The sequence below is a fragment of the Mixophyes fleayi genome, chromosome 4, assembly GCF_038048845.1.
Source record: "Mixophyes fleayi isolate aMixFle1 chromosome 4, aMixFle1.hap1, whole genome shotgun sequence".
NCBI classification, from domain to species: Eukaryota; Metazoa; Chordata; class Amphibia; order Anura; family Limnodynastidae; genus Mixophyes; species Mixophyes fleayi.
This window is the reverse complement of record NC_134405.1, coordinates 440212-512300: the sequence shown is the minus strand read 5'-3', so window position 1 is coordinate 512300 and position 72089 is coordinate 440212. Positions and strand designations below refer to the sequence as shown.

General features: G+C 45.6%; 1 protein-coding gene across 1 annotated transcript; it reads left to right on the top strand.

Moving 5' to 3' along the window:
• Positions 1-38569: 38569 nt before the first annotated feature.
• On the top strand, positions 38570-65526 carry LOC142149610 (hepatic lectin-like). The gene is made up of 5 exons (XM_075204934.1): positions 38570-38594; positions 38708-38767; positions 40324-40383; positions 58276-58632; positions 65257-65526. The coding sequence occupies exons 1-5, from the start codon at positions 38570-38572 to the stop codon at positions 65259-65261; spliced, it is 507 nt and encodes a 168-aa protein (XP_075061035.1). The 3' UTR covers positions 65262-65526.
• Positions 65527-72089: the final 6563 nt, after the last annotated feature.

Genomic DNA, 72089 nt, shown 5'->3' with positions numbered 1-72089 from the left:
CCACTACCCATTCTTTCACATCAGCTGGGCATACAGTGAGAAAGTGCTCCTGAATCATTAAATCTTTCAGAGCATCGAAGGTGGTGATCTTTAATCCTCCAAACCACTGTTTGAAAGAAGCAGAAATTTGGGCCACAAGTCCCGAATAAGTCAGAGGCACTGTGTTTTAAATCCCGGTACTTTTGTCTGTGCGCCTTCGGCGTGATATTAAAATGCTGCAACAGGGCACTTTTGATAGCCTTATAATCTCTGTCCATCTCGGGTGGAAGATCTGTATAGTCCTCTAATGCTTTCCCTCGTAAACCAAGGGTTGAATACTGCGCCCACTGATCTTTGGACAGTCCATACTGTTGGCATGTCTTTTCAAATCCTCGCAATAAAGCATCCAAATCCCCATCTTTTTCTAGAATTCTCTGGATGGGGTCTGCTGATACCAGCCTCTGTGTCTTCTGGCTGGCGTAGTAGCTTGGCAAGCTCCAGCTAGTATCTCCTCTCTGCCTCTCGCTCGGCAGCTTCCCTTTCTGCCTGGCGCTCTGCCTGACGCTCCGCAGCCTCCATGGCCGCATGCCTCTCTGCAGACTGGCGCTGGTGTTCTGCAGCTTCCTGGTACTGCTGTATAAGCTGCATTTTGGTTGCAATGTCCGCTGGGCCCAAATGTTTTAAGACAGTTTGCAAATAAACGTCCATAGCAGTGTGCACACATGAACCATTGGAATCATCCAAAATTCACAGTCCACGGTTTTGAGCAATATCCACAGTCAGGTCCGCTTCTGAATCCTGGCAGTGCCCTTCCTGGGACACATCCCCAACTTGGTGCTGATCTCTCTGCAAGAGGACTTCAATGAATTGCTCCTTGCTTTTGCCACTAGTGGAATTTCCTCCCTCCTCACATTGTGTCATCAGCGTCTCCTTTGTCATGTGTTTATATGCTGCAGCCATCTCCTCAGTTATGTTGCAAAATAAAAGATAAGAAAGAAAAACAGAGAGAAAGAAAGGGAACTGCTTTGCATGTATGTCTTCAAAAATAATAATAAGCTGAGTTTTGTCCTTGTAAAACTATTGTATTCCTTACAAGGTTACAATCAGTTTATAAGTGCAAGGGTTAATTGCTTAAACCATACACTTAATACTTCAAGAAATAAAATTATCCCACCGCTTATGCCACCAATTTGTCGCAAACAAGCTCCCAGCTTTCGTGACTTTGGGGTGTTCGCTGTATGAGTGTCACTACCCCCAGGGGTTGTGGTAGGTGACACTTTTTTCAATCACCATTTGCATGTTGCCTGATTTACTACCCAATTCTACTATGTGACCTAACTTTTCTGTGGAGTGTTACACAGACCCAATTTTATTATTAATAGATCCCTTATGAATTTACCCATTTATTGATATCAAACAAGCCTAGGTATAGGGTTTCAGTAGAGCTTATACTCATTTCCTCAATTTCCCTGTGTGGCAGAATTCTTAATTTGACATATGAGCCGCCCTTCATCATCCTATTGAGGAATTTTAGGTTGATTGCTACATTTATTGATTTTAATGGGCATATTTTAAAGCTGAATTATTCTTGTCTATATACTATAGCCAAGTCAGCAAATTGTCTCTTTGAGCCAGACACCATGCTGAGCGGTTCCTTAAAGTCTATTCAGGTGTTAAAACTCCATCCCAGGCAAGGATATATCCCACCACAGGGGCGTTTGAAGCTGCTATAGGTGACACTGCTATCTTCTAACACTGGGATGTGCAGAGCCACCGAATACACACACAACAGACTCTGGCTTCACTTTTTACACTTTAGTAGCTCAACTTATCAATGGGTTCATTTGATATACCATATTTACACTGCAGTTATGATTTAGTCCTTATTTCCCACAAATATGTGATGGGTTAACCATTATAAATAGCTGTAAGTTCTCTCTGTTCAAGACAGCGAGTACAATGGTAGAGGTAGACCTGCAATAGACGGTAGATGTGAGAGTACAATGGTACAGGTATACCTGCAATAGACGGTAGATGTGAGAGGACAGTTGTACAGGTATACCTGCAATAGACGGTAGATGTGAGAGTACATTGGTACATGTATACCTGCAATAGACGGTAGATATGAGAGTACAATGGTACAGGTATACCTGCAATAGACGGTTGATGTGAGAGTACAGTTGTACAGGTAGACCTGCAATAGACGGTAGATGTGAGAGTACATTGGTACAGGTATACCTGCAATAGACGGTAGATGTGAGAGTACATTGGTACAGGTATACCTGCAATAGACGGTAGATGTGAGAGTACAGTTGTACAGGTATACCTGCAATAGACGGTAGATGTGAGAGGACAGTTGTACAGGTAGACGTGCAATAGACGGTAGATGTGAGAGTACAGTTGTACAGGTATACCTGCAATAGACGGTAGATGTGAGAGGACAGTTGTACAGGTATACCTGCAATAGACGGTAGATGTGAGAGTACAATGGTACAGGTATACCTGCAATAGATGGTAGATGTGAGAGGACAGTTGTACAGGTATACCTGCAATAGACGGTAGATATGAGAGGACAGTTGTACAGGTATACCTGCAATAGACGGTAGATGCGAGAGGACAGTTGTACAGGTAGACGTGCAATAGACGGTAGATGTGAGAGTACAATGGTACAGGTATACCTGCAATAGACGGTAGATGTGAGAGGACAGTTGTACAGGTATACCTGCAATAGACGGTAGATGTGAGAGGACAGTTGTACAGGTAGACGTGCAATAGACGGTAGATGTGAGAGTACAGTTGTACAGGTATACCTGCAATAGACGGTAGATATGAGAGTACAATGGTACAGGTATACCTGCAATAGACGGTAGATGTGAGAGTACAGTTGTACAGGTAGACCTGCAATAGACAGGGATACATTTGCATTCAGTTAAAGACAGTCAGTAGAATATATATAACAATTGGGTGTTACAAGCCGCGGCGGTGCTCAGCCGCCGTGACTCCCCTACCTTCGTCCCGGCCGTCGCTATGGCGACCGGAACGTCACTTCCGGGGGCTCGGCCCGGCCCCTAACCCTAACCCTAACCCTAACCCTAAGCTGTGTGTAAGAGCGCCGCGTCCCAGCAAGGGGAACTGCTAGGCGCGTGCGCCCATAGATAGCCTGTGGGCTAATTAAATATGGGCAGTATTCTGGCAGAGCTAGGCTCTGATTGGTTGGGGTTAGTATTTAAGGCAATGAGGTCTGCTACCTCATTGCCGGTAATACCTTCTGTGCTCCAGTCTGCTGACCTGCTTGTTCCTGCTCTAGTCTTCTGAGACCACTTCTGATTTACCGTGTATGACCTTTGGCTTTGAACTGACTCTGCTTGTGTATCCTGTGACCCTGATCCTTGGCCTGTTTACCGTTTCTGCTATCCGCCTGTGACCCCTGACTTCAGCTTGTTTACTGATACCGCTGTCTGCTGCTGGCCCTTGACCTCTGCGTGGACCTTACTCCGCTTGCCTGGGTTCTCCCCAGCCGGTACACACTTCACGACCCTCTGTCAGTCTGCAGCCCAGTCTGTCCCCACCATCAGGGGCTCCATTGAACACCTGAATGGCAGTGTAGATTCCGGGTTGTGTTGTGTCGGCTGGAGGGGTTCCTAACATTGGGTAGCAAGTCTAAGATTTATACCAAATATTATTATTATTATTATTATCATTTATTTGTTAGGCGCCACAAGGTTTCCGTAGCGCCGCACACAGTACAAATAGTAGACTATACAGGGTGAAACCATACAGAACAATAAACAACAACATCCATGGTTTAGTATTCCTCTAAAGGTGTTATATCGTGTAAGATTAAAGTGGGTGAAACAAAGTGACACACAATCACTTTAGGAACCCAGTTGTTTCCTGGGGAGACGTGTCAAGAAAGCTGGGTAATCAGTTGGGAAGAGGTGGTTCTGGAGCTTTAACAGAAGGAATTGAGTGAGGAAGGGTGAGATTTAGAGCACTAGATAAGTAGGTGACTCAGAGGCAAGTTATGCATTGATACAAGGAGAATGGGAAAATGGAGGATGTGGAAGGCTGAATGGAAAAAGCTAGGACCATTGTAGCCAGTTGCAGAATTATTTAATGTATTTTATGTAAAAGAAACAGTTTCACAGAGTGATGGTAGAATGAATCAAATGGCTCTCCCAAAATGTGTCACGGCTTTGGGTTGTTTCAGAGAAATCAGTGAGCAGCTTCTGTGGGTATAGGTACCAGCCAGGGGCAGGCTGGGCAGGGTGGCATGTGTCCTCTCAGGCCAGTATTGGGGAGAACACCCGCCCACTCCTTATATGCCAGTTCACCACCAATTATTATTATTAATTTTTATTTATAGGGCGCCACTAGGTGTCCATAGCGCCGTACAGGGACAAACGAAATTACAATACAAGGAGAGACAGCACAGTACAGTAAACAATAAGCACAGTAACTCCGTGAGCTCAAAGCACAGCAAGGGCGGGGGAGGGGAGAGGGGAAGGTCTGCATACGACGGAGCCCAAGAGGGAGGGCACAGATTATAGGGAGACCCCCAGGGGGGGAGAGAAGGGAGGGGACAGGGGAAAGAGGGTCCTCGAGGAGGACGGCAAGGTTGCTGGAGAGCAGAGTTAACAGTGGTGAGACAGGAGGAGAGGTGACCCTGCTCAAAGGAGCGTACAATCTAAGGGGTAAGGTAGACAGACAGAGAGACACGGGGGAGAGAGGGAGGAATGGAGGATAGGGGAAGGGGAATGAAGGGAAAGAGGCAGAAGAAAAGGTAGGTAATTAAGTGGGAGACTGGAAGGCTTTACAAAAAAGGTGGGTTTTTAAAGCCCGTTTGAAACTGGACAGATTAGGGGAAGTTCTGATGGAGGGAGGGAGCTTGTTCCAGTGGAGGGGGGCAGCGCGGGCGAAGTCTTGGATACGCGCATGGGAGGAGGTGATAAGGGGGGAAGAGAGGCGACGGTCATTGGCAGATCGGAGAGGGCGGGAAGGAGCATGGATAGAGAGGAGGGTGGAGATGTAGGGTGCAGTGGAGTTGACAAGTACCTTGTAAGTAAGAGTGAGGAGCTTGAAGAGGATTCTGAAGGGGAAGGAGAGAGAGGAAGATGAGGCTAGCGGCTGCGTTAAGAACAGATCGAAAGGGAGCAAGATGAGATTGGGGGAGGCCAGTGAGGAGGAGGTTACAGTAGTCCAAGCGGGAGATGATCAGAGAGTGAATAAGACATTTGGTGGCATCTTGGGAGAGGAAGGGCCGGATGCGAGCGATGTTACGCAGCTGGAAGCGGCAGGATTTAGCAAGAGAGAGAATGTGGGGGCCAAAGGAGAGAGAGAGGAGTCAAGGATGACACCGAGGCAGCGAAGTTGGGGGACAGGGGAGATAGAGGTGTTGTCGACAGTGATAGAGAGGTCAGAAGGGGGCAAGGTGTGAGGGGGAGGAAAGACTATGAGTTCAGTTTTGGCGAGGTTAAGTTTGAGGAATCGAGAGGACATCCAGGAGGAGATTGCAGAGAGGCAGGCGGACACCCTAGAGAGGAGGGAGGGAGGGAGAGAGATCAGGAGAGGAGAGGTATAGTTGAGTGTCGTCGGCGTAGAGGTGGTAGTTGAGGCCATAGGAGCTGATGAGTTCACCCAGGGAAGAGGTGTATAAAGAGAAGAGCAAGGGTCCCAGAACAGAGCCCTGAGGGACCCCGACTGGAAGGGTGGACGGGGGGAGAGAGACCCAGAGGTGGTGACGGAGAAGGAACGGTCAGCAAGGTAAGAGGTGAACCAGGACAAGACTGAGCCGGAGAGGCCAAAGGACTGGAGGGTGTGGAGGAGGAGGGGGTGGTCGACAGTGTCGAAGGCTGCAGAGAGATCGAGGAGGATGAGAACGGAGAAGTGGCCCCTGGCTTTAGCAGGGAGGAGATCATTGGTGACTTTAGCCAGGGCAGTTTCAGTGGAGTGAAGGGGGCGGAAACCAGACTGGAGAGGATCGAGGAGGGAATGTACAGAAAGGTAGGAGGAGAGACGGTTGCAGGCAAGCCTTTCAAGAATTTTGGAGGCAAAGGGGTGGAGAGATATGGGGCGATAGTTGGAGGGAGAAGTGGGGTCAAGATTGGGTTTCTTAAGAATGGGGGATAAGAGAGCATGTTTGAATGAGAAGGGGAAGATGCCGGTGGAGAGGGAAAGATTAAAGAGGTGGACGAGGTGGAAGCAGGTGGTGGGGGAAAGGGAGCGAAGAAGGTGGGAGATAATGGGATCCAGGGGACAGGTAGAGGGGGGAGAGGATGAGATGAGAGAATGGACTTCCTCGCCCGTGGTGGGGCGGAAGGAGTAGAGGGGAAGGTGGTTAGGGGGGGAGGGCGGAGGAGAGGGGGGGAGGACGAGAGTGAGGAGGAGGAGATTTCAAGTCGGATGGCCTCAATTTTAGAGGAGAAAAAGGAGGCGAGGTCGGAGGCAGTCAGGCAGGAGGGGGTGGGAGGAGAGGGTGGGGCCAGGAGAGTGCTGAAAGTGGCGAAGAGGCGGCGGGGGTTAGAGGATTGGGACGAGATGAGGGATTTAAAGAAAGATTGTTTAGCGAGTGAGAGGGCAGAGCAGTAGGATGAAAGGATGAATTTAAAGTGGAGGAAGTCAGCCAGGGAGCGGGATTTTCTCCAGTGGCGTTCAGCGGTACGGGAGCATTTTTGGAGGAAGCGGGTAAATTTGGAGTGCCAGGGTTGGGGTTTGGAGCAGCGAGGGTGGACGGAGTGGGCAGGGGCGACTGCATCCAGAGCAGAGGTGAGGGTGAGATTGTAGAGGGAGACCGCCTGGTTGGGGCAGGCCAGGGAGGAAAGGGGAGAAAGGAGGGTATCGAGAGAGGAGGACAGAGTGGACGGGTTAAGAGCGTCGAGGTTGCGTATGGACAGAGTAGGTTTGGGGAGGGGAGCAGGAGAAGAGGAGAGAGAGAAGGAAAGGAGATGGTGATCGGATAGAGGAAAGGGAGAGATGGAGAAGTCAGAGAGACTACAAAGGTAGGAGAAGACAATATCAAGGGAGTGACCAAGGCAGTGGGTAGGGGAGGAGGTCCATTGGGTAAGGCCTAGGGAGGAAGAGAGTGTGAGCAGTTTGCTGGAAGCAGGGTCGGTGGGGTTGTCCATGGGGAAGTTAAAGTCGCCGAGGATGATGGAGGGGAGGTCGGAGGAGAGGTGGTGAGGAAGCCAGGCAGCAAAGTTATCAAGGAAGAGGGAGGTGGGGCCAGGGGGGCGGTAGATGACAGTGACACGGAGATGGATGGGGTAGAAGAGGCGGATGGAGTGGGCTTCAAATGAGAAGGAGAGGGAGGGTTCAGGGGGAATGACACGAAAAGTACAGGCGGAGTGGGTGAAGGAGAGGCCACCATAGGAGAGGGCAACGGGGGAGGCGGTGTCAGAGTCGGACAGCCAGGTTTCAGTAATGGCGAGAAGGTTAAGGGAGTTGGATAAGAAGAGGTCGTGGATAGCAGTCAGTTTGTTGCGGACTGATCTAGCGTTCCAGAGGCCACATGAGAAAGGGGGAGAGGAGAGGGGGGAGATGGGGATGAGGTTAGCAAGATGGGCCTGGCACGGGGGAGGGCGGGGAGGAGCGGGAGCGGTAGGGCGAGGAAAGAGTATGGGAATGAAACGAGAGCGGGGAGGCATAGTAGGGAGAGAGAGGGGGGTTGACAAAAGATAGGACTGAGAAGGACAATGGAATGGAGCAAGAACAAAAGGCAGTGCAAAAGGCAGAGGCAAAAGCAATGTAAAGAGCCGTAGAGATAAATAAAGAGGAGATAAATTAAGATGCAAATAAAATAAGGAAAATACAATACAGTGTAAGGTAATACAATAGCAATGTAAAGTGCCGTAGAGATTAAAGAGGAGATAAATTAAGATGCAAATAAAATAAGGAAAATACAATACAATGTAAAGTAATACAATACAATAGCAATGTAAAGTGCCGTAGAGATTAGAGAGGAGAAAATTAAAGTGCAGGTAAAATAAGGAAAATACAATACACTCGGATAAAATAAAATTGAAGAAGTAAAATAAGGTGAGAGTGGGCAAAGGAAAAATTAAAATGAACAGCACATGGCAGGAGAAATAGTGGATGGCTGCAGAGAGCCTGAACCAGGAGGAACAGGGAATTAGCACAGAGGAGAGGGCAGCAGTGGGGGACTGAAATGGGTCAGAGCGGAGAAGTTAAGGACTGACAGAGCAAAGTAAGACAAAAGATAAGACTGAAAGGGCAACGGAATGGAGCAAGAACAAGAGGCAGTGGCAAGAGCAATGTAAAGTGCCGTAGAGAGTAGAATACAATGGAGATAAATAAAATGCAATAAAAGAGCGGGTAAAATATAATACACTCAGATAAAAATAAAAATAGTTAATGTTAAATAAAGTAAAAATGAACTAAGGTAAAGTTAACATGAAAACCACATGGTGAAAGAAATAATGGAGGCTACAGAGAGCCAGTACCAGGAGAGTCCAGGGAACAGGAGAGTCCAGGGAGTCAGAGCATGCCGGAGGGACCAGAGTTCAGTAACAGGTGAGGAGATCCAGTGGGTCACAGAGACAGGGTAGGCCCAGGGGCAGGTTCGGTTCAGGAACAGGAGGCAAGAGTTCCGGTGGGTCCTAGAGACAGGGCAGGCCCAGGGTCCAGGTGGGAGTCAGGAGACACAACAGAAAATGGGAGCTCCGGAGCCCATCAAGCAGACTGAGGTGCACTTGAGCACATGAGGCCAGTACTCCAGAGGGTAGGCGGCAGGCCGTGTCCCCCGTAGTTCATCCGAAGCAGGTGGGAGACTGCAGTAGTGAGATGCTGTGTGTCATCAGAGTCAAGGCGAACCGGAAGTAGCAGGAAGCCGCCGCAGGGGGAAGAGGAGCCACACAGGAACGGACCAAGCAGCGGGAGCCGAGGAGGCCTCAGGGACGGACCAGGCAGCGGGAGAAGTCCAGACAGCGGGAGCCGAGGAGGCCGCAGGAATGCACCAGACAGCGGGAGCCGAGGAGGCCGCAGGCAGCGGGAGCCGAGGAGGCCGCAGGAATGGTCCAGGCAGCGGGAGCCGAGGAGGCCTCAGGGACGGACCAGGCAGCGGGAGAAGTCCAGGCAGCAGGAGCCGAGGACGCAGGCAGAGTCCAAGGCGGGAGTCCAAGCAGCGGGAGACAAGAAGACGTGGCAGCGGGAGACCAGTTGTCCGGTGACCATGCAGGAGATGATCCGGAGATATGATCTGCAGAAGGAGAGGAGACCTCCAGGAGTGGTTGGAGCCGAGCCAAGTGTTGCAGGAGACCACGGCAGGAACAGTGAATGCAGCTAGGCCGGAGCCGGGGACTCGAGTAGAAGAGGATCACCGGAGGGGTCGCTGGATGCGAGGCAGCGGTGAGCGGAGGCAGGTAAGTGGAAGCAGGAGGCAGGTAAGTGGAGTAGCGGAGTAGTGCCAGGGCTACACCACTAGAATTCGGAGCCTAGGTTAGGCCCCAGTGAAGAGCCCACACGGCACGTCCGTGCAGCATGTGTAGACTGCACGACGCAGGACTGCACTGCCTATTGACAGAGAGCTGGTGCAATGAGGAAGGCACCAAGTTACTGCAGCGTCCCGGCATGCAAAAATGGCGTAGTCAGAAGACAGGAAACAAGATGACCCAGCGCGGAAGCAACAAGGAGGAGCAACAAGACGCAGGAAGAAGAGACGCTCAAGAGCGCTAAGGTAATGAAATTACTGAGGGGGCTGGAGAGACGGTCTGTAGACAAGGGGGGTAAGGTCTGGAGAAAATGGTGTGGGGGTCTGGAGAGGCTAGAGGGAGATTCAGGGGGCAGGAAGGTGGAGAGATGGGGATTTTCTTTGGACCATATAAATATATGATGCATACAATGAAAACATAAGCAATGTTAAAAATAAATAATGTAAAATATAAATTAGCAATAATAATCTCTATTACATGTGGAGAAAGTTGTGACCCATAATTTGATTGTGGGACTGGCGGGGGAAATAGGCTTTTGTATTAAATGGGAATGTTAGTAATTTAATGTCAGGAGTGGTAAGAGGTGAAATCGGTCTGTTTGTTAAATGTGGAGGTTATTAATTTAATGTTGAGTTTGGTGAGGGGGAATAGGTCTGTTTATTAAATGGACATGCTACTAATTTAATGACGGGGCTGGTTGGGGAGGAGGAGGCCTAATTATTGAACATGGGTGCTATTAATTTCATGTCAGGGCCATATGGAGGAAAAGAGACATTATTTGTAAATGCTATTAATTAAATTCTGGAGCTGATTGGGTGGAAGGGCACTTGTTTATTAAACATTAAGAGCCACTGATTTAATGTCCGTCTGGTTGTGGGGAAGAAGGCCAAGATTTTGCACTCACTGCTCAACTTTCCAGGAGGTGAATAATAGCTATGTCTTTTGTGAACAACATTCCAGATTCTAGCCAAGCAGCAAGACAGCATAAGACCAGCAGGCAGAAGACACCATGGTGCAGGCAGCCATTGCAGTCCGCACATAGGTAGCCGCAGCGTGTACTACTCAATATGGCCACGTCATCCATTGATAGAATATTGGTACTACAGCTTGTAATACAACATTATATCATTATATCAATGGATGACACTGCATTGAGTAGTACGTGATGGCCGCCAATACGTAGACTGCATAGGCTGCCTGCAGGGTGTTTCTCTAATGACAATGGCACAGGGCTAGACTGTGGCCTGTAGCTACAAATGACTGTGTGCATGTGCAAATGGCACTGTAATGATCTACTAGGGTGTCAAAATGACACCCATTGCCCTGTCTCTTCTCCTCCACCCAGTAGCGAGATTTCGAGACGGATGGCCTCGATTTTAGAGGAGAAGAAGGAGGCGGTCAGAGAGGAGGGGAGAGGAGGGGCGGGGGGGAGAGGAGGGGCGGGGGGGAGAGGAGGGTGCGGAAGGTGGCGAAGAGGCGGCGGGGGTTGGAGGACTGGGAGGAGATAAGGGATTTAAAGAAAGATTGTTTGGCGAGAGAGAGAGCGGAGCTATAGGAAGAGAGGATGAACTTGAAGTGGAGAAAATCAGCCAGGGAGCGGGATTTTCTCCAGTGTCGTTCAGCCGTACGGGAGCATTTTTGGAGGAAGCGAGTGAATTTGGAGTGCCAAGGCTGGGGTTGGGAGCGACGGGGTTTGACAGAGTGGGCCGGGGTGATGGCGTCAAGAGCAGAGGTGAGGGTGTGGTTGTAGAAGGAGACCGCCAGGTTGGGGCAAGCCTGGGAGGAGAGGGAAGAAAGGAGAGTGTCAAGAGTAGAGGACAGAGTAACAGGATCGAGGGTGTCAAGGTTGCGCCTGGAGTGAGTAGGAGTGGGCATGGGGAGGGGAGTGGGAGAGGAGGAGAGAGAGAAAGAGAGGAGGTGGTGGTCGGATAGAGGAAAGGGAGAGATGGAGAAGTCAGAGAGATTACAGAGGTAGGAGGTAGGAGAAGACTAGGTCGAGGGAGTGACCGAGGCAGTGGGTGGAGGAGGAGGTCCATTGTGTGAGGCCAAGGGAGGAGGAGAGGGTGAGCAGTTTAATGGAGGCAGGGTCGGTGGGGTTGTCGATAGGGAAGTTGAAGTCGCCGAGGATGATGGAGGGGAGGTCAGAGGTCCGGGTCTGGCGGAGTGGGTGAAGGAGAGGCCACCATAGGAGAGGGCGGCGGGGGGAGGCAGTGTCGGAGTCGGGGAGCCAGGTTTCCGTAATGGCAAGAAGGTTAAAAGAGTTGGACAAGAAGAGATCATGGATGGCGTTGAGTTTGTTGCGGACGAATCTGGCATTCCACAGGGCAAAGGGAGGGAGGGAAGAGGAGAGATAGGGATGAGGTTGGCAAGGTGGGCAGACTGCTGGGGAGAGTGGGGGCAAGAGGGTGAGGTGTAGCCCCGGGAGAGGATAGGAATGACGCGTTGACAGGGGGGCATAGTGTGAGGAGGGAGAGACGCAGAGAGGAGCGAGGGAGTGAAACAGTGAACAATGGAATGGGTAACAGAGAATAATGGAGACAAAGAATGGAGTGAATTACGGTGGATAGTGGAGACAAAAACAGTCAGTAATGAGGCTAAAAGTGGAAGGGAAAAAGGAGTGGCAAAGATAACAAGGCAGAAGGGCATAAGGAAAACAGTGGAACAATGGAGTGAGTAGCAGTGAATAATGGAGACAAAATAATGAAGTGAATTACAGAGGATAATGGAGACAAAAGTGAGATACAGAGGGTAATGGAGACAGTTGAATTGGATAAATGGATAATGGAGACAAAAGTGGAATTACAATGGATAATGAAGGCAACGGGATAATGGATAGCAGATGGAAATTGGAGTGAATTACAATGGATAATGGAGACAAAAGTGAGTTACAGAGGATAATGGAGACAATTAAGTTGAATAATAGGATAATGGAGACAAAAGAGAATTACAGTGTATAATGGAGGCAAATGGATAATGGAGACAAAGCAGTGAGTAAAACTAGTTAATTTAATGAATTAATCAGCCCTTGAGGCTGATTACTCCTTGCTGAGCTCCTCCGCTGCAATTGGCCAGTCTCTGTATATAAGGCAGGGAGGGCTTAGCCCCCTGCCGGTTATAGTTCTCAGTTGTTGTTTGCTCCTATGCCTTGCACCTGTTTGCTGTTTTGAATTGCTCAAGACCCTTGGCTTTGTTTATTGGACTTTGATTCTTTGCCTGTTGCCCTGACCTTTGCTTAGTTTCTGGACCCTCCTCGTTTGCTTCCCTGACATGTTGCCTGTTTCTGACCACGGTACCTGCTTCGGACCTAAGACCTTGGCCTGTTTCCTGACCATGCTTGATTCACTATTTCCCGCTACTCTGCGCTAGGGTACTTTCATAAACCTGTACTACTCTGACTTTAAGACCTGGGGGGCATCCGAGTACCTGTGAGCATAGCGAGCTCTACGGGAAAGGCAGCTGCTATAGGTGAAGACCTCTCCATCTTGTTCTACAAGTTTATGATAATACTGATAGCCGTAACAATAGGAAATAAAATCAGAGTCACTACTTACTAGTTAAGACCTTGGGGTAAATGTATCGAGCTGAGAGTTTTCCGGCGGGTTTGAAAAGTGGAGATGTTGCCGATAGCCTATCAGATTCTAGCTGTCATTTTGTAGAATGTACTAAATAAATGATAGTTAGAATCTGATAGGTTTTTCAAACCCGCCGGAAAACTCTCAGTTTGATACATTTTTTCCCCTGGTGTGTGAGGGAACACAATTGAGAAATATGAGACATTTCAGTCTTGATAGACCCCCTCGTGAAAATGCACAATGTAATGTCTAAAGCAGAAGATTTTAAACCCTTCTTACAGGTTCTTCACCCCCACCCCCTTAGGAATTACTTTTTCAATTAAGTCAGATTTATTCCCAAAATGACACAGAGCTTTCCGAATCTCTCACCTCTGCTCTGCTTGAGTGGCTAGATGGTTTACAATTTTGGGGCTTCAAACTCCTCCAAGATCCTTATCTATCCCAGGCCTGGCTAGTTTTAAAAGATTAATGACACTTGCATAAGTTCAAACTCATGTCATCTAGCAAAGCACACTTTGAGATTACATTACAAGGTTACATAAAATATTCACATTGTCATGCATGAATTCAACAGAAAATAACAATCAGTCATTAGATATACTACATAATCATCACAGCGCCGTACATAGAGCATGGGAAAAAAATCAAAACATGAACAGGACAGAGCCTACAGGGCATTACAAGAACAATGTGCAATAAGTTATCAACCCAGTAGAGTATAGGATAAAACAGGACACAGCCTACTGGGCAATACAAACAAAGTGTAGTAAATTATCAAACCACTTGTACTAAGGAGGCAGAAGTGAAGGGTAGGAAACTAAGAAGCTAAAGAGTGGAAGCAAGAAAGAGAGGGATTGAGAAATAAAGCAAGCTAGAGGGTTGGCACAACTAACAGGATTAAAGCCAGTGAGGTGGGAAGACCAGAGAGAAGATGAGACCAAGGACAGGGGTCTAGTGATGAGGAAATCAAGTAGGGGAGCCGAAAGAGAACAGAAGGAGGAGGACAAGAAGATAAGAGGGCCCTGCTCGCAAGAGCTTACAATATAGAAAGGAGGGGCAGACTAACAGCAACAAAGCAGGTGTTCCGTCCTCAACTATCATTTAAAATAAAATTTGGCCGCTGCGAACACTGTGGTTCAAAAGCACAAAGGATTTATTAGCAAAGCATAACAAGGCAAGGTTTGGTATACATATGCGTGCGACAGTTGGCACCAACTCAAGCTTCAATCAGAATGCTCTGGGGTCCAAAACCAGAGCTCAACAATTTATACACTGTACAGTTGTAAAAGTAGTGTCATCACAGAGATATACAGTTACAGTTGTCTTCATTCATAGGTCAAAGGTTCTTGCATTCTCATGTACTCGACTTGGCATTGGTGAATCCTCCGGTCATTGTTCTTCAAACTGCCAGGTGTCCTTTCCTCAGGCTCATGCTTCTAGACTTGTATAAACTGGCTTTTATGACCCCTGTGTACTGGTTATTCTGTGTATGAAATAGTGGCATTATTTATAACTAGGTTCGAATGCTACACAAATAACACCGGAAACGTTCTCATGAAATTGCGAGCAGATTGATACTGTATTTCAGATGTTGGAAACATTATTAAGCTTTTTCCCCACATTATATTTTATATGAAAAGATTGTAAAATACATTAAACACACTTAAATGTTATGATAAAAATTACGTTGCATACGATTTGCATCACAACTGATTGTAGTGTACAGGAATTATTAATTTACCTCCTTTATCCACTTATTTATCTTTAACACAGGGGGTAAGGGTGAGGGAAATAGAGGTCTGGGGGATGAAAAAGAGCAGGTGGTACAATGAACAGAGGAAGAAAGAGAAAGACGGTGAGTAATATTAAGACTGATGAAGAGGGATCATAAAGGGGTAGGATAGACAGAGGAAGGGAAGGCTTTCTTTAACAGGTGGGTTTTAAGGGAGTGTTTGAAGATGTGCAGGCTAGGATATAGACTGATAGAGTGAGGGAGATCGTTCCAGAGAAGGGGGCAGCACAGGAGAGGTTAGAGAGGGCTTTATAAGTGCGGGTGAGGAGTTTTAAGAGGATTCTGTAGCAGAGGGGGATTCAGTGTAGTGCTTGACAGAGGGGAGGTAGATGTAGTCCGGTGGGAGAGGAAGATAAGTCGGGTTTCAGCATTGAGAATGGACTAAAGAGGAGCAAGACAATTGCAGGGGAGGGCAGTAGGGAGGGGGTTGCAGTAATCAAGGTGGGAAATTATCAAAGCCGGATTGAGAGTTTTGGTGGCATCGCAGGAGGGGAAGGGTCTGATACTGCAGAGGTAAAAGCATCAGGATTGGGTGAGGGATTGGATGTGGGGAGCGAATGAGAAGGAGGTGTTGAGGATGACACTGAGGCATTGTTCATGTGGCAGAGAGGAGATGATGTTGATGTTGGAGATGAGTTGTCGAAAAGATAGCTGGAGAGATGGTTGTAGCCAAGCTGTTCAAGCAGTTTCGAGGCAAAAGGGAGTAGAGAGGTGGGTCAATAATTGGACAGGATGGTGGGATCAATATTATTTTTTTTTAAGGATGGGCGAGACAAGTGCATTTTTAAAGTAAGAGGGGTAGATATACAGTGGAGAGAGATAAGTTGAAGAAGTGGGCAAGGTGTGTGCAGGCAGTAGGCAAAGGGATCTAAGGGGGTGGGAGGGAATGGAATCAAGAGGTCAGGTAGATGGAGAAGAGGGCATAAGTAGAGAATGAACTTCCTCACCCGAGGTAGGGCAGAAGGGGCACAAAGGATGATGGCTGGAGGGCAACAGAGTGAGGCTGGGGGGAAGTTGGAGGAGATTTCATGGGATGGGATCTGTTTTGGTGGAGAAAAAAGTGGCAAAATCTTTGGCTGAGACAAAGGGTGGAAGGGGAGGGGAGAGTAAAGAGGCGACAGAGGCAACTGTATCCAGGACGCGCATGCGCATGTGGTGGTTCAAGGTGAGAAGGTCTACAGACTGTGCGGTGAGATGTACAAGTGATGAAGCACAGTCTGGACGGTAAGTAGGCATATTACCGACGCATTTCGCCGATAGGCTTCCTCAGTTATCTCTACCTGCCTATCGGATCCATCGCTGCTTGGTTATTTACTATAAAGACTTTGTGCCTCCCGCACCGGCATATGCATGATCTGGACATAAATTGGAGATTTATTGTCAGCAGCGGATCAGCGTCAGAGTACGATTTGGTCACTGGTCCTACTTTGTTAATACGCACCCTACATTGTTACCTAGATGTTAGGCTATGTGGACTAAGTTTGCTTAGCCGCCTATCGGATCCATCGCTGCTTGTGTGCCTCCCGTACCGACATATGCATGATCTGGACATTTTTATTTTTATTTTTATTTTTATATTCATTTACATTTATTTTCAATCTAACTCTGTGTACATCTCAAGAGTTTGATCTGTGTCATTTACACTGGCTATTTACCCATGTTATTATATATAGATTTGTTCTGGTCTGTATTACTGTTCAAACAATTGTATAAGATTACATTTTTTTTAACATTGTGTTTTTTAGGGTAGTTATTACATGTCTGTAGGGAGGTTGCTACATATTGCAGTTCCAAGATTCTTTGTAAGAGTTTTCTCTTGAATTTCCGATATATTTAGTTAATCAAATCATGAGATTGTCCATAGACAACCCCCCCCCCATCCCTCTTCATAACTATTCCACCAGATTGCATTATGGACTACCCATTAATTTGTTCATTTATATATGAATGCTTTATTATTATTTTTATTTTAATTTTATTTTTATTTTTATATTAATTTTATTGCAACTGTTATTGTCATTTAATCCATTTAGTACATGTTTATTGGTGGTGTATCAGTGTATTTAGGAACGTTCATTCAATTAAACGTTACCAAGGATTCCTCTATATAACCCCATATTACTCTCCGTTCCATCACCCTTGAAAAAGTCTCCGTCTGAGACGAAACGCGTTGGGTCATTTTTGACACTTACTGGCATCCGTAGACAGGAAGTGTGTTTGCATTCCACTGTGGAACGCATCGCTACTGCGGATCCACACATACAGGCGTGACCATTGCCACCACCTGGCCCGCTCTGGAGTTCCTGTAGGAAGGAAATCAACGGACCATATCGTATCTCCATCCAGCTACATTCCCACGCTAGTCTACCAACTTTAGTGTGAGTTTTGGTGGTGACACCCTGAACTTTTTCTTCTTTTTCTTTCCATGTTTTATTGTTTTACCGGCAATTGTTTTTTATTATATAGGGCCGTCTTTGTTGTGGCCAATAATATTATTCATTAAACCGGTTCCATAATTTTATGCTATTCTCAACTCCACTATTTATATTGCCTAGATTTCAGATTGCCCTTTTGCTGTTTAATATTGTATTGCATACACGTTTATACTAACACATACCCCTTCTTTCCCTTTATCTACTCTTTCCTCTGCTTGTCCCCTCTCCCCCCTTTTTTCTATTTGAGGTTATCCTGACTCATGTGGATACATCTAGGTTGTCCGGATTAACCCTTCATTGATGTACAGTTCATCGTTATTTTTTAAATTTTTTGCCAGTACTGTTAAGAGACCTGATATCTATGTGACTTCATGCATTAGGGATTTTTGATTGATTATTTGATATTTTTGATATTTTTTGTTACATTATACACTGATACACCATCTGAAGCTATTATATGGTTAACTGTTGTTCAGCATTTACCTATATGGTTCTATATTATTCAATATCAGGTTGATTATTCATCTCATTCTGCTCTATTATCACCTTGCGAGCGCAGTTGGTACTTATTTGTTTATGATCTGGACATAAATTAGAGATTTATTGTTTATTCTCCAGCAGTCATCCACTCCCTGTTTGATACCATTATCATCTATATTGACTTTGCCGTTATCCTTAACATCTGTATATTTGTGGTACACATGACTGCATTCTTATGATATCAGTTTTGGGATCTGTATTCCTGAATGCTATATCGTATTGGTACTGTACACACCTATGAGACACCTAAGGTCCTCCGTCACAGGTGCAGTACCATCCATGCCTCCATATTATATCTGCCTGTATATGCATATACTCTGCTGATACTCATCACATTCTGTATATTGTACTCCAAGCTAGAATATACTTGCTCTGGCACCAATATCATTTGTTCACAATACACCTTTATTCACCCACCTATCTGTCTGTTATTTCTTTTGCGCCTAGGGGTTACATACCTTTAAGGTTAATTAAATGTAATTTTATTATTGGACACAGTGCATGGTCTCCTACATCTAATGTGAAAATAATGTTGACACCTCAAGATTCTCAGCAGAGAAAAGAGTTACTGATACAATAATTCATGCTGGATCTCCGCTGGTTCTTGAGTATAACTCAACACAAAGATGTTTTGAACTCCACAATCAGCAATCAATAACCCCTATACACAACCAATGGTGCGGGATGTTTTTCACCATTAGCAGCCACCTTTCCCAGAACCACACTGTTCACTGGTACTCGGATACCCTCTGGACTTGATCCCAGTAGTGTATTGTTGTTATTAGTTGTGAGTGAGGTAGAGTCAAGGAGACTCGCAGCTATGGAGCAAAACACAGACAAACAGGACATAAAAGTGATTGGTTAATTGGCAAGCTGAGTCAGAGGACAGGAGAGGTACACAAAGTCAATAAAAAGGCCAGGGGGTAAATTTATTAACCTCCGGTTTCTTCAACTCCCACGAGTTCGGCGTCTTCGGCGCTTAAATTTAAAGCGGCTCTGCCTTGTAAAGGGAAGTTATTTTTTAAGTGATCCAGCCACAACCCCTTACTCATGTCAAAGGTAGAAATGTACTTGGCTCCTGCTAACTCATTTAACAGAGCATCAATATGGGGCAGGGCATAGACATCAGACATGGTTACATAATTCAACTGGAGGTTGACTACAACAAATATTGCTTTGTTCTTTTTGGGGACCAGCACATTTGAAGCAGCTCATGAACTGTGAGATGTTCTGTGTATACTCTCCCAAGTCTCTGGGAAGCAGCTAAATTGGCCTATGCTCATCGGTTTCCACCTGGCACAACACCAAGCGAACAGCTCCTCAGAGGCCAGTAGCACCGATTCCATCTGCTTCCTCTCAGCGGCACTGAGCCACAGAAAACCTATTTTATACCACTGCACCCTTTGCATCTGTGATGAGTTCAGGTAGTGGGTCACAGCCTGGTTCCTCCATCAGTAAGCAGCAAGTTTCTCTTGGTCTGTGCCTCTAGGTTAACCTGTGCTTACCCCTTCAGATGGTGTAACCAGTCTGTGAGCCACACTACCAACTCCATCATGAAATATCCTGTATGGCTGACTTCTCCTCTTAAATACAATAGGTCAAGGGTCCCAGACCCTGCAGCCACATAGTCGTTTGAAGGGTAAGAAAATGGCAGAACCCTGTGGCACTTCTCATTAATCATGTAGAATGTGTAGCAAGTAGTGTTCTCCCCCCTTTGAAGTCACATATACCATTAGTATATGCTTCAGTGTACTCTTGAACTGCTTACACAATTAGTTTGTGCGTGGTAGGGGCAGTATAGATATGCCCAATATACTTTCCTTGATTGGTTATGATCAAGCTGGAAAACTCTACACAAACAGCATCATTTGTGCTGCTAGTCTCTTGTGAGGCCAGAATCTGTCTGGATAGTCCAGATGGTCCAGCAGCTTGTGATTGCTCCTTGGTACTGGGTGAGGCTGGAGTGGTTCCATCTGAAAGCTGTAATCTGGCACTTGACTCCTGGTGATGGGAGCATCAAACGCTCTCTGCATCCCTTGTCCAAGATCATGTCCTATGACTACTTCTGTTGGGAGGCAACTAGATATGTGGATACTTGGAATGAGGAGCTGTAGTGGGATGTTTCCCTGTTTGTACAGTCCTTCAGGAGTGGATTTTTCTGGATGGGTGCTTCTGATGGAACAATTAGACAACCACATATGAGTCTGCTAACTGGGCAGCTTCTTCCAAATTGAAGGGCTTCCGCTCTAGCATTCATTCTTTCACTGTCAATGAGCATTTGAAGTAGAACTGTTCCCAGGAAAAAGGTCTATCACTTTCTCTCAGTTCTGGACAACAGCTCCATCTATGCCTTTCACCATTACAAGAGCTGAGTAACAATATCCTCAGGGGTAATTTGGTTGCCCTTGGCTATGTCCCAGAACCTTTACCTCCCAGTTGAGGAAATGAAGGTTTTATTACAATATCATGGTCTATACAGACCTCTGGATCCACTCTACAGTAGAACACTACTTCATATCCCTGCAATGTGAAGACCAAATATTTCACACAGTCCCTTATTGTCAGATAATAGTTTACAAGTCATCTCAAACATCTGCAGATGACCATCAATCACCCAACACTGTGTAGGTTTCTGTTCACTGGTTGCTACAGGTCATGGTGCCACCTCATTGTTCAACACACAATGCCACCAGCTGATTCATTAGTAAAGTATCCCAGCACTCGTTAGAAGCTGCAGGTGTTGGTAGTTCCTGAAATAAGGAAAATTCAATTGGATGCTTGTGCAGATCAAGCCCTCATGTTACTTCTTTCTGCAGGGCCGCTTGACGGCTGCACAGTGACCTTTCCCTCAGCTTACCAGTGGAATTTTCTTTTACTTCTCTAGAGAGGATTTTGATGGCCTTTTCCTGGTGACGGCTACTTGTTAGGTCAGCTCTGTGACCGACCACCCACATAATCATCTTCTTAGTGGTAAATGACAGGGTCACACTGTCTTCACACCAAGCACTTCTCTACTAACGTGTAATAAACAGTTTAGCTCCACAATTATTGTAGTATATTACAATGGTTTTAGTTCTTTGTATTTTCAGATCATTTTATCTGCAGAGGCGTTGGTTCTTGAAATAATAATTGTAAACAAAATAATTGTCTAGGGGGTTGGAGGGGGAGCTCAGTCCTTGTTACCCCCATGGCCCATGATAGCTTCAATACCACTTAATGAGGGATATTTTATAACAAATGTGGAATGGAAATTTTGCATTTATTTGACTTTATACCACTTTCACCCCTGATTATGCTAGTGAGTAATAGGTGAGTGTAATTAACTAAAACCCTAATAACGTCATTTTATAGGATATATGTTATGTATGTTCTTGTTTGATGAATCCTCGCTGCATTAAAATGTAGGAAATTACAATGTCGGTACTATAAAACATCTATTTTCTAAAGAAATGGGGAAAAGTAAAAAAATGACTGTTTTAGATGGTAGAGTAGGACTTTCCAGGGGTTCTTCCACCAAAGACATTTATGATAATATATTCAGATCCCTGCACTGTTTTAGAACTATCCCCTTTGGATGTAAGTCCTGTTTGGTCCTGTGCTGATCTGTGTTTGTTATACAATGATGTGCTGAGACCCATCCACCAGATGACTGTAGGTAACTTGTCAGGTATGTACATTAGGATGAGGGACCCCTACTTATTACCCAGCATATACCTGCTTACTCCATTCCACACCTGTGATGGACACTTTCTTCTCTCGGCAGTCTCTGTGGCAGCAGCTTCGTACCCTCAGTATTACTTGGTGAAGCAATCTCTCACCTGGCTGGAAGCAGTCTCCTACTGTAAGTCTCAGTACACAGACTTGGTCAGCACTCTCTCGGATTTGGAGCTGTTACCTGTGATTGTCATCGCTAGCGGGTTCGAGGCCTGGATCGGGCTTTACCTCTGCTCTCCAGGTGTTTGGCGTTGGAGTAATGGAGCCACAGGCAGCTACACTAAGTGGAACTCAGGCGAGCCCAGTCAGAGCACCAATGCCTGCGTGCGTATGAGTATGAGCAAGTGGAGCGATGCAGATTGCAGCTCTCGTTACTACTTTGTGTGTTATAAACGTGAGTAGTCACAGGTCACTTCCCTCTGTCTATATTCTGCTCCAGTGCATGCTGTAATTATTATGCTTTCTCCTGCAGGAGACGATGGGTCCCAAATACACACATAAAATGTAACACATCATCAGCACACGGAAGGGTGCTTCCATTTTACACAATGCAAAATGTCATTTTCATCGAATATACATAATGTAAACATTTTGGGCCTGATTCATTAAGGAAAGGAAAGCAAAAAAAATCAGTAACTTTGGCAAAAAATCAAAAACAGATCTATATTCAGCGCTTCACTATCAGTATCTGCTAGGAAAATTCCCATATATAAAACTGTACATCGTTTGAAAAGATCAAATAATTCAAACAAGAGGGATTGGGAATCAATCCAGCGCCACCGATTTATCAAAGGTTTAAACAGAAAGAGGGGCGTAATACTTAACACAACTCCGTAGAGTGTGATAATCATCCATAGATCCTTCAAAGTCCCTCAAAAGAGAATATGGAAGAGAAAGAAAAATACAAAATAGCGCAATACTGCAAAATATGTTGTAACATCACACAATACTATAATGTATCAAATAAGTTCCATATGATGAAAGTCTTTGTCTTTGTTTATATTTCATCATCATCATTTATTTATATAGCGCCAACATATTCCGTAGTGCTTTACAATTGGGGACAAGCACACTTGGTAAAACAGACAAAGAGGTGAGAAGGCTGCTCGCAAGCTTACAAGCTATTGGACAATGGGAGATTGACACATGAGGCTAAGTCTACATTTTGCATTTCGGCCCAGACAGACTGCAAAGGTGAAAGTGACTCATAAGCTAAATGATCCCGTCACACAACAATGTTGGTCAGGGGGTAGTTGTCTTGTGTAACGGGTGGTAATAGGATAATTCCACATGATATTCACCACTATCTTCCTTTTCTATTTTTTTTATATATATTTTTTCTATGTTTTCCACGAGACTATATGGAGCTGTACCTCTTGGTTCTGTGGATTACTTGAGAAAGTGACACCACTGATAATGTTTAGTCTACATGTGATTTTCAAGAATCTGTGGTGTAAGTGTATTACCTATGGGGAAGGACACACTGATTGGTGTTTGATATAGACACCTGAATATGTTTGGATACAAGCACTCACTCACGAAGGGAAGATAGTGGTGAATATCACATGGAGTATAAACATCATATGGAACTTATTTGATACATTATAGTATTGTGTGATGTTTCAACATATTTTGCAGTATTGCACTATTTTGTATTTTTCTTTCTCTTCCATATTCTCTTTTGAGGGACTTTGAAGGATCTACGGAGTTGTGCTAAGTATTACACCCCTCTTTCTGCTTAAATCTTTGAGAAATCGGTGGTGCTGGATTGAACCCAACCCCCTTTGAATGAATTATTTGGCAAAACCATGTTGCATTGGAGGGGGAGCTGAAATGTGAAGACAGATTTATAATTGGGGTAGGACATGTCCATGTCCTACATGACTTTAAATTTCAGTGTAAAAATAAAGCTATCTAGTATTTGTGTGCTACATGAAAAAATAGCCAGTATTTATCTTATGTGCAAAATAATAAACTAATATGCACCCCTTGCATTGCACCATGGCTTGTCCAGGAGAACATTTACACCTTTTTTTGCCTTACTTTCCTTGATGAATCAGGCCCATTATGTATTTCTTGCAGACACAATCAGCATTTTAAGTATTACAATTTACTAAGTAAATTACATTAGTACATTACTAAAGTAAAGTACATTACTAAGTATTACATTTTAGATTTGTAATAGAATATGGTGTAAAACTGCTTAAAGACATATTTAGAACATGTCCAGATTCCTCCATGTTTACAGACTATCCCCCATGTTGTAACTCCTCACATTCATGTTATCTACTGTATCATCACTGAACAGTCATGAAGCATTTTATTTCTATAAAGCCGATAGCCGAAGCCCTCTTACCAAACCTCTAATCCCACTTAAAATGATCTGAATTTACAGTGGCCAACACAACTGTACCTGAGCTCCCCTCGAATTGTCAGTGGCCACTTAGGCCCACCACGACCGGCTACCTAACCACATCTTCACCTGAGCTCAGCAGTGACAATAACAACAATGACCTGAGCAATACTCCAGGATTTCTCTCTGGTATTTCACAGTCTCCATATGCTGGGAATTCAGGTCAAGGAATGAACTTCAACTCTTCAGGGCCAGGACAATACCAGATGCCAGGTGCAACCACAACTTCAGCTCTCAGTACGACCTCTGCAGTGTCTGACACTTCCGTAGCTACAGGTAAAACTGCACCGTCACTTCCAGTCTTGGGAGGTAGATTTACTAAAGGGCATTTTGATGAAACCACCAGTTTGTTTACTAAGGCCAAACCACCACTTAAGAGGCTGAAAACCACAGTTTAACATTATTATTACTATTGTTTATTTATGAGGCACCACAAACAATCCACAGCGCCATAAACAGAGCATCAGATAACAGTACAGGGTAACGATACATAGCATACAGGGTCGCACAAAAACAAAGTGCGGTAAGAGTAAAGGGTAATAAGTGTAAATAATTACCAACTTAGCAGAGAAAGGTGACCAGGGCAAAAAGGCTTCCAATGTACAGATAGAGAGGGAAGGAAACACGGGAGGTGGGAAGTGATAAAAGGGTTGCACCAGTGCCCAGTAGAGTGGGCACCACTTACAGGATCAAGGCAGAGACAGAGAATAGGAGGCACTAGAGAAGAGGAAAGATGGCCCTGCTCAAGGGAGGTTACAATCTAAAGGTGAAGGGAGACTGACAGGAGACAGAGTGGCAAGATGGGGTGAGGGACGAGAACAGTGAGGGGAAAGATGCACAGGAGTAAGTAAGAGGGGGCGAGGTATAGAAAGGTTAGTATACACTCCACTCTGATCACCTCATCCCATTCCAGAATCCAAGACTTCTCTCCAGCTGGCCCCTTGCACTGGAATGACCTCCCACGCTCCATCCAATTGTCCCCTAATCTGTGCTCCTTCAAATGGGCACTCAATGCTCAACTCTTCCTCAAAGCATACCAGCCTTCCACTTAACTCTCTCTCAATGCTCACTCTCATTTCCTCGCTTCTCTCTCTATGCTCACTCTTATTTCCTCGCTTCTCTCTCCATGCTCGCTCTCATCTCCTCGCTCCTCTCTCCATGCTCGCTCTGATCACCTTGCTCCTCCTGCGCTTGATCCCCTCCACTAACTCTCTTTGTACCAGCTGTCTGTTTGCCCTCCCTTTAGGATGTAGGTTCTTATGAGCAGGGCCCTCTTACCTCCTGTCTCTCTCTACCTACACTTCTGCTCCATCTTTGCTATAATTGCGTTGTCTGGAGCCTCTGAACTCATGGTATTACTTGTTTAATGTACTGTACTGTTTTCACTGTATGGTTTACTGTTTGTATTGGTTACGGCACTGCGGAAATCTTGTGGCGCCTAATAAATAAAAGATAATAATAATAAACAAAGATAGAGAAGAGGGTTGTAAGAGGCCAGGGATAGGCGGAGGAAGGTTAAGCTACCCTGAACAGATGGGTTTTGAGGGAGCGTTTAAAGTTTGACAGGCTAAGTGACAGCCTGATAGAATGGGGGAGATCGTTCCAGAGAAGAGGGGCATCACGGGAGTAGTCTTGAATGCGGGAATCAGAGATGGTGACCAGATGGGAGGTGAAGCAGCAGTTGTTGGAAGACTACGGTGTGCAAGTATGAGTGGAGATGAGGTTGAAGAGATATGGAGCAGTGGAGTTAGAGAGGACTTTATAGAGTTGAAGGTTGAAGAGGATTCTGAAGCGGATGGGGAGCCAGTGTAGGGCTTGCCAGTGAGGAAGAGGCAGATGAGGACCGATGTGAGAGGTAGATAAGTCAGGCTGCAGCATTAAATATGGACTAAAGAGGAGAGATGGGTAAGGGGGAAGCCAGCGAGGAGGAGGTTGCAGTAATCAAGGTGGGAGATGATTGGAGAGTGGATGAGCATTTTGCTGGCCTTGGGGGGAGAGGAAGGGTCTGATCCAGGTTATTTTGTGAAGATGGGAGCAGCAGGATTTGGGCGAGAGATTTGATGTGAGTCATGAAGGAGAGGGAGGAGTCAAGGGTGAACTCCAGGCATCGAACTTGGGGTGAAGAGGAGATGATGGTAGAACCAATAGTGATGGAGAGGGTGGGAGGGGAGAAGTTCAGATTTGGCCATATTAAGTTTAAGGAAATGTTGGGCCATGCAGGAGGAAATGTCAAAGAGGCAGCAGGACACCTAATTGAGGATAGAAGGGGAAAGGACAGGAGAAGAAGAGAAGATTTGAGTGTCATTAGCATAGATGTGGTACTGGAAGCTGAAGGAGCTGATAAGATCACCCGGTAAAAAGTTGTACAGGGAGAAGAGCAGAGGGCCGAGGACAGAGCCTTGAGAGATACCAACGGGAAGTGGGAGGAATGGGGAGGTGGAGCCTGATGTGGAAACAGAGAAAGAGCAATTAGAGAGATAGGAGGTGAACCAAGAGAGGACAGTGTCAGAAAGGCCAATGGAGCAGGAGAGGATGGTCGAATGTGTCGAAGGCTGCAGAAAGGTGGATAAGGAGGGAGTAGTGGCCTTTAGATTTGGCAGATAAGAGGTCGTTATTTACTTTAGTTAGTGCCGTTTCGGTGGTTGCGGAGGGGGCAGAAAGGATGAAGGAAGGACTTGTCAGAGAGATAGTAAGATGGCTGTAGACTAGCCACTCAAGTAAATTAGAGGTGAAGGGGAAGTGAGAGATAGAGCGGTAATTGGACAGGGAGGTGGGATCAAGGTTCAACTTCTTGAGAATGGGCGAGACTAGAGCACTTTTGAAGGACGAAGAGAATGTACCAGATGAGAGGGATAAATTGAAGAGGTGGACCAGGTGGGAGCAGGCAGTGGACGAGAGGGATCTAAGCAGGTGAGAGGGGATGGGATCAAGGGGACAGGTGGAGGAGAGAGAAGACAGAAGTAAGGAACGGACTTCCTCACTGTAGGTAAGGCAGAAGGAGCAAATAGGAAGGTGGTTGGAGGGCAACGGGCGGGAAAGGGGTTAGTGAGGCAGGGGGGATATGACAGATGTTGAAGGAACAAATTTCGGTTCAGATGGCATCGATTTTGCTTGAGAAGAATGTAGCAAAGTCAAAGGCAGATATGGAGAGTGGGAGGGGAGGAGGGTTAGGGGAAAGTAAGGAATTGAAAGTGACGAAGAGGCGGCATGGTTTGGAAGACTGGGAAATAATGATAGTAAATAGGAAGGTTTGGCTAGGGAAAGGGCAGAGCAGTAGAAGGAGAGGGTGAACTTGAAGTGGAGAAAATCCACCAAGGAACTGTTGCGAGCCGCCTCGGCTCGCTTCCTGGGTCCTCTAGCGTCCCGGCCGTCACCTTGACGACCGGGACGTCATTTCCAGGTCCTGGTCGGCCGTTGCCAAGGCAACGGTCCGACGCTTCTAATCTGGTGCTGTGTCCCGGCGGTACTAGTGGCCGGGCGCATGCGCACAATTTAACACAGCCTGTGGGCTGATTAATGTAATTAATATGGGGGCTGTGTGAGGCTCAGAGCTAGGCTCTGATTGGTGGCTTGTGGTATTTAGGGCAGTGAGGTCTGCAGCCTCACTGCCGGTTATAGCCTTCTGCCCTCAGTCCTGCTGCCTGCTTGTTCTATCTATTTGGTTATTGCTACCTTGGATTGACTACCCGTGTTTTGACCCCTGCTTGTTCCTGGACCTGAGAACCTTCTCTTCTGACCTTGACCTTTTTGCCTGGATTCCGGATTTTGCTTCTTTGCCTGTGTGTCTGACCCTTCGCTTGTCCCTGGATTTTGCATCTGTGCTTGTGACCTTTGACCTTGGATACCTCTTCACTACAGCCCGCCAATCACTCCACTCCTGGGTACTCCTTTAAGTCAGTATACGTTATTCGACCCTCGGTCGGCCCGCAGCCAAGTTTGTCCCCACCACTAGGGGCTCCAGCGAACACCGGGCCTTCAGAGTAGTCCCCGAGTTTCACTGTACTGGCTTGGGAGTTCCTAACATTATAACCGGCCAAGGAAGATTGGTATTATTCGGCCATGGACGACGACGAGTCAAACCTATCTCCAGCTCAGATCTTGGCAAATCAGATACAGGCGATTTCTCAAGTGGTGCAGAATTTAGCCCAGCGCCTGGCAGCCCAAGAAGGGGTTTCCAGAGACCTGCAGCTCCAGCAAGTTCCTGCTGGTGACACACCGGAGCCTAAAATGAACTTGCCTGACCGATTCTCTGGAAGCAGGACAGCCTTCCGTAACTTCAAACAGAGCTGCAAGCTGTACTTCCGCCTGAAACCATGTTCCTCTGGTTCTGAACAACAAAGGGTAGGAATCATCATCTCCTTACTCCAGGGTGACCCTCAGTCTTAGGCCATCTCCTTGCCTTCAACCAGCCCAGCCTTGCAGTCTGTGGATGCCTTTTTCCAAGCTTTGGGTTTATTGTACGATGACCCAGACAGGGTAGCCTCAGCTGAGTCGCACCTCCGAGCGTTGAGGCAAGGACGTCGCTCTGCAGAGGAATATTGCGCGGAATTCCGGCGATGGTCCGTTGATAGTGCCTGGAACGATCCAGCATTGCAAAGTAAATTTTGCTTGGGACTTACCGAGCAGATTAAGGACTCCTTAGTCCAGTATCCGGTATCCGAGTCACTGGAGGAGTTGATGCAACTCGTTATTAAAATTGATCGGCGGATCAGAGAAAGGAAGGCTGAACGGGAATCATCTGTATCTGTTGATATATCTTTCAGCTCCTGTGCCACTCTGCACGACTCTTCTGAACCCATGCAGGTGGGCGCTTTCCGCTTACCTCCAGATGAACGTTCCCTGAGACGCTCACTAGGTCTCTGTATGTATTGTGGTCAACCTGGCCACTTAGTACGTCTGTGTCCCAATAAGCCGGGAAACTCCAAAGCCTAAGTGCAGGTGAAGAGGTGTGCTTAGGTCTTCAGATTATCTCTTCAGAGAATTCCTTGTTAGTGCCTGGACGATTGGCCTTCCGTGGTAAATCCATGGATCTGTCAGCATTTCTGGATAGTGGTGCGGCTGGCAACTTCCTGGACATAAATTTGGCTCGTGAGCTCAACATTCCGGATATCAAGTTAGGATCAAGCATTTCCACCTGTGGGTTGGATGGTAACCCCTTGCCCGGGGGAAGAATTCTTGCCAGGACTCCAATGGTTCGGTTGTCTGTAGGAGCCCTCCATATCAAGGAACTCTCCTTTTACTTAATTACCTGTCCCTCTGCTCCATTGATTCTGGGGTATCCTTGGCTTCGCAGTCATAACCCCCTTATTGACTGGAAAACAGGGGAGATTGTCCGTTGGAGTCCCGGGTGCTCTACGTCCTGCTTGACCCTGCTTCTTAGAGTTATACAGCCTAGTCCAGAATTGTTGCCGGTACCCTACCAGGACTTCAGTGATGTTTTTTGCAAGAAGAAAGCTGATTCACTTCCACCACACCGGGAATACGACTGCGCAATTGAATTGGTACCCGGTTCTAAGTTGCCCAAAGGGCGTTTATATTCACTATCCCTTCCTGAAACACAGGCCATGGAACTATACGTACAAGAAAACCTGAAGAAAGGGTTCATCCGCCCTTCTAAGTCTCCTGTAGGCGCAGGTTGTTTTTTCGTTTCCAAAAAAGATGGCAGCCTGAGGCCTTGCATTGATTTCCGTGGACTGAATAACATCACGATTAAGAACATGTATCCTTTACCTTTGATCTCTGTCCTGTTCGATCAACTAAAAGCAGCTACTGTATTCTCTAAGATTGACCTCCGAGGGGCCTACAACCTTATCCGAATCAAGAAGGGGATGAGTGGAAGACTGCCTTTAATACCCACTCGGGACATTACGAATATCTCGTAATGCCATTCGGTTTGTGCAACGCTCCGGCAGTCTTTTCAGGACCTGATTAACGATGTATTACGTGAGTTCTTGGGAGAAACAGTTGTTGTTTATTTGGATGACATTCTAATTTATTCTGAATCCTTATCTCGGCATCGTCAGCACGTCCGCCAGGTTTTATTGAGATTACGAGAACATCATCTGTACGCAAAACGGGAGAAATGCGAATTCGAGGTGTCCACAGTGGCATTCCTGGGTTATATCATCTCCTCATCAGGATTCGCTATGGATCCCGCCAAGGTGCAGGCAATTCAAGATTGGGTCCTACCTACTAACTTGAAGGCGATCCAAAGATTCCTTGGCTTCTCCAATTATTACCGAAGGTTTATTGGCTCATTATCCTCGTTAGTGGATCCTATCACTGCCCTCACTCGAAAAGGAGCTAACCCAGCGGAGTGGTCCGCAGAAGCACTGGCAAGTTTCTCAGCTCTCAAAGCTGCCTTCATTTCCGCTCCAGTCCTTAGACACCCTGACCCAGGACTTCCGTTTATTGTGGAGGTGGACGCTTCGGATGTCGGTGCTGGCGCCATTCTCTCTCAGAAAGACCCAGAGTAAAAAGTTACATCCTTGTGCATTTTTCTCGAGAAAGTTTCTGCCTGCGGAATGTAATTATGACGTCGGAAACCGTGAATTATTGGCCATTAAGTTGGCATTGGAGGAATGGCGACATTGGTTGGAGGGAGCTGCACACACCATTACCATCTTCACAGACCATAAAAACCTCCAATATATTCAGACCGCAAAAACTCTGAATCCCAGGCAGGCTCGCTGGGTCCTATTCTTCACCAGATTTAGGTTCATCATCACATTTCGTCCAGGTTCAAAAAATATTAAGGCTGATTCTTTGTCCCAAAGTTTTTTAGCCCATCATCCTCAGTCTCCTGACTCGCAGTCTATTATTCCTTCAACTTCAATTCATCTCGGACTCACCCAGGATCTGGGAGCCACTATCCAACACTTCCAGAAAATTGCTCCAGTTCAGACACCTCTCAACAAGTTATTTGTCCCGGTTCATCTAAGGAAACCTGTCCTCATAGAGGGGCACAACAACCGCTCTGCTGGTCCTCCGGGAATTCGTAGGACTATCGAAATTCTTTCTCGCTGGCTTTGGTGGCCCACCTTGTCGGATGATGTTGAGGCGTACGTCTGTGCCTGTCCTGAGTGTGCCAGAAATAAATCTGCTAGAAACCGCCCTTCTGGTCTACTGCTACCCTTGCCTGCTCCAAGCAGGCCTTGGTCCCATCTTTCGATGGATTTTATTGTTGACCTTCCAGTATCTGCAGGCCATAACACCATTTGGGTAGTCGTGGACCGATTCAGTAAGATGGCACATTTTATATCCTTACCCAAACTACCGGATGCCAGGACCTTGGCTACCTTGTTTCTGACCCATATCTTTAGTCTCCACGGTCTTCCTGAAGACATCGTCTTGGACCGAGGATCTCATTTTATTGCACGATTTTGGAGATCTTTTTGTAAGTCCATTGGGATCAGTATCAGTCTATCCTCAGCGTATCACCCGCAGTCGAATGGACAGACAAAAAGAACCAACCAGTCCTTGGAGCAGTTTTTACGCATCTATGTTTCAAAATTTCACGATAACTGGTCCTCTCTCTTGCCCTGGGCAGAATTCGCTTACAACAATTCCTGCCATTCCACAATACACACATCTCCGTTCTTCTGCAACCTCGGATTTCATCCGAAGTCCAACTCTTTCTCTACTGCTGTTCCCAGTGGGGATTCTGGAACACCTGCTTTTACGGCCAGGTTGAGATCTGTCTGGAAAAAGGTGCACTCTGCACTGGGTCAAGCCTCTCAAAAATCCAAGGCTTTTGCTGACCGCCATCGTGTGCCATGTTCTCTGAAAGTGGGAGATCGGGTTTGGTTGTCCACACGGAACAACAAGTTGAGGCAACCTTGCAAGAAACTGGGGCCCCAATACATTTTCAATTGAGAAAAAGGTAAATCCAGTGGCTTTCAGGCTGAAACTCCCACCTTCTTTAAAAATACCCTCGGCATTCCACTGTTCGCTTCTGAAGAAAGTCGCTGCGCCCAGCAGATTCAGTCAGCCTTCCTCTAGCAGGCCTCGGCCTTTGGATGTGAATGGAGACCAGGAATATGTCATTGAAAGAATCCTTGACTCAAGGAGGGTCCAAGGCCAAGTTCAGTTCCTGGTGCACTGGAAGGGTGATGGCTCTGAGGAGCGATGCTGGATACCGCGGAGGCGTCTCCATGCTGGGAGACTCATTAAAGAATTTTTCAGGAAATTTCCCACTAAACCTGGGTGTCGGGGTTCCTTAACCCCTCCTCAAGGGGGGGGAACTGTTACGAGCCGCCTCCCGGGACGTCATTTCCAGGTCCTGGTCGGCCATTGCCAAGGCAACGGTCCGACGCTTCTAATCTGGCGCTGCGTCCCGGCGGTACTAGTGGCCGGGCGCATGCGTGCAATTTAACACAGCCTGTGTGCTGATTAATGTAATTAATATGGGGGCTGTGTCAGGCTCAGAGCTAGGCTCTGATTGGTGGCTTGTGGTATTTAGGGCAGTGAGGTCTGCAGCCTCACTGCCGGTTATAGCGTTCTGCCCTCAGTCCTGCTGCCTGCTTGTTCTATCTGTTTGGTTATTGCTACCTTTGATTGACTACCCGTGTTTTTACCCCTGCTTGTTCCTGGACCTGAGAACCTTCTCTTCTGACCTTGACCTTTTTGCCTGGATTCCGGATTTTGCTTCTTTGCCTGTGTGTCTCACCCTTCGCTTGTCCCTGGATTTTTGCATCTGTGCTTGTGACCTTTGACACCTCTTCACTACAGCCCGCCAATCACTCCACTCCTGGGTACTCCTTTAAGCCAGTATACGTTACTCGACCCTCGGTCGGCCCACAGCCAAGTCTGTCCCCACCACTAGGGGCTCCAGCGAACACCGGGTCTTCAGAGTAGTCCCCGAGTTTCACTGTACTGGCTTGGGAGTTCCTAACAGGAACTCGATTTCCTCCAGAGGCATTCAGCAGTGTGTGAACAAAGTTTGAGGAAATGTGTGAATTTAAAGTGCCAGGGTTGGAGGTTGAAACAGCAGAAGGAAACAGAGAGTGGGGCATGCAGAATCAAGGGCAGAGAAGAGGGTGAGGTTGTAGAGGGAGTTTGCCAGTTGGGATAAGCAACCTCATACCACCACCTTACAAATTGCCATCATGATTTTTAAAATGATCAAAATACAAACAGCAATATTTACTAAGCTGTTGTGTGACAAACTGCCGGGAAAACTGCCCAATAAAAGGCAGAAATAGGCGGTGGTTGTGTGAGGTGAGATTGCAGCTGTTTCAGCTATATGGCCATTCAGAACATAAGAGGAAGCACCACTGACATATAAATTATAAGGGCAATCATTATTTTTGATTAAGGCAAAATTAATTTGTAGTTAACAAATGTGGCAAATTTAAATTTTCATTATATTAAAACGGCAATATTATTGTATTATTTTCTGGGGATATATAATTATATAAACTGGACAATATTATTTTAATGCTAATCGGGACTAAAATGATTTATGATGCACATATGTGCACTACATAGCGCTCCCATGATATAAAAATACAATACAATTGCACCCTTAATAATATAAATTTGCCCCCATAAGTTTATTATATATAAAAATGTCAACAAAGATGTTTCTTAATAGTAATCTTACTAAGAGTCCTTTACCTTTCATAAATCTAGCCCCTAGAATGTGTGTTATATAATAAAGATTTTCTCTATCACAGATTCCATCACATCACAGAGCACCGGAGCAGTTTCAGGTACGTTCCTCTGTGACCAGGTCGGGGAATTCCTTCTTCTCCAACCTATTTACTGCAGCACTTACTCGTCACTAGGTACAGTTGGAGTAGAGTTTAGTTCACATTTCTAATCCACTAGTATTTACATGGTGCTTACACCGAGATCTCACATGGGGTTACACAGAAATCTCACATGGGGCTTACACATAGATATCACATGGGGCTTACACATAGATATCACATGGGGCTTTTGCATAGATATCACATGGGGCTTACACAGAGATTTCACATAGGGCTTACACATAGATATCAAATAGAGGTTACACAGAGATCTCACATGGGGGTTACACATAGATATCACATAGGGCTTACACCAAGATCTCACATGGGGGTTACACAGAAATTTTACATGGGGCTTACACATAGATATCACATGGGGGTTACACAGATATATCACATAGGGCTTACACATAGATATCACATGGGGCTTTCGCATAGATATCACATGGTACTTACACAGAGATTTCACATGGGGCTAACACACATATATATATCATGGGGGTTACACAGTGATATCACATAGGGCTTACACATAATTATCACATGGGGGTTACACATATATATCACATGGGGCTTTCACATAGATATCACATGGGGCTTACACATAGATATCACATGGGGCTTTCACATAGATATCACATGGGGCTTACACAGAGATATCACATGGGGCTTACACATATATATCACATGGGGCTTACACATATATATCACATGGGGCTTACACAGAGATATCACATGGGGCTTACACAGAGATATCACATGGGGCTTTCACATATATATCACATAGGGCTTACACATAGATATGACATGGGGGTTACACATAGATATCACATGGGGGTTACACATAGATATCACATGGGGGTTACACATATATATCACATGGGGCGTACACATAGATATCACATGGGGCTTACACATAGATATCACATGGGGCTTACACACAGATCACACATGGTAGTTACACAGAGATCTCACATATGTTTTATATGACTACAAAGCTGAGGACTACATGAGGTACATAATACTGATTTTATGCATTTTTAAAGATGTTATTTTCCTTTTTGATACATCTAAAGCCTATTTTTGTTTTAAGTCCTGGGGGCTGATGGGCATAAAAATCCTATAAAAAGAGCATAGAAATGATTGTATTTTCTGCCATTCGCAGAGCTGTACACATCTCAGTATACCTACTGTGTTATATAATAACAGTTTTCTCTATTACAGGTTCCATTTACTCCATCACATCACAGAGTACATCAAGCAGCAGCACCGGAGCAGTTCCAGGTACGTTCCTCTGTGACCAGGCTGGGGAATTCCTTCTTCTCCAACTTATTTACTGCATCACTTACTCATCACTAGGTACAGTTAGAGTAGAGTTTAGTTCACATTTCTACTCCACCAGTATTTACATGGTGCTTACACCGAGATCTCACATGGGGCTTACACCGAGATCTCACATGGGGTTACACCGAGATCTCACATGGGGGTTACACCGAGATCTCACATGGGGTTACACCGAGATCTCACATGGGGTTACACCGAGATCTCACATGGGGTTACACCGAGATCTCACATGGGGCTTACACCGAGCTCTCACATGGGGCTTACACTGAGATCTCACATGGGGCTTACACCGAGATCTCACATGGGGTTACACCGAGATCTCACATGGGGCTTACACCGAGATCTCACATGGGGCTTTCACCGAGATCTCACATGGGGGTTATACCGAGATCTCACATGGGGCTTACACCGAGATCTCACATGGGGCTTACACCGAGATCTCACATGGGGGTTATACCGAGATCTCACATGGGGCTTACACTAAGCTCTCACATGGGGCTTACAGCGAGATCTCACATGGGGCTTACACTAAGCTCTCACATGGGCCTTACACCGAGATCTCACATGGGGCTTACACCGAGATCTCACATGGGCCTTACACCGAGATCTCACATGGGGCTTACACTGAGATCTCACATGGGGTTACAGCGAGATCTCACATGGGGTTACAGCGAGATCTCACATGGGGGTTACACCGAGATCTCACATGGGGCTTACACCGAGATCTCACATGGGGCTTACACCGAGATCTCACATGGGGCTTACACCGAGCTCTCACATGGGGCTTTCACCGAGATCTCACATGGGGGTTACACTAAGCTCTCACATGGGGCTTACACCGAGATCTCACATGGGGCTTACACTGAGATCTCACATGGGGGTTACACCGAGATCTCACATGGGGCTTACACCGAAATCTCACATGGGGCTTACACCGAGATTTCACATGATGGTTACACCGAGATCTCACATGGGGGTTGCACTGAGATCTCACATGGGGGTTACACCGAGATTTCACATGGGGGTTACACCGAGATCTCACATGGGGGTTGCACTGAGATCTCACATGGGGTTTATACCAAGATCATACATGGGGCTAACATATAGATCTCACATAGGGCTTACATTGAGATCATACATGGGGCTTACACATTGTTATCACATGGGGCTTAGACATAGATCTCAAATGGGACTTACACAGAGATATCACATGGGGGTTACACATAGATATCACATTGGGCCAGAGCTGGATTAACAATAGGGCTAAAGGGGCTACAGCCTAGGGGCCTAGGGCAGCCTCCCTTCACTTAATCCAGCCCTGCATTGGGCTTACACAGATATCCCACGTGGAGGTTGTATGAACAGAAGGCTGAAGAATACATCTTGTTACATCTCTGGATTAATGTGTTTTAACAAAGAAGGAAAAACTCTACAAATACTGATTTTATGCCTTTTTAAATATGTTATTTTCCTTTATGATACAGCTGAAGCCTATTTTTGTTCTACGTCATTGTGGCTGATGCAGAGTTTTAGCCAAAATGGGCGTAAAAAGAATTTAAAAAGAGCACAGAAATGATTGTATTTTCGGCCATTCGCAGAGCTGTACACATCTCAGTATACCTACTGTGTTATATAATAACGGTTTTCTCTATTACAGGTTCCATTTACTCCATCACATCACAGAGTACATCAAGCAGCAGCACCGGAGCAGTTTCAGGTACGTTCCTCTGTGACCAGGCTGGGGAATTCCTTCTTCTCCAACTTATTTACTGCAGCACTTACTCATCACTAGGTACAGTTAGAGTAGAGTTTAGTTCACATTTCTACTCCACCAGTATTTACATGGTGCTTACACCGAGATCTCACATGGGGCTTACACCGAGATCTCACATGGGGCTTACACCGAGATCTCACATGGGGCTTACACCGAGATCTCACATGGGGTTACACCGAGATCTCACATGGGGTTACACCGAGATCTCACATGGGGGTTACACCGAGATCTCACATGGGGGTTACACCGAGATCTCACATGGGGTTACACCGAGATCTCACATGGGGGTTACACCGAGATCTCACATGGGGTTACACCGAGATCTCACATGGGGTTACACCGAGATCTCACATGGGGTTACACCGAGATCTCACATGGGGTTACACCGAGATCTCACATGGGGTTACACCGAGATCTCACATGGGGCTTACACTGAGCTCTCACATGGGGCTTACACTGAGCTCTCACATGGGGCTTACACTGAGCTCTCACATGGGGCTTACACTGAGATCTCACATGGGGCTTACACCGAGATCTCACATGGGGCTTTCACCGAGATCTCACATGGGGGTTATACCGAGATCTCACATGGGGCTTACACCGAGATCTCACATGGGGCTTACACCGAGATCTCACATGGGGCTTACACCGAGATCTCACATGGGGGTTATACCGAGATCTCACATGGGGCTTACACTAAGCTCTCACATGGGGCTTACAGCGAGATCTCACATGGGGCTTACACTAAGCTCTCACATGGGCCTTACACCGAGATCTCACATGGGCCTTACACCGAGATCTCACATGGGGCTTACACCGAGATCTCACATGGGGCTTACACCGAGATCTCACATGGGGCTTACACTGAGATCTCACATGGGGTTACAGCAAGATCTCACATGGGGGTTACACCGAGATCTCACATGGGGGTTACACCGAGATCTCACATGGGGGTTACACCGAGATCTCACATGGGGGTTACACCGAGATCTCACATGGGGCTTACACCGAGATCTCACATGGGGCTTACACCGAGCTCTCACATGGGGCTTACACCGAGCTCTCACATGGGGCTTTCACCGAGATCTCACATGGGGGTTACACTAAGCTCTCACATGGGGCTTACACCGAGATCTCACATGGGGCTTACACTGAGATCTCACATGGGGGTTACACTGAGATCTCACATGGGGCTTACACCGAAATCTCACATGGGGCTTACACCGAGATTTCACATGGGGGTTACACCGAGATCTCACATGGGGGTTGCACTGAGATTTCACATGGGGCTTACACCGAGATTTCACATGGGGGTTACACCGAGATCTCACATGGGGGTTGCACTGAGATCTCACATGGGGTTTATACCAAGATCATACATGGGGCTAACATATAGATCTCACATAGGGCTTACATTGAGATCATACAAGGGGCTTACACATTGTTATCACATGGGGCTTAGACATAGATCTCAAATGGGACTTACACAGAGATATCACATGGGGGTTACACATAGATATCACATTGGGCCAGAGCTGGATTAACAATAGGGCTAAAGGGGCTACAGCCTAGGGGCCTAGGGCAGCCTCCCTTCACTTAATCCAGCCCTGCATTGGGCTTACACAGATATCCCACGTGGAGGTTGTATGAACAGAAGGCTGAAGAATACATCTTGTTACATCTCTGGATTAATGTGTTTTAACAAAGAAGGAAAAACTCTACAAATACTGATTTTATGCCTTTTTAAATATGTTATTTTCCTTTATGATACAGCTGAAGCCTATTTTTGTTCTACGTCATTGTGGCTGATGCAGAGTTTTAGCCAAAATGGGCGTAAAAAGAATTTAAAAAGAGCACAGAAATGATTGTATTTTCGGCCATTCGCAGAGCTGTACACATCTCAGTATACCTACTGTGTTATATAATAACGGTTTTCTCTATTACAGGTTCCATTTACTCCATCACATCACAGAGTACATCAAGCAGCAGCACCGGAGCAGTTTCAGGTACGTTCCTCTGTGACCAGGCTGGGGAATTCCTTCTTCTCCAACTTATTTACTGCAGCACTTACTCATCACTAGGTACAGTTAGAGTAGAGTTTAGTTCACATTTCTACTCCACCAGTATTTACATGGTGCTTACACCGAGATCTCACATGGGGGTTACACCGAGATCTCACATGGGGGCTTACACCGAGATCTCACATGGGGCTTACACTGAGCTCTCACATGGGGCTTACACCGAGATCTCACATGGGGCTTACACTGAGATCTCACATGGGGCTTACACCGAGATCTCACATGGGGCTTACACCGAGATCTCACATGGGGGTTACACCGAGATCTCACATGGGGCTTACACCGAGATCTCACGTGGGGGTTATACCGAGATCTCACATGGATGTTACACCAAGATCTCACATGGGGCTTATACCGAGATCTCACATGGATGTTACACCAAGATCTCACATGGGGGTTACACCGAGATCTCTCATGGATGTTACACCGAGATCTCACATCGGGGTTACACCGAGATCTCACATGGGGCTTACACCGAGATCTCACATGGGGCTTACACCGAGATCTCACGTGGGGGTTATACCGAGATCTCACATGGATGTTACACCAAGATCTCACATGGGGCTTACACCGAGATCTCACGTGGGGGTTACACCGAGATCTCACATGGATGTTACACCGAGATCTCTCATGGATGTTACACCGAGATCTCACATCGGGGTTACACCGAGATCTCACATGGGGTTACACCGAGATCTCACATGGGGCTTACACCGAGATCTCACATGGGGCTTACACTGAGCTCTCACATGGGGGTTACACCGAGATCTCACGTGGGGGTTATACCGAGATCTCACATGGATGTTACACCAAGATCTCACATGGGGGTTACACCGAGATCTCACATGGGGGTTACACCGAGATCTCACATCGATGTTACACCAAGATCTCACATGGGGTTACACCGAGATCTCTCATGGATGTTACACCGAGATCTCTCATGGATGTTACACCGAGATCTCACATCGGGGTTACACCGAGATCTCACACGGGGTTACACCAAGATCTCACATGGGGTTACACCGTGATCTCTCATGAATGTTACACCGAGATCTCACATGGGGGTTACACCGAGATCTCACATGAATGTTACACCGAGATCTCACATGGGGGTTACACCGAGATCTCACATGGGGGTTACACCGAGATCTCACATGGGGGTTACACCGAGATCTCACATGGGGGTTACACCGAGATCTCACATGGGCTTTACATGAACACAAAGCTGAGGACTACATGAGGTACATCTGTGGGTTAGCGTGTACTAATACTGAGTTTATGCATTTTTAAAGATGCTATATTCCTTAATGATACATTTGAAGCCTATTCTTGTTTAAGCCCTAGGGTCTGATGCAAACTTTTTGGCAAAATGGGCGTAAAAATGCTATAAAAAGAGCACTTCATTGTATTTTCGGCCATTCGCAGAGCTATACACATCTCAGTATACCTCCTGTGTTATATAATAACGGTTTTCTCTATTACAGGTTCCATTTACTCCATTAAATCACAGAGTACATCAAGCAGCAGCACCGGAGCAGTTTCAGGTACGTTCCTCTGTGACCAGGCTGGGGAATTCCTTCTTCTCCAACTTATTTACTGCAGCACTTACTTATCACTAGGTACAGTTAGAGTAGAGTTTAGTTCACATTTCTACTCCACCAGTATTTACATGGTGCTTACACCGAGATCTCACATGGGGCTTACACCGAGATCTCACATGGGGGCTTACACCGAGATCTCACATGGGGCTTACACTGAGCTCTCACATGGGGCTTACACCGAGATCTCACATGGGGCTTACACTGAGCTCTCACATGGGGCTTACACCGAGATCTCACATGGGGGTTACACCGAGATCTCACATGGGGGTTACACCGAGATCTCACATGGGGCTTACACTAAGCTCTCACATGGGGCTTACAGCGAGATCTCACATGGGGCTTACACTGAGATCTCACATGGGGCTTACACCAAGATCTCACATGGGGCTTACACCGAGATCTCACATGGGGCTTACACCGAGATCTCACATGGGCTTTCACCGAGATCTCACATGGGCTTTCACCGAGATCTCACATGGGGCTTTCACCGAGATCTCACATGGGGCTTACACCGAGATATCACATGGGGCTTACACCGAGATCTCAAATGGGGCTTACACCGAGATCTCACATGGGGCTTACACCGAGATCTCACATGGGGCTTACACCGAGATCTCACATGGGGGTTACACAGATATATCACATGGGGCTTGCACAAAGATATCACATGGGGTTTACACAAAGATATTACGTGGGGCTTACACATAGATATCACATGGGGTTTACACAAAGATATCACATGGGGCTTACACATAGATATCACATGGGGTTTACACAAAAATATCACATGGGGTTTACACAAAGATAACACATGGGGCTTACATATAGATACCACATGGGGCTTCCACTGAGATCTCACATGGGGTTACACCGAGATCTCACATGGGGGTTACACCGAGATATCACATGGGCTTACACCGAGATTTCACATGGGCTTACACCGAGATCTCACATGGGGGTTACACCGAGATCTCACATGGGGCTTACACAAAGTTATCACATGGGGCTTACACAAAGTTCTCACATGGGGCTTACACTAAGCTCTCACATGGGGCTTACACCGAGATCTCACATGGGGCTTACACTGAGCTCTCACATGGGGCTTACACCGAAATCTCACATGGGGCTTACACCGAGATCTCACATGGGGCTTACACCGAGATCTCACATGGGGGTCACACCGAGATCTCACATGGGGGTCACACCGAGATCTCACATGGGGCTTACACCGAGCTCTCACATGGGGCTTACACATAGATATCACATGGGGTTTACACAAAGTTATCACATGGGGCTTACACAAAGATATCACATGGGGCTTACACTAAGCTCTCACATGGGGCTTACACCGAGATCTCACATGGGGCTTACACTGAGATCTCACATGAGGTTACACCGAGATCTCACATGGGGGTTACACCGAGATCTCACATGGGGCTTACTCCGAGATCTCACATGGGGCTTACTCCGAGATCTCACATGGGGCTTACACCGACATCTCACATGGGGGTTACACCGAGATCTCACATGGGGGTTACACCGAGATCTCACATGGGGGTTACACCGAGATCTCACATGGGGGTTATACCGAGATCTCACATGGGGTTACACCGAGATCTCACATGGGCTTACACAGAGATCTCACATGGGGCTTACACAGAGATCTCACATGGGGCTTACACTGAGCTCTCACATGGGGCTTACACTGAGCTCTCACATGGGGCTTACACTGAGCTCTCACATGGGGCTTACACCGAGCTCTCACATGGGGCTTACACCGAGATCTCACATGGGGGTTACACCGAGATCTCACATGGGGGTTACACCGAGATCTCACATGGGGCTTACACTGAGCTCTCACATGGGGCTTACACTGAGCTCTCACATAGGGCTTACACCGAGATCTCACATGGGGCTTACACCGAGATCTCACATGGGGGTTACACTGAGCTCTCACATGGGGTTACACTGAGCTCTCACATGGGGTTACACTGAGCTCTCACATGGGGCTTACACCGAGATCTCACATGGGGCTTACACTGAGCTCTCACATGGGGTTCCACTGAGCTCTCACATGGGGCTTACACGGAGCTCTCACATGGGGTTACACTGAGCTCTCACATGGGGCTTACACTGAGCTCTCACATGGGGCTTACACTGAGCTCTCACATGGGGGTTATACCGAGATCTCACATGGGGCTTACACCGAGATCTCACATGGGGCTTATACTGAGATATCACATGGGGTTACACCGAGCTCTCACATGGGGTTACACCGAGCTCTCACATGGGGGTTACACTGAGCTCTCACATGGGGGTTATACCGAGTACTCACATAGGGCTTACACCTAGATCTCACATGGGGGTTACACCGAGATCTCACATGGGGTTACACTGAGCTCTCACATGGGGCTTACACCTAGATCTCACATGGGGCTTACACCTAGATCTCACATGTGGGTTACACTGAGCTCTCACATGGGGGTTACACTGAGCTCTCACATGGGGGTTACACTGAGATCTCACATGGGGGTTACACCGAGATCTTACATGGGGCTTACACCGAGATCTCACATGGGGCTTACACCTAGATCTCACATGGGGTTATACCAAGATCTCACATGGGGTTATACCAAGATCTCACATGGGGCTTACACCGAGATCTCACATGGGGCTTACACCGAGATCTCACATGGGGCTTACACCGAGATCTCACATGGGGCTTACACCGAGATCTCACATGGGGCTTACACCGAGATCTCACATGGGGCTTAAACCGAGATCTGAAATGGGGCTTACACCGAGATCTCACATGGGGCTTACACAGAGATCTCACATGGGGCTTGCATAAAGATATCACATGGGGTTTACACAAAGATATTACGTGGGGCTTAAATATAGATATCGCATGGGGTTTACACAAAGATATCACATGGGGTTTACACAAAGATATCACATGGGGTTACACTGGGCTCTCACATGGGGGTTACACTGAGATCTGACATGGGGCTTACACTGAGCTCTCACATGGGGTTACACCGAGCTCTCACATGGGGGTTATACCGAGTACTCACATAGGGCTTACACCTAGATCTCACATGGGGGTTACACCGAGATCTCACATGGGGGTTACACCGAGATCTCACATGGGGGTTACACCGAGATCTCACATGGGGGTTACACCGAGATCTCACATGGGGGTTACACCGAGATCTCACATGGGGGTTACACCGAGATCTCACATGGGGCTTACACCGAGATCTCACATGGGGCTTACACCGAGATCTCACATGGGGCTTACACCGAGATCTCACATGGGGGTTACACCGAGATCTCACATGGGGGTTACACTGAGCTCTCACATGGGGGTTACACTGAGCTCTCACATGGGGCTTACACCGAGATCTCACATGGGGCTTACACCTAGATCTCACATGGGGCTTACACCGAGATCTCACATGGGGCTTACACCTAGATCTCACATGGGGGTTACACTGAGCTCTCACATGGGGGTTATATTGAGATCTCACATGGGGGTTACACCGAGATCTTACATGGGGCTTACACCGAGATCTCACATGGGGCTTACACCTAGATCTCACATGGGGTTATACCAAGATCTCACATGGGGCTTACACCGAGATCTCACATCGGGGTTACACCGAGATCTCACATGGGGCTTACCCAGAGATCTGAAATGGGGCTTACACCGAGATCTGAAATGGGGCTTACACCGAGATCTGAAATGGGGCTTACACCGAGATCTGAAATGGGGCTTACACCGAGATCTGAAATGGGGCTTACACCGAGATCTCACATGGGGCTTACACCGAGATCTCACATGGGGCTTGCACAAAGATATCACGTGGGGTTTACACAAAGATATTACGTGGGGCTTACATATAGATATCACGTGGGGTTTACACAAAGATATCACATGGGGCTTACACATAGATATCACATGGGGTTTACACATAGATATCACATGGGGTTTACACAAAGATATCACATGGGGTTTACACAAAGATATCACATGGGGCTTACACATAGATATCACATGGGGTTTACACAAAGATATCACATGGGGCGTACACAAAGATATCACATGGGGCGTACACAAAGATATCACATGGGGCGTACACAAAGATATCACATGGGGTTTACACAAAGATAACACATGGGGCTTCCACTGAGATCTCACATGGGCTTACACCGACATCTTACATAGGGGTTACACCGACATCTTACATAGGGGTTACACCGAGATCTCACATGGGAGTTACACTGAGCTCTCACATGGGGCTTACACCGAGATCTCACATGGGGTTATACCGAGATCTCACATCGGGGTTACACCGAGATCTCACATCGGGGTTACACCGAGATCTCACATGGGGCTTACACCGAGATCTCACATGGGGCTTACACCGAGATCTCACATGGGGCTTACACCGAGATCTCACATGGGGCTTACACCGAGATCTCACATGGGGCTTACACCGAGATCTCACATGGGGCTTACACCGAGATCTCAAATGGGGCTTACACCGAGATCTTACATGGGGCTTACACCGAGATCTCACATGGGGGTTACACAGATATATTACATGGGGCTTGCACAAAGATATCACATGGGGTTTACACAAAGATATTACGTGGGGCTTACACATAGATCTCACATGGGGTTATACCAAGATCTCACATGGGGCTTACACCGAGATCTCACATAGGGGGTACACCGAGATCTCACATGGGAGTTACACCGAGATCTCACATGGGAGTTACACTGAGCTCTCACATGGGGGTTACACCGAGATCTCACATGGGGCTTACTCCGAGATCTCACATGGGGCTAACACCAAGATCTCACATGGGGGTTACACCGAGATCTCACATGGGAGTTACACCGAGATCTCACATGGGGGTTACACCGAGATCTCACATGGGGCTTACACTGAGCTCTCACATGGGGCTTACACTGAGCTCTCACATGGGGCTTACACAGAGATCTCACATGGGGCTTACACAGAGATCTCACATGGGGGTTACACTGAGCTCTCACATGGGGGTTACACTGAGCTCTCAAATGGGGGTTACACTGAGCTCTCACATGGGGGTTATATTGAGATCTCACATGGGGGTTACACCGAGATCTTACATGGGGCTTACACCTAGATCTCACATGGGGTTATACCAAGATCTCACATGGGGCTTACACTGAGATCTCACATGGGGCTTACACTGAGATCTCACATCGGGGTTACACCGAGATCTCACATCGGTCTTACACCGAGATCTCACATGGGTCTTACACCGAGATCTCACATGGGGTTATACCAAGATCTCACATGGGGCTTACACTGAGATCTCACATGGGGCTTACACTGAGATCTCACATGGGTCTTACACCGAGATCTCACATGGGTCTTACACCGAGATCTCACATGGGTCTTACACCGAGATCTCACATGGGGTTACACCGAGATCTCACGTGGGGGTTACACCGAGATCTCACGTGGGGGTTACACCGAGATCTCACGTGGGGGTTACACCGAGATCTCACGTGGGGGTTACACAGAGATCTCACGTGGGGGTTACACAGAGATCTCACGTGGGGGTTACACAGAGATCTCACGTGGGGCTTACACCTAGATCTCACCTGGGGTTATACCAAGATCTCACATGGGGCTTACACTGAGATCTCACATGGGGCTTACACCGAGATCTCACATGGGGCTTACACCGAGATCTCACATGGGGCTTACACCGAGATCTCACATGGGGCTTACACCGAGATATCACATGGGGCTTACACCGAGATATCACATGGGGCTTTCACCGAGATCTCACATGGGGCTTACACCGAGATCTCACATGGGGCTTACACCGAGATCTCACATGGGGCTTACACCGAGATCTCACATGGGGCTTACACCGAGATCTCACATGGGGCTTACACCGAGATCTCACATGGGGCTTACACCGAGATCTCACGTGGGGCTTGCACAAAGATATCACGTGGGGTTTACACAAAGATATCACGTGGGGCTTACACATAGATATCACGTGGGGTTTACACAAAGATATCACGTGGGGCTTACACATAGATATCACATGGGGCTTACACATAGATATCACATGGGGTTTACACAAAGATATCACATGGGGTTTACACAAAGATATCACATGGGGTTTACACAAAGATATCACATGGGGCTTACACATAGATATCATATGGGGTTTACACAAAGATATCACATGGGGTTTACACAAAGATATCACATGGGGTTTACACAAAGATATCACATGGGGCTTACACATAGATATCATATGGGGTTTACACAAAGATATCACATGGGGCGTACACAAAGATATCACATGGGGGTTACACTGAGCTCTCACATGGGGCTTACACATAGATATCACATGGGGTTTACACAAAGATATCACATGGGGCGTACACAAAGTTATCACATGGGGCTTACACTGAGATCTCACATGAGGTTACACCGAGATCTCACATGGGGGTTACATCGAGATCTCACATGGGGTTACACCGAGATCTCACATGGGCTTACACCGACATCTTACATAGGGGTTACACCGAGATCTCACATGGGAGTTACACTGAGCTCTCACATGGGGCTTACACCGAGATCTCACATGGGGCTTACACCTAGATCTCACATGGGGTTATACCAAGATCTCACATGGGTCTTACACCGAGATCTCACATGGGTCTTACACCGAGATCTCACATGGGTCTTACACCGAGATCTCACATGGGGTTACACCGAGATCTCACATGGGGGTTACACCGAGATCTCACATGGGTCTTACACCGAGATCTCACATGGGTCTTACACCGAGATCTCACATGGGGTTACACCGAGATCTCACATGGGGGTTACACCGAGATCTCACATGGGGGTTACACAGAGATCTCACGTGGGGCTTACACCGAGATCTCACATGGGGCTTACACCGAGATCTCACTTGGATGTTACACCGAGATCTCACGTGGGGCTTACACCGAGATCTCACGTGGGGGTTACACAGAGATCTCACATGGGGTTTACACCGAGATCTCACATGGGGCTTACACCGAGATCTCACATGGGGCTTACACCGAGATCTCACATCGGGGTTACACCGAGATCTCACATGGGGGTTACACCGAGATCTCACATGGGGTTACACCGAGATCTCACATGGGGGCTTACCCCGAGATCTCACATGGAGCTTACACTGAGCTCTCACATGGGGCTTACACCGAGATCTCACATGGGGGTTACACCGAGATCTCACATGGGGTTACACCGAGATCTCACATGGGGTTACACCGAGATCTCACATGGGGTTACACCAAGATCTCACATGGGGCTTACACCGAGATCTCACATGGGGCTTACACTGAGATCTCACATGGGGCTTACACTGAGATCTCACATGGGGCTTACACTGAGATCTCACATGGGTCTTACACCGAGATCTCACATGGGGCTTACACCGAGATCTCACATGGGGCTTTCACCGAGATCTCACATGGGGCTTACACCGAGATCTCACATGGGGCTTACACCGAGATCTCACATGGGGCTTACACCGAGATCTGAAATGGGGCTTACACCGAGATCTGAAATGGGGCTTACACCGAGATCTCACATGGGGCTTACACAGAGATCTCACGTGGGGCTTGCACAGAGATATCACGTGGGGCTTACACCGAGATCTCACGTGGGGCTTACACCGAGATCTCACGTGGGGCTTACACCGAGATCTCACATGGGGCTTACACCGAGATCTCACATGGGGCTTGCACAGAGATATCACGTGGGGTTTACACAAAGATATTACGTGGGGCTTACATATAGATATCACGTGGGGTTTACACAAAGATATCACATGGGGCTTACACATAGATATCACATGGGGTTTACACATAGATATCACATGGGGTTTACACAAAGATATCACATGGGGTTTACACAAAGATATTACGTGGGGCTTACACATAGATCTCACATGGGGTTATACCGAGATCTCACATAGGGGTTACACCGAGATCTCACATAGGGGTTACACCGAGATCTCACATGGGAGTTACACCGAGATCTCACATGGCGGTTACACTGAGCTCTCACATGGGGGTTACACCGAGATCTCACATGGGGCTTACTCCGAGATCTCACATGGGGCTAACACCAAGATCTCACATGGGGGTTACACCGAGATCTCACATGGGGGTTACACCGAGATCTCACATGGGGGTTACACTGAGCTCTCACATGGGGCTTACACTGAGCTCTCACATGGGGCTTACACAGAGATCTCACATGGGGCTTACACTGAGCTCTCACATGGGGGTTACACTGAGCTCTCACATGGGGGTTACACTGAGCTCTCAAATGGGGGTTACACTGAGCTCTCACATGGGGGTTATATTGAGATCTCACATGGGGGTTACACTGAGATCTTACATGGGGCTTACACCGAGATCTCACATGGGGCTTACACCGAGATCTCACATGGGGCTTACACCTAGATCTCACATGGGGCTTACACCTAGATCTCACATGGGGCTTACACCGAGATCTCACATGGGGCTTACACCGAGATCTCACATCGGGCTTACACCGAGATCTCACATGGGTCTTACACCGAGATCTCACATGGGTCTTACACCGAGATCTCACATGGGGCTTACACCGAGATCTCACATGGGGTTATACCAAGATCTCACATGGGGCTTACACCTAGATCTCACATGGGGTTATACCAAGATCTCACATGGGGCTTACACTGAGATCTCACATGGGGCTTCCACTGAGATCTCACATCGGGGTTACACCTAGATCTCACATGGGGTTATACCGAGATCTCACATGGGGCTTACACCTAGATCTCACATGGGGTTATACCAAGATCTCACGTGGGGCTTACACCGAGATCTCACTTGGATGTTACACCAAGATCTCACGTGGGGCTTACACCGAGATCTCACGTGGGGGTTACACCGAGATCTCATGTGGGGGTTACACAGAGATCTCACGTGGGGGTTACACCGAGATCTCACGTGGGGCTTACACTGAGATCTCACATGGGTCTTACACCGAGATCTCACATGGGTCTTACACCGAGATCTCACATGGGGCTTACACCTAGATCTCACATGGGGTTATACCGAGATCTCACATGGGGCTTACACTGAGATCTCACATGGGGCTTCCACTGAGATCTCACATCGGGGTTACACCGAGATCTCACATGGGTCTTACACCGAGATCTCACATGGGGTTACACCGAGATCTCACATGGGGGTTACACCGAGATCTCACGTGGGGGTTACACAGAGATCTCACGTGGGGGTTACACAGAGATCTCACGTGGGGCTTACACCGAGATCTCACGTGGGGCTTACACCGAGATCTCACGTGGGGCTTACACCGAGATCTCACGTGGGGCTTACACCGAGATCTCACTTGGATGTTACACCAAGATCTCACGTGGGGCTTACACCGAGATCTCACATGGGGCTTACACCGAGATCTCACATCGGGGTTACACCGAGATCTCACATGGGGGTTACACCGAGATCTCACATGGGGTTACACCGAGATCTCACATGGGGCTTACACCGAGATCTCACATGGGGCTTACACCGAGATCTCACATGGGGCTTACACCGAGCTCCCACATGGGGCTTACACTGAGCTCCCACATGGGGCTTACACCGAGATCTCACATGGGGCTTACACCGAGATCTCACATGGGTCTTACACCGAGATCTCACATGGGGCTTACACCGAGATCTCACATGGGGCTTTCACCGAGATCTCACATGGGGCTTACACCGAGATCTCACATGGGGCTTTCACCGAGATCTCACATGGGGCTTACACCGAGATCTCACATGGGGCTTACACCGAGATCTCACATGGGGCTTACACCGAGATCTCACGTGGGGCTTACACCGAGATCTCACGTGGGGTTTACACAAACATATTACGTGGGGCTTACACATAGATATCACATGGGGTTTACACAAAGATATCACATGGGGCTTACACATAGATATCACATGGGGCTTACACATAGATATCACATGGGGCTTACACATAGATATCACATGGGGCTTACACAAAGATATCACATGGGGCTTACACAAAGATATCACATGGGGCTTACACATAGATATCACATGGGGTTTACACAAAGATATCACATGGGGCTTACATATAGATACCACATGGGACTTCCACATAAATATCACTTGGGGCTTACATATAGATACCACATGGGGCTTCCACATAAATATCACATGGGTGTTACACATAGATATCATATGGGGGTTACACAAAGACCTCACATGAGGTTTTCACGTAGATCTCACATGGGTCTTACACAGAAATTTCACATGAAGCTAACACAGAGATATCACTTTGTCACATATCACTGGGTTGAGATGGTCCGCACCTACCAGCAGTTTGGCGCTGGTGAGCTAGGAGGCAAAGGATGGTGAACAAGTTGGATCGGTAACAGGTATCAGTCAGGATCAAAATCAACCGGCAGAGGATAGTGAACAAGTCGGGTCGGTAAAAGGTGTCAATCAGGATCCAAATCAGCAGACAGAGGATAGTTGTCACAAACACCCAGCCTGTCCCAGATACAGCAATCTGAAAGGCTGGCCGTGACTGGTGTTACCTTAGCTAATTAACAATGAATACACCTTTTCTGCCAAAACAAAGGATTTATTATGGTGTCCTTACATTCACCAGAACCACTTATTAATGTTTCACACTTAAATCACATACACCTGTAGCATGAGCCTCCCTGGGCGTCGTAAGTTCACAAAGAATCATGGAGAAATATGCTAGATTAAATATGTTTAATCTGAAAAATATTTCCAAGGCTTATTTGCAAAAAGATAATGAACAGACATATGATAATTTGCAAATAAGTTTCAGAAAATAAAATAGTGAAATAAAACCAGAATCCCTACTTACAAGTTCAGGAATTGGCGTGTGAGGAATACACTTTGAGAAGGATGGCACATTTCAGCCTTGACAGACTCCCTCATGAAATGCACACAATTATTGTCTAAGGCACAAGATTTTAATCCCTTCTTACAGGCTCTTAACCCCCACCTTAGGAGTTTTCACCTAAGTTAGATGGATGCCCAAAATGACACAGGGCTTCAAAGTAAATCTTGGATGTCCTGAGACCTAGCATTTTCACAGGACTTGGAATTCTCACCTCTGCTCTTCTGCTTAAGTAGTTTACAACTTTGGGCTTCAAACTCCCCCAAGATCCTATTTATCAATAGTCTGGCAATTTAACAAGACGATTGACACTTGCCTAGGTCAGACTCAGGTCAGTTAACAAAATACACTTCAACAGAAAATACAATCAGTCATTAGATATACTACATATCGTCACAATAATGAACAAGCTGGGTCGGTAACAGGTATCAGTCAGGATCCAAATCAGCAGTCAAGGATAGTGAACAAGCCAGGTCGGTAACAAACACAGGAACCAAGGAATAGTCAAGCCAAACAGGAGTCAGGAACCAGGAGACAGGTAAATATATAAGTGCTGGAGCAGGCTGTGACCTAATAATCGGGCAGCTACATGCTGCCAGAGTGAACCTTAAATAGTTTCAAAGGGGGCGATCAGTGACATCACTGACCAGCCAACTGCCATGCAGAAGAACTTCCTGGTGCCTAGCAACAGAAGCGCATGCGCACAGGAAGAGCTCGGCCGGCAGACAGAGCACCCGATAGTAGCGTCTCATGCAGGGCAGATGAAGGTGTCCGTCTCCGCTGAGAGGTGAACAGGCGAGGAAGGCGCCTGACAGTACCCCCTGCTTTCCCTCTAGTCATGCTGCCAGAGTGAACCCTAAAAATAGGCGGTCATTGACTCACTGACCATCGGACTGCTGGGTAAAAGCGTGTCCCGTTGCCTAGCAATGGGCGCATGCGCACAGGACCTGCTCGGCTGGCGGAAGGAGCATCCAGGGCAGAAGTAGGCGTCTTACACATAGATATCACATGGGGCTTACACATAGATTTCACATGGGGCTTACACATAGATATCACATGAGGCTTACACATAGATATCACATGGGGCTTACACATAGATATCACATGGGGCTTACACAGAGATATCACATGGGGCTTACACATAGATTTCACATGGGGCTTACACATAGATATCACATGAGGCTTACACATAGATATCACATGGGGCTTACACATAGATATCACATGGGGCTTACACATAGATTTCACATGGGGCTTACACATAGATATCACATGAGGCTTACACATAGATATCACATGGGGCTTATACATAGATATCACATGGGGCTTACACATAGATATCACATGGGGCTTACACATAGATATCACATGGGGCTTATACATAGATATCACATGAGGCTTACACATAGATATCACATGAGGCTTACACATAGATATCACATGGGGCTTACACATAGATATCACATGGGGCTTACACATAGATATCACATGAGGCTTACACATAGATATCACATGGGGCTTACACATAGATATCACATGAGGCTTACACATAGATATCACATGGGGCTCACACATAGATATCACATGGGGCTTACACATAGATTTCACATGGGGCTTACACATAGATATCACATGGGGCTTACACATAGATATCACATGGGGCTTACACATAGATTTCACATGGGGCTTACACATAGATATCACATGGGGCTTACACATAGATATCACATGAGGCTTACACATAGATATCACATGGGGCTTACACATAGATATCACATGGGGCTTACACATAGATATCACATGGGGCTTACACATAGATATCACATGGGGCTTACACATAGATATCACATGAGGCTTACACATAGATATCACATGGGGCTTACACATAGATATCACATGGGTCTTACACATAGATATCACATGGGGCTTATACATAGATATCACATGGGGCTTACACATAGATTTCACATGGTGCTTTCCCGCGACGTCCTCTCTATTCCTGCTCCACCGTCGAACTTGAAAAATGGCGGTGCAGCGACTTAAATAGCTGCAGGTGCTCCCTGTTGTCATGTGGCTAGCACAGTTTGGCTCGCCGCGGAGCCACAAATTCTAAAGGATGGCCGAGAGTCCTGATTGGTTCCCTGTTCCGCCTCAGAATGGACTCTGGACCATGCTGGAGAGATATCACATTGGGCTTACACAGAGATATCACATGGGGCTTACACAGAGATATCACATGGGGCTTACACAGAGATATCACATGGGGCTTACACAGAGATATCACATGGGGCTTACACATAGATATCACATGGGGCTTACACAGATGTCTCACGTGGGACTGACATTATTACAAATTTGTGGTTTCAGGTGCTGTTAGGTTAATCAGTGTGATAATGTGTTTTAACAAAGAAATAAAATTTCTTTTAATCCTGACATAATGCATTTTTAAAGATGATGGGCTCGAATTCAACTTGCAGGTAAAAAGTATTACATAGTTTGAGCGTAATTTCGCCCCTATGCATTTTGATTTGAATCTGGGTCTTAATCTTAACGTTACTTCTTATCTGGTAACATACAGAGCAGAGTGCAGGATACGCACATGTATGTGTGCAATTCAAAGTCACATCTGCGAATAAATCAACTATACATAGTACTATAATCATTAATGTAAATAATATTATTTTACAGTACTGTACATACACAGCGTGTTTCTATAGTATCACTTGCTTGCTTACACATGGTGTTTGCTTCCCACTCCCATTCCACCCTTTAGGTTGTAAAGAGTCATAAGTGTCATTTGCTTTCGGACATGAATTGCATAGAATTTCATCCATTGTCGTGAGCGAATTCACAAAGATACACAAGAAAATGGACATGAATCAGTCCTGATATGTTCCTTCTTGATACACCTGAACCCTTTTCTTGTTGGCACAATGGGCGTAAATTTCCTTTTAAAAATAGCACTGAAAACGAGTGTATTTCTGCCCATATGCAGAGTCATCATGAAATGAGTCCTGTACTGTCAGCATATGTGCCTGGGTTATGTCCTGCTTCCTAACAGGATCCCACATATCCCTGCCCTGTCCCTCCAGGCGCAGTCGGGCGTAAGGGCCAGGATCCTGCAAGTCTGCCTAGGCACATATGTGTGTGCCCACTGTCTGAACATGCACAGATATGCTATGCAACTTGGTGTACACCTCAGTCTGCATCAAGCTTCTCTGCAGTCTGTAATGCAGCTTAGTATATATATACCACATATACCATATGTATATATCACATGTCAGTACCAGGCTCGCACCATTGGACAGGAAGGTCTAGGGACCCTTATAGCCAAGGCTCTGGCCAGCAGCTTCTTCTTATAATCCTCCAGTGACGACTATCACATACTTTACAAAGTATTGTCCATTATCAATGGCCGCATACTTACATCACCCCCTTAACAGCGTCGTGGTTGGCAGTGATGTCAATAAATCGCGGTGGCTTCTTCATCGCGATTGCTTCCAGTCGCTGGGCAGTCGTCCTGGAGGCTCTTCGGAAAGGAACGCTTTGGTGTGAAGATGTGGGGGTACGTGTTGCGGGGTAGTCGGCATCGATATGCTGACTACCACCACCAGAAAGAGAGATCAGTATGTGACAGCTGCGTAAACGGTAAGAGCTGAAGTAACGCTGACTCCAGTGCACACAGACGTGTGTGGTCCAATGGAGGTGGAATCAATTAGTGGCTACAAATATTTCATGACACTCATTGATGACGCCATGAGGATGACACATGTCTACTTCATCAAAGCTAAGAGTGAAGTTGTCAACAATATTGTGGAATACAAGAGCCTGGTGGAAACTCAAATGGGTCTGAAATTAAAAGTCTTGAGATCTAACAATGGCAGAGAATATGACAAAGGGACTTTAGCTGCGTTCCTGAAGGAATATGGCATACAGCACCAACTGAAGGTTGCCTCCATGCCAGAACAAAATGGTGTGAGTGAGCGAGCAAACCATACAATTGTTGAAAGAGCAAAGACTATGTTAAGTGACACAGGCCTGGAAATATTTTGTCCCCTGCAATATATCTAAAAAACCTGTGCGTCCACATTAGCTGTGAAAGAAGAAATGCCGCTGGAGGCGTGGTCCAGTAAAAAGCCAAGTCTTCGGCTGTAAGGCGTATGCACATATACCCAAAGAAAGGAGACAGAAACTGGATCCCAAGTCAGTGGAACGTACCATGCTTTTATATTACAAGGAGAGTAAAGGATACAGGCTCTGGGACATCACAAATACAATCCAGAGATGTGGTGCTTTATGAACCAGCACCACCTCAGAATGGGGGAATTTATAATGCTGGATATACAGACAGCAGGTAGCGTGTCTGAAGCTGAGGGTGTTAATGTGAACGTCCAATTGGAAAGCAACAATTCCAGGAGGAGCAGCAGAGGTGTTCCCCCCAGGAGATATAGCGAGGAATTTGCTAACATAGCCTTCTGTGAACCCCAAAACATCCAAGCAGTGAAAGCAACTGGGAAGAGTGGAAGTCGGCAATAGATACAGAATTGACAGCTCTGGATCATCATCATCAGCAGCTAATTATATTGACAACAATACATGGACTGTAGTCACCCTATGAGGATCAAGGACAAGTGGGTATTTTGTAAAAAGCTGAATGCGGATAGAGCCATTGCTACATAGCCCACCTAGGTGCCAAGGGATACACCCAAAAATCTGCTATTGACTACCGGAAGATCACCTGTTGCAAGATACAAGGTAAGTCATTGCCATTTCTACAATTCATGATTTATTGCTGTACAACTTGATTGTGATCAACTTGATTGTGATTCAGCCGTCCTAAATGGGGAGTTTGGGGCATTAACATGGAACCAGCTGAACACTATGAGGATAGTGTGTTGCCTCCTAAATCCCTCTATGGCCTAAAGCAACGTGGTGATTGGTGGAAGCTGTGCTGCTAAAGATGGACTTTATTAGGACAGAGTCTGATCACTGTTATTATAGAATAAAACTTGTTCATCATAGTAGTATATGTAGAGGGTCTGTTGCGAGAAGCACATCACCATTGTATGAGATTGTTTGAAACAGAAATCCAGATTAAAAGATCTAGGTCCTGCAACTCATTTAGGAATTGGAACTCTTTGGCGCTGAGGACTAGTGAAATGTGTGATAAGTCTGTATGTGGCTGTATTACTTTATACAGGGATCATTGAGTATAGGGAATTGTAATGGCATTACAATGATGTGTACAATGAATAAAGAAACAATAATCTGCAGACAATTGTTCTGGCCAGAACAGCGCTAAATAAAACTGTGCTCTAACTTGTCAACAAGAAAGTATGGAAAAATAAACAATCAGTATATCAGCATATACCAGTGTGACAAGCAAACGCACTTAGTGTGCCAATTGGTATTAGCTCGGATAGATAGGTGCCTAATAAAAGGGAGAAGAAAAACAATGTGACAACATGGATCTGATACAGGATATGGAATCTGCTAGCATAGAATATGTTCCTGGTGACCAGGGATGAATAATGTCCGTGAAAGTAACAAAGTCTTAATGATAGCCACAAGCTGATTATTGCAGTTATCCTTTAATTGGTTAAATGTGAAATAGCAGCAAGTCTCTATAGCGAATTGATCTTCTCACTTATAGTAAATGGATCTCTTTGTGTCCCTTGCAGTTATGACAGTTTGTGTTTAGAAAAAAAGTTGATTATATATTAACAAAGGGACTAACATCACACGTTCTGAATATGTTCCTGTTAAAATGTGGACTGAAATATGCTTGATTGATTAATGTTGATACGTTTCACTATTTGCTTGTTTTGTTAATTAACAAAAGTGTTTTCTGCTTTTAGGAAAAGCAGAAATGTTTTTGATGAAGTGTTAGGTTTTATACATCATGATCATCATCATCAACATTTATTTATATATAGCGCCAGCAAATTCCATAGAGCTTTACAATTGGGAACAAAGATTAATAAGACAATACTGGGTAATACATACAGACAGAGAGGTAAGAGAACCCTGCTCGCAGCTTACAATCTATAGGACATGTAACCGGAGACAGCTCTGAGCAAGGGGGGTGTTGGAGAGACGTGCGCTCTGTATGCTGTCTTCTCTCTCACACTGTCTCTATTGGTCCTCTAGTGCCAAGTGATGCATCCTGCTGCTGTATGACCCTAACAGCATTCTATAACTATTACAACTGCTGCAGCCATTAACCCTGTGTTTACCTACATCACAACTGTTGTTCCTGTTCACAATTAAGCCAACAACTTGGTTAAGTTTAATGCTGTGTGGACTAACATCCATATACAACACTGCTCACACCTTACAGACATCAAAAACTTCTGCCAATAAGTTTCCCATAATGTCTTTGTAGAAATGTGTTTACTGCTCCTTTGTGTTCCAATTTCACGGAACAGTCACAATTTTCGCCATGGATATCTTTAAATTGCAGGGTTTGTTCTCCCGGAGTTCAGAGTCCTGATACAGCTAAATTGTGGGGACAGGGTCCTACTTCTGATTTATTACCCCTCCACCCTCGTCCCCCTTAAGGGATCCAAGCGACAGCTTTCACCATCTGAGCAAACTTAATATAATATGGTAACCCTTTTTATTTTGTTTGAAAATCATGTGAACCGTAGATATAGAAAGCAAGGCAGATATTCACATAGTGGAATATTGAGTGAGAGTGTGAATGGTGCACACTGCCATATATGTGTCTATAATCTGACAGATCTGGCTATAATATTCCCCTGGTGACTCTGTCATGTCTGGTCTCTTCTAGGCAATCTGCATGTGGTACAGACTCCCATGAGTTGGTCACAATCTCGGACACATTGCCGCAGCTATTTTACCGACTTGGCCGTGTTATCCTCACTTGATGAGCAAGGCATGATGGCCACCCTACTATCTGATTATACCCCCAGCAAGGGCTTCTGGTTTGGGCTGAGGCGAAGTCGGCTCTGGGGGCATTGGTATTGGAGTGGAGGTCAGACATGGGGAACATTCAGCTTCTGGGGCGATGGAGAACCTAATAGTCCACTCTCCAAGCAATGTGGCCTCATCTCCGGTGATCCAGCCAGAAACTTCAGCTGGAGCTCAGGGTGCTGCGCACAGCAGCTGCCGTTTGTGTGTTATGGAGGTGAGTGTTATAATGTCCTTATAATCAGGGCTGTAACTGAACATAGTGTGTGTTATGGAGGTGAGTGTTATAATGTCCTTATAATCAGGGCTGTAACTGAACATAGTGTGTGATATGGAGGTGAGTGTTATAATCAGGGGTGTAACTGAACATAGTGTGTGTTATGGAGGTGAGTGTTATAATCAGGGGTGTAACTGAACATAGTGTGTATTATGAAGGTGAGTGTTATAATGTCCTTGTAATCAGGGCTGTAACTGAACATAGTGTGTGTTATGGAGGTGAGTGTTATAATGTCCTTGTAATCAGGGCTGTAACTGAACATAGTGTGTGTTATGGAGGTGAGTGTTATAATCAGGGGTGTAACTGAACATAGTGTGTATTATGAAGGTGAGTGTTATAATGTCCTTGTAATCAAGGCTGTAACTGAACATAGTGTGTGTTATGGAGGTGAGTGTTATAATCAGGTGTGTAACTGAACATAGTGTGTGTTATGGAGGTGAGTGTTATAATGTCCTTGTAATCAGGGCTGTAACTGAACATAGTGTGTGTTATGGAGGTGAGTGTTATAATGTCCTTATAATCAGGGCTGTAACTGAACATAGTGTGTGATATGGAGGTGAGTATTATAATCAGGGGTGTAACTGAACATAGTGTGTGTTATGGAGGTGAGTGTTATAATGTCCTTATAATCAGGGCTGTAACTGAACATAGTGTGTGTTATGGAGGTGAGTGTTATAATGTCCTTATAATCAGGGCTGTAACTGAACATAGTGTGTGATATGGAGGTGAGTGTTATAATCAGGGGTGTAACTGAACATAGTGTGTGTTATGGAGGTGAGTGTTATAATGTCCTTATAATCAGGGCTGTAACTGAACATAGTGTGTGATATGGAAGTGAGTGTTATAATGTCCTTATAATCAGGGCTGTAACTGAACATAGTGTGTGATATGGAGGTGAGTGTTATAATGTCCTTATAATCAGGGCTGTAACTGAACATAGTGTGTGTTATGGAGGTGAGTGTTATAATCAGGGGTGTAACTGAACATAGTGTGTGTTATGGAGGTGAGTGTTATAATGTCCTTATAATCAGGGCTGTAACTGAACATAGTGTGTGTTATGGAGGTGAGTGTTATAATGTCCTTATAATCAGGGCTGTAACTGAACATAGTGTGTGATATGGAGGTGAGTGTTATAATCAGGGCTGTAACTGAACATAGTGTGTGTTATGGAGGTGAGTGTTATAATGTCCTTATAATCAGGGCTGTAACTGAACATAGTGTGTGTTATGGAGGTGAGTGTTATAATGTCCTTATAATCAGGGCTGTAACTGAACATAGTGTGTGATATGGAGGTGAGTGTTATAATGTCCTTATAATCAGGGCTGTAACTGAACATAGTGTGTGTTATGGAGGTGAGTGTTATAATCAGGGGTGTAACTGAACATAGTGTGTGTTATGGAGGTGAGTGTTATAATCAGGGCTGTAACTGAACATAGTGTGTGTTATGGAGGTGAGTGTTATAATGTCCTTATAATAAGGGCTGTAACTGAACATAGTGTGTGATATGGAGGTGAGTGTTATAATCAGGGCTGTAACTGAACATAGTGTGTATTATGAAGGTGAGTGTTATAATGTCCTTGTAATCAGGGCTGTAACTGAACATAGTGTGTGTTATGGAGGTGAGTGTTATAATGTCCTTGTAATCAGGGCTGTAACTGAACATAGTGTGTGTTATGGAGGTGACTGTTATAATTAGGGCTGTAACTGAACATAGTGTGTGTTATGGAGGTGAGTGTTATAATGTCCTTATAATCAGGGCTGTAACTGAACATAGTGTGTGATATGGAGGTGAGTGTTATAATCAGGGCTGTAACTGAACATAGTGTGTGATATGGAGGTGAGTGTTATAATCAGGGCTGTAACTGAACATAGTGTGTGATATGGAGGTGAGTGTTATAATCAGGGCTGTAACTGAACATAGTGTGTGTTATGGAGGTGAGTGTTATAATGTCCTTGTAATCAGGGCTGTAACTGAACATAGTGTGTGTTATGGAGGTGAGTGTTATAATGTCCTTGTAATCAGGGCTGTAACTGAACATAGTGTGTGTTATGGAGGTGAGTGTTATAATCAGGGCTGTAACTGAACATAGTGTGTATTATGAAGGTGAGTGTTATAATGTACTTGTAATCAGGGCTGTAACTGAACATAGTGTGTGTTATGGAGGTGAGTGTTATAATCAGGGCTGTAACTGAACATAGTGTGTATTATGAAGGTGAGTGTTATAATGTACTTGTAATCAGGGCTGTAACTGAACATAGTGTGTGTTATGGAGGTGAGTGTTATAATCAGGGCTGTAACTGAACATAGTGTGTATTATGGAGGTGAGTGTTATAATCAGGGCTGTAACTGAACATAGTGTGTGTTATGGAGGTGAGTATTATAATCAGGGATGTAACTGAACATAGTGTGTATTATGGAGGTGAGTGTTATAATCAGGGGTGTAACTGAACATAGTGTGTATTATGGAGGTGAGTGTTATAATCAGGGGTGTAACTGAACATAGTGTGTATTATGAAGGTGAGTGTTATTATCAGGGCTGTAACTGAACATAGTGTGTGATATGGAGGTGAGTGTTATAATGTCCTTGTAATCAGGGCTGTAACTGAACATAGTGTGTGATAGGAGGTGAGTGTTATAATGTCCTTGTAATCAGGGCTGTAACTGAACATAGTGTGTGTTATGGAGGTGAGTGTTATAATCAGGGGTGTAACTGAACATAGTGTGTATTATGAAGGTGAGTGTTATTATCAGGGCTGTAACTGAACATAGTGTGTGATATGGAGGTGAGTGTTATAATGTCCTTGTAATCAGGGCTGTAACTGAACATAGTGTGTGATATGGAGGTGTGCATTATAATCAGGGCTGTAACTGAACATAGTGTGTGATATGGAGGTGAGTGTTATATTGTCCTTGTAATCAGGGCTGTAACTGAACATAGTGAGTGATATAATTCTGTGAATTACAATACTTCATCTTATGTGCTATACATGAGAGTTTAAACCTAAATCCCTGGGAAGGAATACTATGAATCCAGGTATTTACGGACATCTCAGGACTTATGGAGAAAGAGAGAAGATGTGTGATAGAGGGGGCACTCTCAAATGTAATGTGATAAAAGTTAATATAATAAGTGTATTTCAAATGTATTACAATATTGCTCTTCATTTTAATAAGGTTCCTAATCCATAACATTTCTGAAATATTAAAATCAAAGTTAGAACAATATGTACAAGAAACTAGAAGGGAATAGTGAGATAACAATTCAGTGCCGAGTGTTGTCATTTTATCCTTGGATTCCTCTTCCTTGGGGCTAATAGAGATTTACCATTATTTCATAATGATCCTCCTAATGATAATTGTAGATTCATTCTGAATATGGGTAGTCTTAGTATGTTTGTTATAAAGCCTCTTGATTTATAATAGGCACATATCACCATTATAGGATGGCTTTCTAAAAATATTTTGAGTTTAAACAATAGCAGAGAATTACATTGTATCTCCTTGCAATTAGTATTTATAATATTGTGTTTACTCCCTTATAAGGATAATTGCTGCTTCTGGGCAAGTAATAATATGGTATTCTGGGTTACCATTTGTAATACAGCATTACTTAGCACTCCCATAGAACCTCTTAATCACCTCTATATCCCAAATCCTGGTTTAGGGCTAATCATGCAACGGGATTGCATTTAAACGTAATATATCCCAGCAGCCCCATCACTTCTGTTCCTCTCTACGGCTCAGTGGCCACCATACACCTGGCCGACACGTTTCACTATATGGGGCTTTTTCAAGGTAAATCACGAGACTCAATATCCTCATTTAAATACTCTATACATCCAATCCCCTAAATGAACATCATAATTAATGATCTGAGGGGTTGATATCAACCCACGGTTAGCTACAATCTAATAAGGTAATAGAGAGACTAATACACCAACTGTCGCTTGCTGGGCAGCTGTCCACAAATCTTCTCACACAGTTCAGCCATATGATAACGTTCATCACCAGCGGTGGCATAATCAGGAAATCTCCAGAGCTTTCCTAGGACATGATCTGTAATCCCCCCAGACAGGTCCACATTCCCAAGCCCAAGTCACCTCAGCTAGGGACTTTGGGTGTCATTGGTTTAGATACTTGGAGATGGACCTGGCAGGGTTATCATGTACTGATTCCTCTCAGCTCCTTCAGAGAGATAATGCAGACAAACCCCTTGGTAGATTTTGTGCAGTAGTCCCTCTAGCTTCTTGAAAGTTTTTGGAAGGGAATATATAAAATCTTAGGACGAAATGGCCAAAAAATGTTTCTGGCTTTAGGGGAAAGGAGGTGCCAGTTATGCTTTGTTGCAATACCCTAGTCTCCAAGATGCTGTTTTTATGAAGCCAATTGTGACATCTGGACTAGGTGTGCTGGTTCCATAGCATGGTGTCTGGATCCTTCTGATAGGACAGCTCTGCCCATTGCAAAATAGTATGCTTGTAAGTAAAGGCTCCACCATAATAGTGTCCCATTACTCCCTGATTTTCTATGTAGCTAATCATTATGTGTGTTCTCTATGAGCCCTCTATCATAGAGATAGGGCTGTACTTTCTTAAGAGCCCACACATAGGCCACAGGCACGCCTGTGGTTGCATCTACTAGCTTGTGGGATTGTCATCACCCCCTTTTCCAGGGGGGTTCAGTACATCCCCAAGCCCAAACATTGAGACGTTATTCAGGACAACTAATTTCTTTCAGCCCAGATCAGGGAATGGGGTAACGTCTTTCAGAGCAAACCAATCTCGCATTCCTGTGTCCTCACTAAATCCTGCATACTCTTTTGCACATGAGGTCAGTCTTTCACCAGGATGCTGGATTGAAGCACAATTTTAGTGCCCCGGTTCATTCCAAATGGAATTACTCTGAACTCATAAAGCCCAAATGGTGTCTATCTACCACATATCAATCCGCCACAACACCAGGTTCACCCGCCTCATCGCAATGCTTCTGGCAGTAACAATCTACTTTCCTCTCACTCTTTCTTCCAGCATTGCAATGGCTAAAGCTGATGCCACCCTGCTTTTAGCAGGTACGTACCAATGCAAGGCCAACAGCATCCTCCGCATTGAATCAGAAGGGATTGCCAGGCAGCTCTTGATCAATGCAATGGGAGCCATAACTCCCAGTCCATGCTGAATGCATGAACTCACTTGTCTCTCTGGTGTTGTTTCTTTAATGGTGCTGGGAGGGTAATGTTTGTAGCCCTTATTCCGATTGGTACCCCCCCTGATGCCTCACATCCCTGAGACCCCTTGCTGTGGCTGGCTCTGCACAGTCTAACTCAATGGGCACAACTATAGCACACAAAAGAACATATAATCATTTTGATAAAGGGGATACCATAGATCGCCTCCCAGTTTAACCCTTGGTATTGTTTAGAGCAATGTCAGACTCATAACTTCATAAATTTAGCTTTGCATTGAGGATGTTACGAGTGACATCTTAAGCAATCATCTACTTCTGGTCGTACTGATGGATGGAAGGTGATTTAAACAAGCTTGGGATAAATATAAAGATTTCCTTTCAACAAACTAATGGTCAAGTAGGGTTTTAGGTTACCATAGGTTAAAAAAGGAACAGACTAAATGGGCCATGTGGTTCTTTTCTGCAATCAAATTCTATGCTTCTATGTTTCTATGAAGAAACAAAGTTGTATAAATCATGAATACCAGATAACGGATTAGATTGGTCTAATGTGTAGGTCACGGGTATTACAGCAGGTAAGTAGGCGTCAAAGCAGGATCCTTAAGCAGAGATGTTTATTAGCTCAAGAAGTCCTTATAAGGACAGTTACACACTAGTTTGAGATACTTGTGATCATCCAGAAGCTACAGATGGTTAGTAACCAGCGCCCATATATTAAATAGTTACATTTAAATTGATAAATATATCCATTAATTAATCTTCAATCCTCTAGTGCTGATGTTTAACCCACTTAGCACATTTTTTTCATTTTCAGGGAATAACCGGAATTTGCAAGTATATATATATATATATATATATATATATATATATATATATATACACAAAAGTTAACCCGTGCATGATACTCATGCATTCTAGTCAAATCAAGCTACTTAAGGTGTTAAAAAGGTTCTTGTCATGCATTTAGGCCTCGCCGAGGCCTCCTCAGGGGAAGAGCGTTACTTCCCGACGCAAGCGCCCTTTTTTAACGTGGTTTTGTCCACATGTCACCACCTCATCATATTTCTCCATCACCTCATCCTTCATCTTCATCGCCACATCCTTCATCAAGCTACTTAAGGTGTTAAAAACTCCCCACTGTCACCCACGGCAACCACCAACCACTCCCAACTGTCACTTCTCCTTCAAGAAATATATAGGTCAGTGTTTAACTCTGCCCAGCAGGTGGCGCTGCAGCTTGGGTTTTTTTTCCCCACACACGCCACTAAGCATTTATATAGTAGATATATATATATATATATATATATATATATATATATATAACAATCCATACCCATTCTTAATTATTATAACATACATTGGTTCTTACTTTGTTTTAGGGTAATAAATACAAAGATTATCTCCGTTCAGCACCGATACTTGTCTTGTGATGGTGGCAGACCGTCACGTGTGTTGTGGAGCACATGAATTCTGCATTCTCAACGCTACAGCCGCAGATACTTGGAAAATGCAATTTACTGTCAGCAGATGGAGCAGCCTTTCCTATGAGGAACTCACCATTAATACTTCATGCATTTCTCTCTATGTGTAACTTAAAGAACATGACTGCTATGTGTTGTAGAAGATGCAATAAAGAACAAACAATTGTATCTAATCTTTGTCTTATGTTTTGTTTCCAGTTCTATGCAGAATATCAGTCAATAGAAATATGTATATTTATGTGAACTATCTGATAAAAGAAGTAATAGCAGTCACACATTGCAGAATTCATATTCTTCGATAATTCATTGAAGATCCTAGACATAGTGCAGGAATCTCTTACAAACTTTCAATAGCATCTGATACGCATTCACACATAGATTTTCATGCACTCGCCAGCCTCTGCCCTCTTTAATCATCCATAACATTGCAGGGAGATTGATCTTCCTCTCAGCACCCCTCATGCACGTCCCCTGTACTCCAAACCCCACAATGACTCTCTTTCCCCTATAGAATGCAATTCAAAGTCCTTACCCTCAAAGGCCTCTACCACTGTTCCCTTCCCTACAACACTAAGCTCATCTCCCTATCTATATCCTCTTGCCCCCTCCAGTTGGCCAGTGACTGTCACCTCTCCTTCCCTCTGGTTACCACATCTCACCTCACTGCCATCTCCAAGACTTCACCCGTGCAACTCTCCATCTCTGGAACGTTCTCCCTCTTACTATAAGACACTCCCCCAGCCTGCAAAGCTTCAAATGCTCCCAGAAGACTCAAAGCTCATATGTTCATCATATCCTACCAATTCACCGCTGAACCCCTAGGGCAAAATTTATGTTGAGTTCAAAAGATACTTGTAGAGGAGAGTGGAGAAACCGCACCAGGTATAGTAAGTAGATAGTGCCCCTTAATTTGGTGTATAGTAAAAACTATCAAGAGGAACATGTACACTCTTGAAGGGTGCACCCAACACATAATTTTAACATATATCAAATCAGAAAGAGAAAAGCAACGTGTACCTAGAGGCACTGCGGGGAAGTAATTTATTAAAATTTAACTTTTATTATAGATATATTAAAAAGATTGGAAAAAAGGAAAGTGAAATAATAAAAAATGTGTATTTAAAACCCATGTGTATAGTGATTTAAAAATGCATATCAAATTGCATAGCCTCACTATTATCAAACGTTGGAGATTATATTAGACCTGAATAAAGTTGGTCAGTTCATAAAGTACAAAAGATTTACCAAGAATAAAAATTGATGTTGCAATGTAATAGATGCAGGTAGATATGTTATTGCTTAATTATGAGGCTGTTTTTATATCTCAGACAAAAATGTATCACATAAGTCCCTAAATTAAGGTTCCAGAAACGGATTCACTGGGTTTCCAATTGAATTATGCTAAAAAAGCGCTATCAATAGATTTTCAAATCTGAAAATCTGACTCCTGTAATTGCGGGATTTTGTGTATAAGCCCTGCCTATTAGCAAACTGGGGAGCGATCCAGGAGGAGAGCCGCAACATCAAAATAATGTGAGGCGAGACACCAACGCGCGTTTCGCTCCTAGGCCTTTTCAAGGCTGAATGACAGAGGAAATGACAGCTCTTATATAATGAAAAAAGTAGGTGTGTCAATTAATGTCCGAACTAATGGTAGTGCAGTATTTCCAAATATATATACATTCACCCTGTGTCAAAAATCCTTCCACCATATGGATACCTGAAAATGTGAAAAATATCCAAGTACCCAAGCCACTGAATACCACAAAGTGAAATATAAAGGGACTCCAAAATACAAAAAAGAAAATCTCTTTAACCTTTACTTCGAAAGCCCTTTTGAAATTGCATTTATGCAAATGAAATAGACATTGAAGCTGTTCCAGTATCAAGGTCTTCTCACTACATTGCTGAAGTTCCTCTCCTCAATTATGTCTGAATGTTGGTATACTCCATATGTATCATAGGATGTAGAAAAAGGGGAGGGAACAGAATAACATAGTGATTTATCCTTTATTATAAAAATGTATTAAAACAACTAAAATCCAATAAAATAAAATGAAATAACGGAGCATATATAGAAGTGGCAAGGCCGCCTACCAGAGTCCCATAAAGAAAACAGCGTGTAGCATCAAATCCACGCCGACCTCCTCCTGCACCGATGATGGCTTGTGCCCATGATCACGTTATTCACCTTCTATCACTCTCACCAGTCGACGCGTTTCGACCCATATATTGTAGGTCGTTCTCAAGGCTTTTCAGAAGAACATACAATACATTAAAAAAAGATATGGTAACACAGCGCTGATCTCCTGCACCATATTTTTTTTTTTTATTTTTTATGTATTGTATGTTCTTCTGAAGGGTATTTAGGTCATACCATTAATGAAATAGATATTGGCTGTGGATTTATTGTGTGTGGTTACTAGTCTCCACTATATTTATTTGTCTACCCCCACTTATTCATACCTCAGTCATATCCCATCCACAAATCATCTCTTTGTGATTGTTTTGGACAGCTCAGCATGTTCTCTTGAACAATCTAAAGAAGTTCATGATGTCAGAGAACAAGAATTATCTTTACAATCTGAGGTCTCATATTTTGCCACATTCATAAATGACCCATAGAGGTTGAACGCATTTGTGTACACAAAATAGGACAAAACAAGCGTAATTACATAGTCGGACATAGCACAAGATGTATCCAGCTGAAGAGAGCTCCAGGTGTACGTCAGGAGTACAAGTGCATATACGTACACTTAGCGATAGCATAGAGATGCGGCGTATCAGTGTCAGTAGTAAATTACAGTATTTGTACACAATATAATAAAGTATAATAATATATAATGTAATGAAGTGTCATATACAGAAGAGAATAGTGTCCGAACAGCTATTAATAAATTCATAAGTAGGATTTTCCATATAAAATGTAATTAAATACAACCCCCTCCCACATCCATTGTTTACTCCTTAAAAATCTTAGGCTGGGGGCAGCGTGGCCTGATGGTTGCCGGGAACAGACGTGCTTCTGCTGAGCTCCCAAAGATAGCTCTATATATAGCCAATTCGGTGGTCTCCCCTTGCCCCAAAGAAATTACAAGCCTCACTGAGGGTCCCCCCTTACCGTTGGGTCCTGAAACGAGTGTCCATAGTTCGAGACTCCACTGCTAGCCTGAGTTCCGTGTGCGCGCCCTGTGTCCTGCGCTGGGCGCCATTGCAGAGTTCCACGTGACTGGTTCTAACGGAGTCTATCTACTGGCTACTCGGCTGCTGTTGATTCCCACTGCGGATGCGGTGGATCAACCCTGTAACCTCACAGCACTGCTTCTATCCCAGGACTGACCTGCTGTGTCTTCGCAACAAGTGACCTGGACGGCGGGTGGGTTCGGGTGGCCTCCCCTATCCTCAGCCTGCAGCTACCACCCACCATTATCCGCAGATCCCGCCACTCCGCTATTTATGTTCTCCGGGGTGCGCTGTGGATTAAGGATGGAATCGCTCTGGCAACCCCCGTATTAGCTGAGCCGGAAGTGCCGAGCGCCATTGCCCTGCTTCACTTCCGGTGGCTGCTGGTGCCCTGGAAGCTGGGTGGTCTCTGTGTGCGGCTTTTAATAATACTACTACTTCAGGGTCTGGAGGTCTCAGGGAACTGGACAGGACTGGTGCACAGTGAGTAACCCAGATTTTGATTGCTTGTTAGTAACACCAGGCTCCTAACAGTCTATTACCTGTAAGAGAAGTAAAACAGGCTGCAATTCTCCACTACTCCCACTGGAGTCTGAGATTTGGCTGCCACCTAGTGGCTGCTTGCTGGTTTTGTGTATTGTGTGTGACAATCCAAATAAAAGATAATATCATAAACAACAAGATCAGAAGCAATAAGGAGTGTCTTACAACATTTGCTCGAGCTGCTCTGCATACAATTTTATTTCTGGACTGCTCAAGTCTATACAGTCCTTTACCGGCTCTCCTCACCCGTTCCCTGTACGATACTACGGCTTCTACACCCTGTACAACACCAAGAGTCTGCACATATGTTTTAACTTTGCATCTGGCTCACTGAGGATGGCCGGGGTCCCCACCTGTTTTGCAGTTGTGATGTAACGGTTGCCTCATTCCCGAGGGGCCTTTTCTGATCGAATCTTCTGCTCGGAAGTTTGTTGTATTTGACCTACCTTCTCCGATTCCTCCTTCATCTTTGACCCGACTGTACTTAGCTATGCCGAAAAACAAAAAACTTAATTCGAAGGGTATCCCCCAATATTACCCTAATAAGTCATCCTCAGTCTCTGGAACAGAACAAGCGGCTTCTCCTCGCTCTCTTGAGGACTCAGACTCCGACAAAGATGTGTCTGCTCCAGTTACCAAAAAAGACTTTCTCTCCCTGATCAAAGAATTGAATGAGCTTCGGTCTTCAGTCCACACTGAAGTTCAGCACGCTCTTCATAGTCTGAAATCAGAGGTGTCCTCACTGGGATCTCGCACGGATCATATTGAGAGGAAGATGGATGATGTCGTCTCAGGTCAAGAAGCTACGACTGACAACCTAACTCAAATCCGCCAGGAGCTCAATAATCTCCATGAACGTCAAAAAGATATGGACAATAGAGCCCGGAGAAATAACCTCCGAATTAAAGGCGTCCCAGAGTCTGTTGAGTCTGTACACCTGGACCCCTATCTCCGGAAACTATTCTCCCAGCTTACTCCAGAAGTTCCGGAAGATAAATTCTTGCTGGATAGAGCCCACAGAGCTCTTGAACCTCATCCATCGGATCAATCTACACCTAGAGACGTTATCCTCCGTCTTCATTATTTCACGACCAAAGAGGCAGTGTTACAAGCATCTAGAAAGCTTCCTTCATTATCCTATAAAGGATATACTGTTCAAATTTTTCAGGACCTCTCTCCCACCACCTTATCTTGGAGGCGGGAACTCCAGCCTCTTACCTCAATCCTCAGAGAGAACAACATCAGATATCGCTGGGGGTTCCCCTTCCGTCTCTATCTTTGGCACCAGAACCAACAACTGTCGGCTAAAAGTTTAGGCGAAGCACGGGACCTCCTGCGAAAGATTGGACTGAATCAACAAGCCTCTCCGGAAGCTTCTCAAGCCCTTGTTGATGTGGCGGGTTCCGCCACACCGAGAGCACAACGGCTTCCTCGTAGAGACTGGTCAACTGTCCCTCGCCACTCTTAACCGCAATCTGCGGATCCTTGACCGGCAAGTTCCTGTCCCTGCTCCTTCTTCAAAGTGCGGCCGCACTACCCTCTATGGGTCTCGATGTGGCCCTCGCAACTTCCTGACATAGTTCTATAATTGGACATAGAATTCAAGGCTCCCATGTCTTCAGATGTCCTCGCCCCTCATTTTCTACTACACTAAGACTATAATGTTGGTGCCGGACACTGTAATGCCTTATACTATGTGTTGCCTTGTTGCTGCCTGCCCCTTGAGATGGCGGCTTGTTGTTCTTTATATCCTCTTCTAGGTGAGACGAGGCACTGACGATGCGCATACTACAGTTCCTGCTTTCGCCACCGATAAGTAGCTATGATGTTTTGTTTTAATTGTCTCTATGTTGTATTTACAGTTACTATGTTGTTTATTTTATTCTCTTTCTACAGCTCTGTTATTGGGCCACACTCGGTGGCTTCATATGTGCCTACTACGATATGTCTAGTGTTATTGAGTTATCTCCTACCTCATATAATATGATAACTATTACCTTTGTCTCCTCCTTCCATGTACTCCCCCTTTTCCTCCTTTACCGTAGGGGTCAGTAATCTCCTTATACCTTCCCCACTTCTCTCCCTCTCAATAGGTCATACACACCAAATTGGTCTCTTGGGTTCCCCTTCTGGGTCCCCCGGCCCTCCGTTTTCTTTTGTGGTTGCTCTTAGTCTACCACGCCCCTTAGAGCCTAGGGCTCTACGCTGGTCCCCCTGATGGCTTGTCCATCATGTCCTGTCCTTTACCAGCATTTGCGACAAGTGGACTCTGGTCCGCTCTGTCGATCCCCTTGTACCCTTAACCTTTGGTTCTCCCCTCCTTCTCCTCACTGGTCGTCACCTACCATGTCATTCCCTGTACACTCTTTTTGTTTCCTCTCCCCTGACATCTCTTCCCTCTTCTGGTCTCTAGTGCTCCCCTCATTGATTTTTCTATAACCCTTAACCTTATCTCCTATAATGTCAAGGGCCTCAAATCCCCTCAGAAACGGGCTAAACTCCATTCGTCTCTTAAATCTCTTAAAGGAGATTTGACATTCCTACAAGAAACTCATTCTGTCCACCATCTCCACCCCGAGCTTCGTTCCAGAAAATTTCCCTTGACATTTCATGTATGTGACTATAGGCAGAAAAAGCGGGGTGTAGCAATCCTGTTTGTGCGCCATTTAATTTTCAAATTTCATGACTCTCATAAAGATAAAGAAGGTAGATTCCTGATTCTCATAGGCACTCTGAATAATCTCCCCTGCACTCTACTGAACCTCTATGCACCCAACACCGGCCAGCATAGTAATAGTAATAATAATGGGGTCATCTTATTGCTTTGGCGTCTCGAACTAAGCAATTCCGCCTGGCTAAAACTATTCAACTGATGGACTCGCTGAGAGATTTAGAGCAACCCCACAAATTGAACCCTGATTCCTTGGTTCTCCAGGAAATGGCTTCTGTCCGTGGTGAACTACATCTCTCACTATCTCACCAAGTTGCTAATAAACTGAAGTGGC

Bases quoted from the DNA above. Each gene is read 5' to 3' on its own strand.
- LOC142149610 (XM_075204934.1), top strand. From the start codon at position 38,570: ATGCAGAGTTTTAGCCAAAATGGGC. The intron at 38,595-38,707 runs GTAAAAAGAATT...TCTCTATTACAG, and splicing joins GAGTTTTAGCCAAAATGGGC to GTTCCATTTACTCCATCACA. The intron at 40,384-58,275 runs GTACGTTCCTCT...GGTCTCTTCTAG, and splicing joins CAGCACCGGAGCAGTTTCAG to GCAATCTGCATGTGGTACAG.